We start from the raw sequence: 70,016 nt of genomic DNA, 5'->3' as shown, positions 1-70,016 counted from the left end.
AGGCTAATTTAGTAAAAATACTTATAATTTTAGACATATTTATTGATTTCTTAATTTGTGTGAAAATGGCTAAAGCGACAACTATTTCAGAATGGAGGGGGTAATAATTATTTTTTATTTAATTTATATTAATTATTAACAACTTTTTAAAATCAAAAATCGTACAAAATTTCCTTGACAGAAAACGAAATCGATTATAAAAGAACATTAAAAACGCTTAACCAGCATAAATATAAAAAAATATGTTGGCGGCCTCGAAGAAAAATCCCGCCGGCTTTGTTCTTCCAGGAAGAACAGATCTGTTATGTTCTTCCTTGAAGAATAGGCCTCGAAGGTCTGTTCTTCAGCGAAGAGCAGATCCCATATGTTCTTCACTGAAGAACAGACGCGATCTGTTCTTCCCTGAAGAACAGGCCATTTGTTTTTCCCTAAAGAACAAACCATCTGTTCTTCGAGGAAGAACATACCTGGATATGTCTCTTCTTTCTCGAAAAACAGATCGGACGGCGCTATGGAGGGCGGAGTGAGCTGTCACGACCCAAAATATTGAGCCGCAACCGGCGCTAGGGAACGGGAGTGTTAGCTCCGGAACCCGTAGCAAGCCTAAAATCACAATTATTTTTTTCACAAATAATACAAACAAACAGCGTAACACAACAGAAGCAAATATATAACATATATCAACATTTACACTAACTGCTCTGTTAACCTCGCGGGCTCTAGTTACCGTACCATGTACGAACTGGCCTCGCGGTACTATATACATCAGTTAGTATCTCAAAACATCACACCGGCATCTGGGGCCATGGATCATATACTAAACACGTAGCCTATCAAAATGCATATAAAATAATGACAGCAGTTAATATATACAATCAAAATGAACTGCTGTCTAGGCTACTATACTATCGACAAAGGACCACTACTGCAGCATTCACAGAAGTCAGAAACTAACATATACAGCTGACTTCTGGACTTCAAAATTGGCCTCTAGCTAAGTCCACAAGCTAAGCACCTGAGAGACATCAAAGGTGAGGGGTCAGTATTTGGGAAAATACTGAGTGAGTGTGTATTTACTAACGGTATTATCATAAAAACATAGCATCGCATTTCAAGAAACGATAATATAAAACATATAAACATGTATTTGATCCGTACGAAACTAATATCCTAGCATGCGACACCTTTCTAGAATAATCATTATCATTCAACCCAATCATAAATATCAATCGCGAGTCTAACTCGCTGGTGGCCCAGCCACTAGATACGGGGACTCCAGACTACACCGTAGCCGAGTACTCACTCGTATCAAAACCCGTAAATATCAATCGCGAGTCTAACTCGCTGGTGGCCCAGCCACATAAATTTTATAATCATCAACAGCTCCAAGCTGTGTCAAGTCATTTCTCAAATGCAAACATACTAGACTGACTCGATACTGGTGATCACACAGCCTATTGACACCCAATAGGTAGCTAGTTTCTTCGGATCGCATACTAGTTCTCGTATATAGAAATTAAGTAAACATATAACATTGCAATCAATTATATATAATGCGATACGTGTAAACAGTATATATATTTATATAAAATAACTTTAATATATATAATACACGAAAGTAAAATGAAACTCACAGTGACCGCAATCCAAGAAATGATATGATCGATCTGATAGTACGCTCTCGCTAATCCGCTTCTACTGACTCCACTACTCGCTGACACGTCTGATAAATTGTAAATGATTAGACGTGTATCTTATACTTTAATACATTTAATACTTTTAGGTTCTAGGGTTTAGTTCTATTTTTAGCGTTATTTATGATCTCATTATTTCTTAATCAAAACTACGATATCTTGAACTCTGTTTCTCGTATTCGAAAAACGTATAATATCCTTGACATTTTTTGTTATTATAGCTCACGTAAAACGTCGAGCTAAAACTTTACTTTTCAATTTATCGGGGTCCTTAATCGTTTTTAGGGTCTAGTATTCAAAAATGTTGAAATCCCACTCAATTAGGGCTAAAAGCCCAATTAGGTCCCTGCGGACCTACTGTGTGCGCTCGCACACTTCAGTGTGCGTCCGCACACTTCAGTGTGCGTCCGCACACTTGCTCAAGTGTGCGTCCGCACACTGCAAGTGTGCGTCCGCACACTGCAAGTGTGCGTTCGCACACTTCGGTGTGCGATCGCACACCGAGTGCAGCTCATGCATAGCCCCGGAAACGTCGTTTCCGGGCTTCCCGTCGTGCTATCACTTGCCATACACACCAAACACTTTGTTCCCGACAAAACCCGTATTTTAGTTTTTCCAAAAACGCTAAAATCGAGCCTAAATCGATAAATTCTTAATTTACCCCAAAACCTCCATTTAACTCAAATTTCCACAAAATATCAAGATATTTACCTTGAAACAAAGCCCGGAATCAGTAGAGGATTGAATCCCGAAGAGATTGCCGCAAAAATCACGTGAATCGGACGTCGGACGGCGAAACGGCGGCGAAACGACGATAATCGGCGATGATTCTCCAATTCTCTCGATCCTTCTTTCTGTTCTTCAATTCATATTTCCTTTCTTATATAATTTGGCTAAAAGCCCACTTTAATCCTTGTTCTTTTTGTTTCTTATCATTTATCCTTTAAACTTTTCTTTCCTACGATTTAGTCCATAACTAAATCAATAAACTCTTTTATTATAACTTATACGTATTATTTATATCCGATAAATAATACAAAATTCGATATTAACACTTTCCCGTCAAAATCCAATATTTCTATTTTCGATACAAAGTGGCTAAATTACCACTTTGGTCCCTATACCTTAGTTTAGACTTTTCTTGACATTTTTCCTTTTAATTGCAATCCTAATTTTAGAATTGAAATATAACCTTAGTTTCCGCCTAATTGTTTTTCTTAAAACCGACCTACTAAAATTCATTTATCTCGATTTTTATCAAAAGCTTTTCGATTTCGCCACTCCAGCGAATCTAAACTGGACACGTGGTCCAACTGGATAATTATACATTTTGGGGTATTACATTCTTCCCCCCTTATAAAAATTCGTCCTCGAATTTTCATAAATCTTGTCGGGATCTTAACTTATCTTTATTGTCTCTTTAGCGTCCATTAATACATATTAGTTGCATCTTTTCTTGTACTTTAACTTTTACTTCTCTTCTCATAACTTCCTGTCTTGTATAGCTGTTTGTGGTCACATCATTGAAAATTCTCTTACTAGTACCTTTGTCTTATCTATTATCTTTTCCAAAACAGTATGATCCTTGGACGCATTCTCAATACTGTAATTCTTGCATCATTGCTACCTAGTTGGCACTAATCATAATTTAATGTTTTCTTGTTTCCTTATTTCATTCGTAGTAGCTATAGGTTTGCTACTCGTCTCCTTGATGCGTGAATAGTCACATCGTGTTGACTCCATCTTTAATAACATACTTACTTGATGCATATTCCTATGAATATTTTCTCTTGTAATCATAACTTGTATTTATGACCTTTCCTATCATTTGTAGTTATCATCTTCCTTTCTTAACTGCTTCTTGTCATTTTTCACTCCTTGCTGTCATTATCTGACACTTCGTGCTTTATTATTCAATGTTCTTCAACTTGCTTTACGTCTAACACATTCACTATCTCTTACATAGCTAAGCCTGATACATCCTTTACTATTTTTGACTTCTCTTTCTTTTACTTTTCTGATCTATCGTGAATTTCACGTCATTTATTGATCGTGATTCTTCACTCACTTACCATTGTCTTAAACGTTTCATTTCACGTTACCTTCGATTATATGGCTTGTACAGATGCCCTTGTTTGCTAGTACTGTTCATATTCTTATCTTCTTCATCTTCCCTCTAATTACTCTTTTGAGGTTCATTTTGAGTTTCTTATTGACTTTTCAGTCAAAGCTGTCATCCCTTTACGTCACAATTCCTTATTTATTATAACTTCATAAGAATCTCATATGTTTCTTTAACGTTTAACTATTTCAAAAATCCTTATCGTTAGTTAGCCTCCGCTTAACTTCAATTTTACCTTTAATCTTTAACAGATTCAGTAAATCCTTAATAACTTATTTGCTTTTTTTTTATCGTTATTCCTCCTTACTGTATAAACAACTTTCTCTTGTATCTTACACTTCTTTTTCTTACTCTCGAATATCTTTACAACATTGTTCTCACTTTTCAAGGTATCCTTTTGGCACTGACTACGATCATTTCTTAGTTTGTCTTTATTCCTTCCTTCCTCTTCTTCTCGAAGTGTTTTCTTAGCACTTATATCATGATTCTAATTGTTCTTTTAAATAACTTGATTTCTCCGTACTAGAATCATCTCTTGTCCTTATAACATCGTAACTTCTTAGCTGTAATTCACTCCTTTCTGTTAACGCAACTTATAGTTCATGATGCTGATATTAGTTACTTCACCTAATATCAGTCATATAGCATCATTATCTTTCTTGATTTATCTATATCTCTTCTTCTTCCTACTTCTATATTCTTCGAACACTGGTATTATAAGGTTGTATATCCTTTAAATATCACTTGATGTTCATCATCCATATTACCATCTTTTCATCCTTCATACTTTTAATCTCTTTCCTCCAATTATGACTTTGGATTGCTATATTTTTCTATAAGAACAATCGTTATATTCTTTATCTTTGCGTACTTGTACGTTTCTTTTGCCTAACACATCTCTCTGTCATTCCATTCTACGTTTTATCATAAGGATAAATATTGTATCATTAAGTATTGCCAGTGCATTGCAGCTCATCTGCATATGCTCTCCGGCGATAAGTCCTTATTCACGTTCTTCTTTAGCTGCACTAGCTTCGTTGCAATAATTATTAACATGGCTTTATTCTGTTATTGGAGTTTCTTTTACAATTTTTATTCTTATTTAATAAGAATTTTTTACTATTTGTCGCAGGGCTTTACATCCGAGTTTACTTACTGAACAAACAAATTTTAAAACTTCTTTTGGCTGCGCAGCTCTTTTTAAACCACTTTTCATAAATCATTTAGAATTGTTAGTACAATTGTCGCTCAGAGTGATGACATCTCTCATCACCAAGGAGTTACTCAAAATCGCAGTTTCTTTTTCCATTACAAAGATATGATGCATGATCTAAAATTTTTGAAAAAAATCATTTTCTTATGCATTCCTATCGTGGTTATGCAGTATCATATGCGACGTCTGAGCACAATTGCATCTTGAAAAATCATAAAAGCTTTCAACATTTTCATAAAATCATAAGTCTTACTCTAGATTATACGCTCTGCGACTATTAATGGCTTTCTTTATATTTATTGGGTATATTTCAAATTTTTGTATTGCTGTCAAATTTTTGTATTGCTATCATTTACAGACTATTCTTCTGTCACATTCCTTTTCTCTTCATATCTCCAATATCTCAATCACACTCAAAATTCTCTATTGCTGTAATCACCATATCCACTTCTGCAATACTCTGTACCACGTCAGATACAAATACAGGTGTTGATGTTCCGCATCGATTTTCCTTATAACTTCTTGAACGTAATATAGGAATTACGTTCACTACTAATGTATTATGTAGTATAATTCATATTATTGTTTTTGTGAGTTATGTTTATATATATTTTCTTTCATTAGGCATGTATTTAATAACAGCGCTTCCTATAGGTTCTTACTTTCTAAGGTATTATCCTAGAAGCAAAACCTATTACTGACATTCTACTATGCAATGCAGCAATTATATAAACATAATAATGCAAACACATAAACACAATACATAAAACACGTAAACCACTAATACCTGGAGGTGCCTGGTGCGGAACGTTAGGTTCCCTAATAACTACGCCAGTGTGTCGGCCCCTAACTGTTCTACCGGAGTTTCTTCCACCTCTCTGCACGAAATAGGGGTTGGTTCTAATTCTGGAGGATGTACTGACGTAATCTGGGTGATACTCACGTCTAAAGTAATAGGGTCGTACCGGATCACCCGACCATTCATGCTCTGTTTCAATCCTACGGGCCATCGTAGTAAGCGTGCTGAAATGTTCGTCCACATGCTCATACAACTCATCAAACTGAGGTCCTAAACCCCTGACATACCTACGATTAATGGTTCTATTGCTTTCGTTCAGATCAGGGACTCCCTCTGCCATCCGCAGAAAATCAATAGAGTACGCTCCGACAGTCAACATCACTCTAGAAAAAGAACGCATCTGCCTTCTAACCTGATTTAGGGCTATCTGCGCCTGACCGTTAGCTATGTCTGCATCTTCCCTCAAATTGCGGTATCTCCGCACACTTGACCAGAAATAGTCACCTCTGTATTCTTCGACATCTAACTCATCTAACTCTTCTTCTTCTTCAAACTCTTCTTCCTGAGGATCTTCCTCTTCTGCTTCTTCTTTTAATTCTTCTTCTGGATCCTCCTCAGGATCCTCCTCAGGATCTTCCTCAGGATCTTCTTCAGGATCCTCCTCCGGTTCCTCTTCTTCGCTGTATTCTATCTCCGGTGAATGCACTCTAACTCTGCTTCTAGAAGAACTACCTATCTCCGACACAGACATAAAGCCATTTTGATATATTTCTGGCGATGCTCCATTATTTGCGTGGAATCCATTCTGATGGACCCCAGAAGATTCGCCTACTTCGTTATGAAACCCGTTTTGAAATATAGGAGGCGCTTCCTGCCGTTCTTCCTCAGCATGCGACTGAGCTCCGTTTTGCCCAGACATGCTGAAAAGAAACAATTTCAAACGTAAGCGACCATCTGAGCCCATTTCACACGCAATTCCAGTATCAACTTATAAAATGCTGTAAACATTTAGCACTTAATTCAGCCACACGTAATTCACAAGCATAAATCCACTTAATAATCTCCGCGCAAGTAATAAACACTTAACCATCTCAATCGTTCATAATTTGCAAACATATAACCACCTTCTATTTCTTAGTGCAAACAATGAATACTTAGTTACCTTAGTCATCCGTATATACAGATACTATTCACTTACTAACTTAATAGTCCTGGTTCGTGCGCGTTATAAAGCTTATTAACAATGCATATATCAATCAAATGCAGACAACTAGGGTCCGACTCATTGCTGCAGTAGTTCCTAGGTATACTTACTGACAAATTACTGCCAGTCAAACAGACAATCAGACAAATCTAGCAGTGGTAACTGGACCAAACTGCTCTGATACCAACATTGTCACGACCCAAAATATTGAGCCGCAACCGGCGCTAGGGAACGGGAGTGGTAGCTCCGGAACCCGTAGCAAGCCTAAAATCACAATTATTTTTTTCACAAATAATACAAACAAACAGCGTAACACAACAGAAGCAAATATATAACATATATCAACATTTACACTAACTGCTCTGTTAACCTCGCGGGCTCTAGTTACCGTACCCTGTACGAATTGGCCTCGCGGTACTATATACATCAGTTAGTGTCTCAAAACATCACACCGGCATCTGGGGCCATGGATCATATACTAAACACGTAGCCTATCAAAATGCATATAAAATAATGACAGCAGTTAATATATACAATCAAAATGAACTGCTGTCTAGGCTACTATACTATCGACATAGGACCACTACTGCAGCATTTACAGAAGTCAGAAACTAACATATACAGCTGACTTCTGGACTTCAAAATTGGCCTCTAGCTAAGTCCACAAGCTAAGAACCTGAGAGACATCAAAGGTGAGGGGTCAGTATTTGGGAAAATACTGAGTGAGTGTGCATTTACTAACGGTATTATCATAAAAACATAGCATCGCATTTCAAGAAACGATAATATAAAACATATAAACATGTATTTGATCCGTACGAAACTAATATCCTAGCATGCGACACCTTTCTAGAATAATCATTATCATTCAACCCAATCATAAATATCAATCGCGAGTCTAACTCGCTGGTGGCCCAACCACTAGATACGGGGACTCCAGACTACACCGTAGCCGAGTACTCACTCGTATCAAAACCCAATCGTAAATATCAATCGCGAGTCTAACTCGCTGGTGGCCCAGCCACATAAATTTTATAATCATCAACAGCTCCCAGCTGTGTCAAGTCATTTCTCAAATGCAAACATACTAGACTGACTCGATACTGGTGATCACACAGCCTATTGACACCCAATAGGTAGCTAGTTTCTTCCGATCGCATACTAGTTCTCGTATATAGAAATTAAGTAAACATATAACATTGCAATCAATTATATATAATGCGATACGTGTAAACAGTATATATATTTATATAAAATAACTTTAATATATATAATACACGAAAGTAAAATGCAACTCACAGTGACCGCAATCCAAGAAATGATATGATCGATCTGATAGTACGCTCTCGCTAATCCGCTTCTACTGACTCCACTACTCGCTGACACGTCTGATAAATTGTAAATGATTAGACGTGTATCTTATACTTTAATACATTTAATACTTTTAGGTTCTAGGGTTTAGTTCTATTTTTAGCGTTATTTATGATCTCATTATTTCTTAATCAAAACTACGATATCTTGAACTCTGTTTCTCGTATTCGAAAAACGTATAATATCCTTGACATTTTTCGTTATTATAGCTCACGTAAAACGTCGAGCTAAAACTTTACTTTTCAATTTATCGGGGTCCTTAATCGTTTTTAGGGTCTAGTATTCAAAAATGTTGAAATCCCACTCAATTAGGGCTAAAAGCCCAATTAGGTCCCTGCGGACCTACTGTGTGCGCTCGCACACTTCAGTGTGCATCCGCACACTTGGGAGTGTGCGTTCGCACACTGCAAGTGTGCGTTCGCACACTTGCTCAAGTGTGCGTCCGCACACTGCAAGTGTGCGTCCGCACACTGCAAGTGTGCGTCCGCACACTACAAGTGTGCGTTCGCACACTTCGGTGTGCGATCGCACACCGAGTGCAGCTCATGCATAGCCCCGGAAACGTCGTTTCCGGGCTTCCCGTCGTGCTATCACTTGCCATACACACCAAACACTTCGTTCCCGACAAAACCCGTATTTTAGTTTTTCCAAAAACGCTAAAATCGAGCCTAAATCGATAAATTCTTAATTTACCCCAAAACCTCCATTTAACTCAAATTTCCACAAAATATCAAGATATTTACCTTGAAACAAAGCTCGGAATCAGTAGAGGATTGAATCCCGAAGAGATTGCCGCAAAAATCACGTGAATCGGACGTCGGACGGCGAAACGGCGGCGAAACGACGATAATCGGCGATGATTCTCCAATTCTCTCGATCCTTCTTTCTGTTCTTCAATTCATATTTCCTTTCTTATATAATTTGGCTAAAAGCCCACTTTAATCCTTGTTCTTTTTGTTTCTTATCATTTATCCTTTAAACTTTTCTTTCCTACGATTTAGTCCATAACTAAATCAATAAACTCTTTTATTATAACTTATACGTATTATTTATATCCGATAAATAATACAAAATTCGATATTAACACTTTCCCGTTAAAATCCAATATTTCTATTTTCGATACAAAGTGGCTAAATTACCACTTTGGTCCCTATACCTTAGTTTAGACTTTTCTTGACATTCTTCCTTTTAATTCCAATCCTAATTTTAGAATTGAAATATAACCTTAGTTTCCGCCTAATTGTTTTTCTTAAAACCGACCTACTAAAATTCATTTATCTCGATTTTTATCAAAAGTTTTTCGATTTCGCCACTCCAGCGAATCTAAACTGGACACGTGGTCCAACTGGATAATTATACATTTTGGGGTATTACATGAGCTGCGGTAGTTTTTTCTGTGGACGTTGGCAGATTTATAATCGAAAGAGTACGATGGATGGTGATGAATCGAAAGCATTTTTTTTATTTAATTAATTTCCAATAAAATTAATTAATTATTTATATAAAATTTATTTGAATATTTTAAAAGATTAAGCACTTGTTTGTATTTTTTCAAATAGAAAATAATATGATATCACCCTTATATTTATTTGTTTTGAATTTATCATCTTTAAAGTAATTAAATTGTCAGAAATTTTTAATTTGGGGTACAATTGAAACATAAAAACCCAAACTAGGGTAAAATTGGAAAAATTCCTACGACCGAGTATAATTGCAAAAGGGGCTATAGGTGGGGGGTTTTGAGTGATTAGACCATAAATAAAAGGCTTAATTGCACCAAAAATCAACAACTTTCGCGTATTTTTGGTATTTAACATAATATTTTTTTTGACATATTTAACATTAACTTTCATTTTTTGGCATATTTGTCAATGATTGCGTTTCCTTTGAAAATTAGTGCCGATTTGGATGCAAAACGACGTCATTTTTCATCCAAAACGGTTCCGTGGACAAATATGTTAAAAAATAAAAGTTAATGTTAAATATGCCAAAAAATATTAAATACCAAAACCACTCAAAAGTTAGTGATTTTTGGTGCATTTAAACCTAAATAAAAGGCTTAATCACTCAAAAACTCTCCACCTTTAATTTTTTTTTCAATTGCACTCTGACGTTGAAAAACTCTCTCAAAACCCTCCCACTTTTAAATTACATTCCAATTGCACCCTGACGTAGGAAAATCCTCTCAAAATCCCCCCATCTTTATATTTTTTTTCAATTGTACCCTAAATTGAAATTTTTTATGGTTTTAATTTTAAAAAGTTATTGGATATAATTTTAAGAAGAATGATTTTTTACATTATTAATAATATTAGTGTTTAATTAGAATATAGATTAAAAATAAAAGATTATTTTAAAATCCTTTTCATGTGAAAAGAGGTCAATTTAATATTTTGAAGTACAATTGAAAAAGAATCTAAAGTTGGGGTGTTCTGAGAGGATTTTCCTACGTCAGGGTGTAATTGAAAAAAGTTTAAAGATGAGGGGCTTTTGATAAATAAAATAAATAGTATGAGAATCTATTGAATAACGATTTTTAAAGAGAGAATACAGAAACAAAAACAAAATTAGAGGAGCCTTTTTTATGAGTTAAGCTTGCTAATTGGACTTGCATCTTAGGATTAATGAAATGTGTTAACTACTCATTTTTAAAATGAACGAAGGATCATTTTACCCCCTGAACTTGGCATAAAGTATCAAAAACGTCCAAATTAGCAAAACGGGATCACTTTTATCCTGAACTTGTCAAATTTGGTACAAAAACCCCCCTCCCCACTCTCACCTAAGAGAGTGAGTTACACTCTCTGGTTTTAGTGGTGGTTTTGTTTCCTTAAGTGGTTTTTTGTGGTAAAAGTTTTAAAATGATCCTCATTCTTTTACTATTGTATGAATTAGTCCATAATAATTAAAAAAAAAAACAATTTAATTTTAAAACTTTACATATTAAAATTATATTAATTAAAAATATAAAGGACCTTTTTGTTTTTTTACCAAAAAAATTATTTTTTTTAAAAATCCGATGACCGGCAGCTGCTCATCTTCACAAACGAACCCAGATCTGGAAACCCAGATCTGGGTTCGTCTCTCATCTGAGAGACGAACTGACTTCGTCTCTCAGATGAGAGACGAAGTTCGTCTCTCATCTGAGACGAACCCAGTTCGTCTCTGAGTCCATTTTTTGGCGGGATGGCGTTTTGGGCGGTTATTGATGGGTTCCACCGGTGGTTGATGGATTTTTTGTGGTGGTTGATGGAGGAAGAGTGGTGGTGGAGGTAGAAGAAGAAGAAGATGAGTTTTAGATTGATTAGGGTTAAGTATTTAATTAGATTAAGTTAATTAGGGTTAATTAGAGTTAATTATTTTAAATTTAGAATCTCACTCTCCAATTAAGGTGCCACATCAGCATAGGGGTGTATTTGAACCGGTTTTGCCAAATTCAGGGTAAAAGTGATACGATTTTGCTAATTTGAACGTTTTTGATACTTTGTGCCAAGTTCAGGGGGTAAAATGATCCTTCGTTCTTTTTAAAATTTACTTGCTCATTATTTTCTTCTTGTCTAAGATATTAAGGACCGGTCAATTCTTATTTTCTTTAGTTAAACAGACACCGTTCGTATTTGTGAGAGAGTAGAGCCACAAACCTCAATTTAGCAAGCTGTTTGTAACATTTTTTTTATATCTATTGAGACATATAAGAGATCACTAGCAATTCATTCTTGGACACTCATGCTTTATCAATCACACCACATATTCAATAATTTTTAAGTTTTTTCAATTATTTGGCTTCAAAGACAAGGTGTTTAAATGTGAAATATATTGTTCATAATATTTATTTTGATTCAAGTATAACGAGTTTGATTAAAGAAAAGGTCGAATTCAAATGAATAAAAAAATCAATAATAAATGTCATTTGTCGCCTCATTTCTAAATTGACCATAAATTTAGAGGGTGTTTGGTTCAGTTTTTTAGTGTAATTTTTAGTTTTTGCTTTTCAAAAAATTCCACTAAAGCATTTGATGAGATTTTTTTAAGAGTTTTTTGAACATACAACAGTTGATAACTGTTTTAATATTTTTAATTATTTAGGCAAAATTAGTCCTATTAGAATATATCGTTTCTTTGATTATTTAAATTATTTTAAAATACTTTAATCATTTATAGATTATATAAAATTATTATTATTACATAAAAACAACTACAGTTTAATAATTCTGTAAAATAAATCATAAAAAAATTATTATTAATAATTTTATTAAATATATTATAATATAATATATTTATGATTAATAAATAAAAATTATGCCATTTACGATCGTTTTATGTATAAACAGTAACAGTTAATTAAATCTCATCAAACACGTATGTTCTATCAGCTGTCAGCTGACAGCTAACAATTATAAGAAACAACTGAACCAAACAGACCTAAGCCATTTAGACAAACAAAAACTTTATTTTTCTTTATTATTTGATAAGAAAATCTTTAAATCATTTTATTTTATCTCGTGTTAAGCAAATACATATTTAACATTCTTTTGTTATTTGATAAGAAAATTTTTAAATCATTTTATTCTATTTCGTGTTAAGCAAAGTATATATTTAACAAGTAAGAATATAAAATATTATGTTAATAGATTTAAATATAAAAATATAGCAATCCTATCATATTTATTTATTGGCTTAATTGCTAAAAAAATCACAACTTTCGCGTATTTTTGGTATTTGACACGAAATTTTAGTTTTGACATATAAATACACAAACTATCAATTTTTTGCATATATAACACGGGCACCGTTTTTGACATAAAACGGCATCGTTTTTGACCTAAAACGGCAACGTTTTATACCCAAAACGACACCGTTTTCACCTAAAACGGAAACTTGGTCATATATAAAAAAAAATTGATAGTTCGTGTATTTATATGCCAAAATTAATAGTTCGTGCAAATACCAAAAACACGTGAAAGTTGGTGATTTTTTGTGCATTTAAGCTTTATTTATTTTTGAAAATATAATATAATAGTATTATTTTTAGTGATTTTATTTGTATTTAACATTCAAATGGACAAATACTAATTAACATACAAATAATACTTGTTTTTGGAATTATTATATTAATACCAACTAATTTAAATTTGAGTGGGACGAATCACATAACCAGCAAATACACTTCATAATTTAAAAAAAATAAACATACATGCAAAGCAAAAGTGTCGTGTTTGAAATTCCCATACCATTATTGATTTATGTCCAAACATACACCAAAGAATAAACGGCCAAATTTATTTATTTTTTGATGTTGAAATTTTTGTAAAATAAATTAATGTTTTGTATCGCATTTATTTCCAAATTAATTAAGTAGTTCAAATAGATTGTCATCTCCAATTAACTGAAATGACATCTTCATTTTCATGAACATGTACATTTATATTGAACGTTCATTCTCTCTCTCTTTTTTTCAAAGTTGGAAAAATATTTCTCCATTCAGAAATTGGCAAAAGGCTCACTTTAGCCCCTAAGGTCAGAGCGAAAGAATTAATAAGACCCTGAGGTCGAAGTTGGCTCAATTATCCCCCTGACGTTGTCGAAACTGGCTCAGATCGCACCACCGTTAGTTTCTTCTGTCTAACTGATGACATGGCTGTTAGGAAAAAATTTCAAAAACATCCTTAATGTTTAAAATATTTACCAATTTTATATTTATAATTTTTTTTTAACTATTTTCACCCTCTTTTTTATTTATTGAAACAATCGAAACTCAATTAAACACTTCGAAACATAATTAAACGCTTCGAAATTCAATAAAACCAATCAAAATTCAAATAAAAATATTCCGATCAAAAATCAAATAAAAAATCTAATAAAAAAGAAACAATATTTTATATTTTATGATTTTCTAATTCACCCGCCCACCGCTACACACCCGCCGGATAACACCTCTATAACTTTCGATAAAAAAATTCCGAACAAAAATTAAAAAGAAAATTAATCAGAAAAAAAAACGGTATTATTTTTTGACCATTCTCTTTTACCGGCCGCCGGAATTTATTTCCGGCGGTCATCTCCGCTCCACTGTTCTTCCCATGGGAAGAACAGTGCTGTTCTTCCCAACCTGGGAAAAACAGATCTGTTCTTCCCAGGTTGGGAAGAACAGCCGCTGTACTTCCCAGGTTAGGAAGAACAGCGGCGTTCTTCCCAGGTTGGGAAGAACAGGTCTGTTCTTCCCATCCTGGGAAGAACATAGCGATGTTCTTCCCAGGTTGGGAAGAACAGATTTGTTCTTCCCAACCTGGGAAGAACGCCGCTGTTCTTCCCAACCTGGGAAGTACAGCGGCTGTTCTTCCCTTGGGAAGAACAGATCGGCTGTTCTTCCCAAGTTGGGAAGAACAGATCTGTTCTTCCCAACTTGGGAAGAACAGCCTTTGTTCTTCCCAACCAAGTGGGAAGAACAGATCTGTTCTCCCATGGGGGAACAGCCGGCTGTTCTCCCATGGGAGAACCGGAGAAGACCGCCGGAAAAAAATCCGGCGGTCGGTAGAAGGCGGTGATATTTTTTTTTAAAAATAGATTCGAAAAATATTCGATGGGTTTTACGAAATTTTAATTTTAGTTGATTTAATCAGTTTTAAATTGAATTTTGATTGGTTTAATTGAATTTTGATTTGTTTAATTGAATTTCGATTTGTTTAATTAGGTTTCAAAGAGTCTAATTGAGTTTCGATTGTTTTAATAAATATTTTAATTTTAAGTATTATTTAATTATTGATATTTAAATGAAGAAGAGGGTGAAAATGGTTAAAAAAAGTTATAAATAAAAAATTGGCAAGTATTTTAAACGTTAAGGATGTTTTTGAACTTTTTTCATACGTGCCACGTCATCACTTGACAGAAAACTAACGGTGTCAAATTTTTCGGTGGGATGTGAACCATTTTGGACAACTTCGGGGTCTAAATTGAGCTACCTTCGACCTTAGGGTCTTATTAATTATTTCGGTTTGACCTCAGGGGCTAAAGTGAGCCTTTTGCCTTCAGAAATTAGTCCTGTTGGTTATACCTTTTCGGGGGTCGGATTTGCGAATTGTTCAAACCAGGCCAATTGTATTATTAAAAAAAATATCAGAATAAGTTTATTTCAGATTAAATTTGAATATAATACATATTATCTATATTTTGTGTATATATTATTTTTTGATAATCACCAAAAAAGAGCAGAAATGTGATTGACCAAAAAAACAAGTTACAACAAAGCTGTTACAGAATAACTGGAATACACCAAAAGCAACATACTGCCTTTACAAGAACAACAACTACGCTCAGGCACTAACATATGCCTTTGGCTAGAAAACATAATATTCTGGACTATTTCATCAATCTGCTGGACATTCTTGTTAAACACTAGAGCATTCCTAGCTCTCCATAGAAAGTAAATTGTTGCAATAAAAAAAAATTCTTCTGCAGATATCTTTTTTTGATCTCCCATTTGCTCTCCTGATAAAAATCCACTTCTTTTCTCCAGGACAAGGGCCTTCTGGTCAGTTTCATTAGCCTCAAAACTTCTTTCCAAACTTTTTTGGAGTAAATGCAGTCAAAAAACAGGTGCTCCACACATTCCTTATGCACATTGCAAAAACAATAGGAGTCTGAGTTTGTTACCTTCCAAGCTTTCAATTTATCTCTGGTCAAGAGTCTGTTTTTTAATGCCAACCACATGATGAAAGAATGCCTTGGGATGTTGCCAGGGAACCATATCAGGTTACACCAAATTACTCTGTCCTGCTCAGGAACCAGATTCCTCCACAAACTCCCAATAGAGAAATCACCACTCCTATTGCACTTCCACTTTACTGAATCTTCAATGTCAGCCCTCAAAGTGAAATTATCCTTGACAAAGTTTCAGGCATTTTGAGTTGCATCATCCAGGGGGTCTGGTAAATTCCAAGAGTTGTTCTTCCAAACATTACAAACTTTAGTTCTCTTTGGCACATTAGAGAGCTTTATATCAACCTCAGAAACCTGTCAGCTAAGGAGATACCATTTGGTCAAGGGTCATACCAAAAGAAAAATTTCTTACCATCACCAATCTTGTACTCAAAGTAAGAAGCAATTAAAGGTCTAATCTTGAGTAGATTCCTCCAACTCCAAGAACAGTCTAAAGGCTTTGTTATGCCCCAGAAACTAGACAGCTTGAGTTTGTTGTCTATTACCCAAGTAGCCCAAAGAGAAGGCTTGAAAGACACAAGATTCCAAATGTTTTTAGCTATTGCAGCAGCATTCCATAAGAAGATGGCTTTAATACCTAGTCCTCCATTACTTTTTCTAGTACAAACATCATGCCAGTTGACTAGACTTAGGGAGCATAAAGGTTGTACACCAATAAGTATGCATACTAAGAAGTAGTGCATTTATAAGCTGCAGTCTTCCAGCATAGGAAAGACACTTTGCATACCAAGAATCAATCCTGCTAGTGATTCTATTAATAAGACCCTTATAGTGCATTTTAAACAGCTTGGAGGAAATTAAAGGAAGGCCTAAGTATTTAACAGGCAGTTCTCCTTCCTGAAACCCTAGACAGTCCAGAATACCTTCATATCACCAGTAATACCATCAAAATAAACACAGCTTTTGAGAGGATTAGGATAAAGACCAGAAACACTAGAAATATTTGACAGGGTGTCTTTAAGAATTTTGATGGATAACATTTTCCAATGACAGAATAAGAATAAATCATCAGCACACTATATTTACTGTGATATTTGAACCCAGATCCTATTCTAGTGTTGAAAGCTAGGAATCTTGAAAGATAATCCACACAGAGCACAAAAATCAAAGGGGAGATAGGATCCCCCTGCCTGAGCCCCCTACCCCTGCAAAAAAACCCTGATATTTCACCATTGATTTGGATAGAAAACATTGCAGGTTTAATATAGGCCATTACTAACTTAATGAACCTATTAGGAAATCTAAGCCCAATCAAAATTTCCTTAATAAAATCCCAAACAATAGTGTCATAAGCTTTTTAAAGGTCAATTTTTAAAGCACAAGAGTTGCCTTTGGTAGTTTCTAACTAGTTCATGGGCAAGCAGGGTATTATCAGAAATAATCACACACATGTTAAGTATTAAATGAATTCATAATTTTACGTGGTGAACTTAATTCACCTAAAAATTTCTCCAATAAATGTATGTATAAACAATATTCTCTCCGTCCTAAAATAATAGTCCATTTTCCTTATTTTTTTGTCCCAAAACAATAGTACACTTTCTTTATAAATCACAGTTTAAAGTGTTTATTGTCCATATTTATATTTAAAGTGTATTTATTATTTATTGCTATTAGCTTAAAGTTATATTAACATTTAATAAGAATATGATAGAAAAAATGAAGATAAATTTATGAAAAGTTAAGAGCATTAATTGTGTTTTTTAAACCATGTAAAAAGAAGAAAGTTGACTATTGTTTTGGGACAGAAGAAGTAAAAAATGATCATAAAAACAAATGATAAAAAATATTTTTGAAAAATATCTAATACAACACTAGAACACAAAACATGCTGCTATATAAAACTATATTTACAAATACATTTCCAATTCTACTTCCAAAATGGAAACAAACTCAGAAAAACAACCGCCCATCTCCTCCATTAAACTCGACAATGAAAACAAAGCAACTCAGTTCCGTCCACTCTCCTTCTCATCACCTCACATCATAGCCTTTCACTTGGCATGGCTCTCTCTCTTCACTTGCTTCTTCTCCACCTTCTCCATCCCACCTCTCATCCCCGTCATCCGCCGTGACCTCCACCTCTCCGACGCCGACATCAGCAACGCCGCCACCGCCTCTTTCGTCGGCTCCATCTTCTCACGCCTCGCAATGGGCCCTCTCTGCGATCTCGTCGGCCCTCGTATAGCCTCCGCTTCTCTTTCTTTAATCACTGCTCCGATCATCATGTCCACATATTTTATCACGTCAGCTTCTTCTTTTATTCTCATTCGTTTTCTAGTTGGTTTCTGCTTAGCAAACTTCGTGGCTAACCAGTTCTGGATGTGCTCCATGTTCTCCGGCTGTGTTGTTGGGCTGGCTAACGGCGTCGCCGCCGGTTGGGCCAATACCGGAGCTGGCGTAGCACAGTTAGTTATGCCACAAATATATTCTTTAATTTCAAATACTTGGTTATCATCATCATCCAGTACTGCATGGCGTTTATCATTTCTTGTTCCCGGAATATTTCAAGCTTTTATGGCCATAATGGTTCTTGTTTACGGCCAAGACTCACCGTCCGGTGGTGGCTATAAGAGTAAAGAACATGCAGAACAAGCGGAGAAGCGTAAAAAAGACAATTTTCTTGGAATTCTTTTGAATGGTTTAACAGATTATAGAGGGTGGATTCTGGCACTAACGTATGGTTATTGTTTCGGGTCGGAGTTGACGACTGATAATATGATCGCAGGGTATTTTTATGATAGATTTGGGTTGAATATTGAAGTTGCAGGGATGATTGCTGCATGTTTTGGTATGGCTAATTTCTTCTCGAGGCCAATGGGTGGTGTTTTATCGGATAAAATGGGGAAAAGATTTGGGATAAGAGGGAGATTATGGGGGCTGTGGCTAGTGCAAACAATGGCGGGGTTGCTGTGTGTGGTGCTGGGACGAGTTAACTCGCTGTGGAGATCTGTGGCAGTTATGTGTTTGTTTTCTGTGTTTGTTCAAGCTGCTTCTGGCCTCACGTTTGGTGTGGTTCCTTTCGTTTCCAAAAGGTATAATTCAAAATCTACATTTTTTTTGTTTAATATAGTTTAGTTTAACCATAGTATTAAGGAGTAAGCTTAACATGGTAATAGGATATATTAAAAGGTATTAGCTAGTGTAAGTTAGGGAAATATCTTGATTTTATTTACCATGTATAAATAAAATTTTATACATGGTTTATAGTCAAACCGGTTGAATCACCGATTCAATTGGGTCAAACACCGGTTTAGTTTGGATCAACCTGTTCAATTTGGTCCAACTCAATTGGAGTGGATTCTTGATTTTTAAGTTAAATTGTCCACACAACTAACTGGTTTCCAATTCAACCGGTCGGGTCCGGTCCAGGTTTTTAATCACTGGTTTAAACACCCCAATTGTTGAAGAGATTGGCGAAGCTAACATTAAAGTGCAGTAGAATTAAAGCATCATAGCTTAGAGTTGTCAAGCATGTAGAGAATGTAGCCAATAAATAATCCAAGTCCCTTGTCCTGTCTTCGCATGCAAATCCAAACTTGGCCTGGTAAGTTAGTTTAGCTTAAACTTGGCCACACTTGTGCATCATGCTCTACCACTTTTTCCTTATATAGTTATCAACATTGGTATAAAAGCACAAAAAACAAGTGGTTCAATGGTTCCTTTCTAGTAGAGCAAATATTCAAATCCAACTAATTTACAAATTACTCTAAACTATTTTAAAATAACATTTATCTTGAAATAATAAAGATTAAAACATTTTCTTTGAATTAAATAGGATTATCAAGACACTCGGTTTGAAGGTTTAATGACAATTACACATAAATATGTGATTGCAGGTCGCTTGGAGTAATCTCAGGAATGACTGGGAGTGGAGGAACTGTGGGGGCAGTAGTGACTCAGTTACTATTATTTTCAGGCTCAAGATTCTCAAAGCAAACAAGTATTTCTCTGATGGGAGTTATGATGATTCTATGCACTCTTCCTGTCACCTTAATCTACTTCCCTCAATCTGGCGGTATGTTCTGCGGTCCCTCTGCCTATACCATTTCAGCCGTCGAAGATGACGGAGATTACCACTTGCTGGTACAAGACTCGGAAAGAAATGAATTGCTGGAGCATGAAATTTCAACAAGACGCATCGACTAATATCACTTATTCTCTACTCCGACTTGTAAGTTTTCAAGGAATTGAGGGAGACTCGTGAAGAGTAAATGGCTGCAAGTCAGTAACATTATTTATCCCAAATTCAAGACAAAAGAACATCTACCTCAGCCCGATAAACAATGTGATAACCTACCGGACATAAAAGTTGTTCCGTCGTGTCAGATGGAAAACTGGGATCTCAGTGTATTAATTTTTTGTCCAGAAAAAATAAAATTAGAAACCTGAAGAAAGTTGACAAACTCTATTATGCACTTGCAGACAAACAAACAAGATTTCAGGATCATGGGTTTCATATATTTGCTCTAAAGGAAATTCCTATATGTCGATGTATCTCATTCATTCTTTTCTAAGATTAAACGCAAATTATCATGAAAAATAGTTAAATCTACCTCTTCCTTTCTCAATGAAGAGCACCGTCCCAAAACACAGACATATGTCTCCATGACAATGGCAAAGTCCACCAACCTCCGAGAACACCTATTAAAGTAACCTTCTGGTCTTTTACTTCAACTGTGGCAAGGCAGAAAAGTTTGAAGTCTTCAACTTCCACTTTGTTGGCATATAATGACTGCATAGCAAAAGATATCTAATCAATTAAAATATGTATAAATAATTCTAGTTAACACTGCTTTCATAACGCAAAGCAAATCTAAGATAAAAGTATAAAGAATGTGGAGTCGGTCCTTATCAAAGATAAGGTACTTGTGACATTATTTTATTCCAATTTTGGGATAACCATGCACATCTCTTGCAGACGGCAAAGGCCTAATCTATATGGAACAAGTGAAAATTGCATCCCTTCATTAAATGAAGAAGGTCTAAGAAGTTCATTTACCGTCAAGATTACCCTTGAACAACAAATAGGATACCTCCTAATTATGTTGTATAATTTATGCAGGCCAGGAAAAACTACATTGAGCTCTTCCCTTGAAAGAAGTTAAACTGCAGTGCCTTGTTGATGTCCAAGTTAGTTAGAATTGCCAATAAAACCAGCCAAAAGAAAAAGGGCTTCCAAAAAGTACAAGGACTTCGGCATGCAGCCAACAAAAAAAATTATGTGCAACAAGAGAAAAGTTTCGCCTAATCACCATCATATTTATTGGAAAAAGGTAAGAGCAGAAAGAAAGGACATAAGAGAATAATAGAATGGTGATAAAAGAAATACAATTTCTGTTATGTTGTTTAGATGCAAGACGAAAGGAAAAGGAATAGAAATTGAGATAAAATAATTTATACTAAATACAGTTTCATACATCATTTCTTCATTCTTTATTTGCAATTGGAAAAGTTCTTAGAGAGACAATGAGACATACAAATAATTTAACTAATTTTCTTTTCTTTCTGTGTATTTGGAGACATTATTTTGCAGGTTTTATGCGCCATTTTTTCTCCCATAAAAGAGAGAAAAACAAAATTCAACTTTCATTCCTTAAAAAGTCCTCTCCGCACCCTTTTCCCAACAAGTAGTACAGGCACCATAAAAATAAACCGGAAAAATAATTAGCAGCAGGAACATACCTTTATCAAGCACAAGTATGGTTTTTCACGCATGGATCGCTGGCACAACTGTAATAGTAAAACTTGAGGTCAACATCATTTCAAGTCGCCAGCTTATGTATAGATAGTTTGATCAGACAAACAGAATAACATCATGAGTGACACAATCATAAAATAAGAGAATTAGTCATAATACGAGTGGCCACTGTAGTGAAACGACTTCAATGGGGAGCACCTCTTTTCTTTCAAAGTTCGCAGCTAAATAGGAATCTGATGACATCAAAATCTAGAACAAGAGGCAATACTTGTGTATTTTAACTTTTAGTTCTCCTCATGTCAGAGAAAGGCCAAATAATTAACTCCTAAAATGTTTCTCTGTTTCGTCAATGTTTTCATGCTTATACTAGTTCATGAAAGCAACCAGAACAATTATGTAGACATAATTATAAATTTATAATTCGTAGAAATGCCAACTCACCTGTTCAACAAATACATAAACTGATAAAGGGCTAGGCTTGGTGGTAAACAGAAAAAGGAGAGCTTTAGTAAGGAGCATAATAGGATGATTCCAATTCGTGAGAACAGTGAGCAAGAAAAAAGCAGGAAGCCATAATTTTTTGACAAATATCCAAATCAAAGGACAATATTTTTCCACATTTGTTAAGCCAACCGAATAATCTCTATCATCCACCAATATATCTTGCCCTACAAACACAAAATTCGACACTTATTTAGAATGTAATCCGCCTCTTCTATAAATAACACGTAACACAGGCATCAACCGGATGCAAATTGCTCACCCTCCATTGCATATGCAACCTGATTATAAGAGCCTACGGATCCTATAACAAATGACACACCTAGTAATCGTCTGAAACTCAATGTCCTTCCTGCAAATCGAAAAAATTAATCATTCATGTACAAAAACTCAATTAACCTCATTTTTATTTTCATTTTGCAGAAATTAAAAAATTTAAACAAAAAAAAATCAAATTCAATAGACTTTTATTCAGTCAATTCCCGTCACTGGAAATATTATAGCTACTAGAACTCAATTCATACATGTAACATAAAGCAGGTAAATAAAAAACCTGATAACTTTAGTATATTACGGATACTTTCTGAGTGCAGTAATTTTGAGAATGGACAGTGCATCGCCATTGTAGGTTTAAGCTGCTTTATCAGTGTTCTTGTAAGCTCATATTTACCATTTACTGCACGGTTTAATAATTAATTAACACATAATAATGGTAATGATACGAACTTAATCATAAAAATTGGAAATGAGATTTACCTAATCGGGTTTTACAGATTGACGAAGAACAGTACAAATAATCAACTGAAGATAACGGTAACTTAACTGTCTGATTAAGTAACTTTAAAGTGTATGCCATTGTAATCGTCTTTTTATTTTAATGAAAAAAAATAGGGTTTTCAATCTGAAAATTGTGAAACAAATCTCCAACTGCTGTTTGTAATACGATGCCGTTTAGTCAGTTTGCTGAAGGGTCCGTTGATAACAAAGGTTTATTTTGCCCCTCAACTTGACACAAAAGATCGATTAAGGCTAAGCTCGTAGCTTTGGAAAACAAAGCGTTGGATTTGACGGTTTGTCTCGTTTTATCCTTTCATATTCAAATTGATCAATAAAATTACGTTACATCATCTCCGCTCCGGTTTGTATATAATATGCTAATCATTTGTTGACAACTCATTTCAGAGAGTAAAATGAGCAAAAATATCAAGTTTATGGTGTTTTTTTTTTAAAAAACCATAAATTTAGCATTAATTGATTTTTTTGTCAAATTCAGGTAAAATGAACACTACTTGGTCTGATATTTTAGGCTTAATTACTTAAAAACCACCCAGCTTAAATTTTTTTTCGTTTATACCCTGACCTAGAAAAAATTTCATTTATACCCTGACGTATGTGTTTATATTTCACCTATAACCCGCGACACTAAATTAACCTCTTTTCATTTAAAAAAAAGTTTAAAATAGTCCTTCATTTAGAGAAAAATTCATTTCTAATTAAACTCTAATTAGTTTAGGTTAAAAATGAAGAACTATTTTAAATTTTTTCCTAGGTCAGGGTATAAACGAAAAAAAAGTTCAAGGTGAGTGGTTTTTAAGTAATTAAGTCGATATTTTATAAGTTTTCGGTATCATTTTTGCTTTGAAGAAGAGGTCATCTCAATCTTAATCAAGAATTGGATTACGACATTTTAATTCATAATTTTCTGTTTAGCTGAATTACGTTTACTATATATTTTTCAGAATGTATGAATAGAAGATGTAAAAATATTTATTTAATATCTTATGCCAATATTAAAAAATTGTAGTATTCTTTTATCTAACACCACTTCTTTCTACTCAAATTTTGATTAGACTTATTTTAAAAAGTTATATACTAAATTATTAACTACTACCTCCGTCCCATAAAGATAGAAAAAGCACCCATTTCACAAGAATTAAGAAAGTAGTTATTTATAGGTAACTTGTGATAATTTGTCTAAATTATCCTTTGTAATCAATTAGTTATGTACATTTTCCAAAGCCACTTTACTAATTATAGCACTTACAATTCATTTATTTATCTTTTCAAAATATGCATTTAATGTTTTATGATAAACATGTAGGGGTATTTTGATAATTTTTGACTTAACTAATTCCACTTTTTCTATTTTTATGGGACAAAAAAAGGTGGTACTTTTTCTATCTTTACGGGACGGAGGGAGTATAATTTATACGAGTTCATATCAAAAAATTGACAGAGCAATGGAGCTTTGACTGAAGTTTGCAGAATTACAAAACTTAAAGAATTAACAATACATCCTATCTATTTATACTATTGTTCGCTAGATTTTCACCTTGCTCAAACCTTTGAATTTATTAATGGGTAACTTTAGGTACTGATGCTTTAACCGGTATGATTCTAGATGAGGTAAACAGGATTTGAATGACGTAACCCTAATTCAAGTGACGTAACTCGAATTCAAGTGACGTTGTTCAAATTGTGAATGACGTCGCCGTCGTTCGATTTAAACTAAAAGTATTAATCTGGGAATCCTGAGATCCAAGCGAGATTAATGTCAATTCTACTCCTAAACTAAGATTCAATCCGGAGATTGGGATAAAAAGCCTGAGCTTTGGTTTTTGATTAATGATGTGTTGATCCCGAAAATAATACAATACTACTGACTATTTATAGGGAACAAACCCTAATAAAGAATCCTAATTCTAATGAGATTCTATCTCTTATTTAATGAAGAAAAACTAATTAAAAGGCTAAAAATAAATATAGCTCCTGTTGGGCTAAAATCCCTTAATGAGCCCATTCAAAACACCTTTTCTGGTCATGGGCCAAAATGCCACCCAGCTTTATATTGATTCCACTGGGCCGGTGCAAACAATGCCCCCAACAAGCCTAAGGTTTAAACTTTGGGCTTGTTATTGTCGGCCTCAATACCAAAGTGGGCTGCGCTGTCACTATTTCGGCCCATGTGGTAAAACTTTTCAAGTAACCGCCCTTTTCTTCCAAGGTATAAAATATCTTTCACTTTCCTTTTTCGGATTTACCTGAATCTTTGACTCCCGAAACTCTCTCAAATCCGTGGACTCCTAGCCGATTCTTTAGACCCTAATCGCCTACTCTTCAACTCAGATCGTCCCATCATCATGGCTCAACAAGAACAAGCCGCTCTTCAAGCAACTGAGAAACTCGCCGTAGTTCGCTCTACCGCTCCATCGACTGCATTTGAGGTAATTACAGAATTAGAAGATAGCCGATACTCCGTAGGTCCGATTCTCACCACTCCTTCAGAACTCTGTGAAACCGCCGTCCCCTTTCCAGATCATGCTCCCCCTCGCTTCTCTGAACTCCACTATTCGTCTGTGTGGACCGGGGAAACCTTCAGAAACTGGCCCAGTACCAACGCCGATTACAAGAATTGGATCTTGCGACTCCATGGTTACTATGGCGATGTTTGGAAAGCAATAGGTCTGTATGACCTTATTGGAATCAGCCAAAACACCTTTCCAATCGCCAAGCACTACTGCTTCGGAGCTTCACTCTTCTGGTCCGATACCACCAACACTTTCTGCTTCCGGCGAGGACCGATGTCCATAACTTTGTTAGACCTGGCGTTTATGTTCAATGTAAATATCACTGGCATTAGAATATCGCCTCTCAATTGCCAGACATCCCCAAATCTTCAACTAGGTCCTGAAAAATCTGCCAAAAGCTTCAAACATTTCTTGGACAAAAACATCGGTCAAAACAATCAACCTCCAACCGCCAACGAACACATCGCCTTCCTGGCATATTTCCTCGCCAAATTCATCATTTGCCCAGCTTCTTTCAGAGTCACGCAAGAATGCCTCCGTATCGCCGTTGCCCTAGCCGAAGGTCATCCCCTGAACATGGGAGAGTTCATTCTTGGATCAGTCTACAGATGTCTCCATAGCATGATCAAAAACGCCAAGGTAAAGACTCATCGCTGTCCTAGCGGGCCGATGTGGATAATCCAAGCGTGGATGTTCATGTACTTTCCTGACATCGTCAGACTCCCAGAACGAACCTCAGACGAATGCTTCGGTTATACAGTATTCCAAGGAGTTGCAATCTTACCGCACCTCAAAGAAGTAATCGGCTACTTCCTAGAGACTCGTGAGCAATCGCCAAATCCATGGTGCCCTGTTCTAAACATCAAATATCCTCCCAAGTGGATATCTTATGGCTGGGAAATAACCGAAGACTCTGATATAGACGAAGAACTCCACTCTAAGTGGTGGGACAACTGGAGCAATTCACTGATCAGCCGCAACCTCATGATCGGCAATAGCTTCAAACACAGTGGGTCAGAGGCTTACTGCCCCAATTATCTATCAAGACAGTTCGGCTACACACAGGCGATTCCCTGCCCTTTTCTGATAGACCGCAACGAATATGGTTCTGATCGCCCCGCACTGCCCACATCGCGTCACATAGCATTCCTTGGGCAACTCCACGAGGGTTATTTGCCATCGCCCGACGAGCTACCTATACCAGACGGAAACCCATCCTCTACACATGAGTTCGAAGAGTGGTGGGAAATCGTGATCGGCATCAATTTCGGACTATCGGCAGAGGATATCCTTAAGTTGAATATTTTTCAGTTGCCTGAGCGAAAACGTACTCACGCCGATGTTTTTCTTTTACAGGTTCCGCAGCCGAAGAAAAGGAAAGGTAACTACGAGCATCGCCTTGAACTTATTAAATTTGAACGCTTTTACAAATTCAAATACGAACCCAACAATCGCCCCCTTCTTAGTTTAAAAATGGAAAACCATAGAAGAGAAGCTTGGCGAAAATACATACTCAAATGGAGGAAAGTATGGGAGAAAAAATATCGGCATCGTCCTTACCCCATCTTCCAACAGTATATTCGCCCTTCCTTCTCATATAAAGCACCCTTAGTCACAGACTCTGAATATATGTTAGCCGATAAAAAGCCAAAGTCTCGCCCTAACAAGGTAACATTTACTGGTTATTTTGTGCCAGGTAACTGTAAGGACATCGCCTCTCTTGTTGAGGAACTGAAGATTCCCGCAGGTAAGCACTAGAAAAACTTACAACTGCTACTTCAATATAATTTTATCTTAAAATCGCCTTTCTATATCGCAGAAGTAGAGGCGGAGATAGACGGGGCGATCTTCATGGATGAGGAGGAAGAAGAAGATGAACAACCTCTGAAGAGGAAGAGAGCTGGAAAGAAACCTGTTATAACAAAATCGGCCGCCAATCAAGAAATGAAATCGGTCAGCACCAAACTGCCGAAAAAGACAGAGGTCTCTGCTCCGAAACCAACAAAGGCCGATACTTCCAAGAAAGCCAATACCACCAAGATTTCCATCAAAATGAGTGGAAGTTCGGCTGACCGCTCTGCTCCTCTGGTATCGCCTGCTTCTACTTCGGCGACGGTAACCGTCTCAGTTTCTCGCCCTTCCAGCTCAAAGCCAGATATGACTCGTACCGAAGCTTTGAAGGTATTTTTCCCTTTTACCACATTCGTTTAAGTGTAATAACGACATGTACTAATTCTCTCTTCGGCAGACGAAACTCCTGGCTTTTGATTCTGACTCGGAGAGTGATGCTGAAGGCTCTACCGAGAGTTCTTCTAGTTCAGAGGAGTCCGAGACTGGTGGTTCTGAAGCCGATGTGGATGTGCACCTCAACAATCTGGCTGCGATGAAGGAAAAAGGAGTGCAACTGTTGGGCGATGAAGATGAGGCGAAGTCCCTGAAGGCGTCCCTGGAAGCGCTTCTCTTGGTGAAGGATGAGAGTAAGGTCACCAAGAGAGCGAAGGAAACCATCGCCAATGTCGTCAAGGATCTTCCAAACTTGACCAAGACCTATGCCGAGGCTGCTCCCGCCAGATCTTCTTATGAGCAATCGCTGGAGACCAAGCGTAAGCTTGATGATGAATTTGGTTCCCTCAGGTCAAAGGCGAAGAAGACCTCAGACCAACTCGCTCCTCACACTTCCAAGATGGATGAGCTGAAGTCTAAGATTGAGGCGCTTCAAGGGGAGCTCAAAGCTGAAGAGGACATCGCTGCCCCTTTAGAGCAACAACTTGATGACTTCATCTCTCAAGGTGCTGACCTGAAGGATCGCCGTAATCAGCTGAAGAAGAAATTGGCGAGTGCTGAAAAAAGGTATTCGGAAGCTGTCAAAAAGCTTTCTGAGATTCGCAGCACCATGGGCGATTTGTTCAGCCATTTTGGCTAATTTTGTAACTCCTGAACAATTTTCCATATTTTTGGAATCGTGTGTGTATTTCGTTGAGACATTTTTCTTTAATGGGCATTTTTAAATCGGTTTTATTTCCGAAACTTAACGTATTTTGGTCATATTTATTTTGTTCCGAATCGCACATATTATCAGCACATTTTATTCTCGTAAGTACAATAATCGGCTATCGTTCCGATTGGTCATACTATTTTTAAGTGTAACGATAATCGGCTAGCATTCCGATTGACCATACTTCAAACAGGTATCGGTTTGAGGAAAATCGGCTGTAGTTTCCGAAATTTTATTCGATGCAAGTATAAATTACACGATCCCAACACTAATGATTGGCAAATTTATATATTCTAATCGGCTATATTTCCGATTGTTACCCACAAAGGTGCCAGTACTAATTGACAAAATAAAATCGGCTGGTGTTCCGAAGTTCATATATGTCTAATGCAAGTACAAATTACAAGGTAAGCCTAAATAATGTGAATCGGCTCTGCTTCCGATTATCAATTCTGTACCGTCAACCCATCGGTCAAGAGTCCGATTTCGTGAAAATTACCTATCTCACTTCTCGAAGATGCGTCTGTCAATTCCTTCCCAGCAGCTCGGGACGTACTTCTTCAAATACTGTGCGTTAATGGATCGGTCATGGACTCGACCATCTATGTCAGCGAGTATATATGCACCGTTACCCAATATTCGGACAACTTTGTATGGTCCTTCCCAGTTCGGAGACCATTTTCCTAGTCCTTCCTTTTTTGCTCCAATGGGCAAAATGACTTTCCAAACGAGCTGGTCTATTTGGAAACTCTTACTTTTGACACGTTTGTTGTAAACTCGTTCTACTCTTCTCTTCTGAGCTTCTAAGTGGTCGAGTGCCAATAATCGCTCCTCGTCTAAGTCCAAAGCTTCAAGAACCATTTTATCATGATAGTCGGCCTTCGTCAAGACGTGCTGCATCTTTCGCCTCGTAGACGCTACCGTCAACTCCATAGGTAGCATCGCATCGTGCCCATACACAAGTTTGAAAGGTGTAGTGCCCGTTGCCGATTTTTGACTTGTGCGGTTTGCCCAAACAGCTTCAGTTAATAACTGATGCCATTGTTTTGGGTTGTCTTCTATCATCTTCTGAATGACGCCCTTAATCGCCTTGTTAGTCGCCTCGGCTTGGCCATTTGCTTGTGCGTAGTACGGGGTGGAACGTATCAACTTGAAGCCCATCTCCTTGGCATAATCGGTTATCTCACTTCCAGTGAACATAGTTCCCTGGTCCGTAGTAATAGTTTCTGGTAACCCATGCCTCAGGATAATGTATTCTCTGAAAAACTTTATGACCGATTCTTGGCTCGGTGATTTCAAAGGTATGGCTTCAACCCATTTAGAGTAGTAATCGGTCGCGACAATCACAAACGTGTGTCCTTTTGACGATGACGGGTATATTTTGCCAATTAAATCAACAGCCCATCCTCGGAATGGCCAAGGCTTAACTATCGAGTGTAGCATCTCGGCAGGAACGTGCTGAACAGGACCGCACTTTTGGCATGCCTCACATCCTTGGGAGTATCGGATACAATCTTGCTCCATTTTAGGCCAATAAAACCCGTATTTATGGATCAGCCATCGCATTCTCGGACCAGCCTGATGTGCACCGGCGATTCCCTCGTGTACTTCGGCCATGACCAACATTGCCTCTTTCGGGCCGATGCATCTAAATAGCAAACCGTCGCTCCCTTTTTTGTACAATTCATCGGCTAGAACTATATAGTTGAAAGCCAGAGTTCGTAACCTTCTGTTGGACATATCTGGCGATTCAAACCATTTAGTTATCTCTTTCCTCCAATCTGTCGAAAAATCCAACTGGTACACGGAATGGATTGCTTTGTACACCGCATCGTCTCCTGTTACCAAGTTTGGCGTATCTCGCCGGATCGCCTCATACTCGTAACAAGGTTTGTAACCATTACCGTGTTGGGCGAGATCATTTGCCTCCATATTGTCGCTTCTCTCCGTGTATTCTAACCATGTATCCGAGAAACCGCCAATAAGATGCTTAGCCTTGTTGCAGTATCGGATCAAAAGTTCCGACTCGCACTTGTATTCTCCGGAGACTTGTTTTATCACAAGCAGCGAATCACCCCAGACTTGGATCGATTTTGCCCCCAGCTCCATCAAGATTTCTAAGCCTAAAATGAGAGCTTCGTACTCGGCTTGGTTGTTGGTACACTTGAATGCCAAAGAACAAGACATTGTAAACCGTGCCCCCGAGGGCGAGATAATGACGATTCCTGCTCCGGCACCCTTTCCTGTTCTTGATCCGTCAAACCACAATTTCCAAGGATGTAGTTCCATGCAGCCGATTCCCTCTTTTATGTTGACTCCTGGGTGATCCGACAGAAAATCGGCCAGGACTTGTCCCTTAACTGCTTTCTGAGGCACATACACGAGCGTGAATTCTGACATTGCCACCGCCCACTTTCCCATCCGATTCCTAAGATACGGTCGGGATAGAATGTATTTTATGACGTCGGTTTGTGCTAGGACATAAACCACCACTGGCAACATGTAATATCTCAACTTGCAGCAAGTGAAATATAAGCAAAGGCACAGTTTCTCGATGTCCGAGTATCGTGTTTCAGTATCGGTCAAGACTCTACTGAGATAGTAGACCGATCTTTCCACGCCTTGGTCTTCCTGTGCAAGCATACATCCTAAAGATTGGGGAGCTGCCGATATATACAGTAACAAAGGCTGATTTGGCTTTGGCGGCATCATAATCGGCGGTTTTACTAAGTATGCTTTCAGCTCGTCAAACACTTGTTGTTGTTCAGGGGTCCATACAAACTTCTCATTATCATTCCCCTTCAACAATACGCTCCAACTGCGTAATCGGCCTGCTGTGTTTGAAATGAAGCGCCTTAGGAAGTTTATCTGTCCGACCAACCGCTGTAGCTGTTTCTTGGTTTTTGGTGGTTCAGCATTGATTATCGCTTTTGCTTTATTTTTTGTCTACCTCTACCCCCCGCTGGTGAACCAAGAAACCCAAGAAATTTCCTGCCGATACACCAAAAGCGCATTTTAATGGATTCATCTTCAAACCGTTGCTTCGGATCCGCTCAAAGCCCTGTTTCAGATCGGCCAGGTGAGCCGCGTCGCTCGGCGATTTTACGACAACGTCATCGATATACACCTCCAGACATGCTAAACCTTCGAACATTTTGTTCATGGTCCGTTGGTAAGTTGCTCCGGCGTTCTTCAAACCAAAGGGCATCACAATCCATTCATAAGCACCAATCGGCCCTGGGCATCGAAAAGCGGTTTTTGAGATATCAGCTTCGTGAATCGGCACTTGATTATATCCAGAATGAGCGTCTAGAAAACTAAGGATGTTGTGTCCGGCAGCACCGTCAATCAGCATATCAGCTACCGGCATCGGATATTCGTCTTTGGGTGTCGCTAGGTTCAAATTCCGGAAGTCGACGCATACTCGCAGCTTGCCGTTCTTTTTCATGACGGGCACTATGTTGGATAACCATTCTGTGTATTTAGCCTCCCGTATGAAGTGCGCCTCTTTAAGCCGATTGATCTCTTCTCTGATCAACTCCTCGACCTCTTTTGACATTCGTCTAGGAGGCTGCCTGAATGGTCGGAAGCCCTCTTTCAGAGGCAACTTATGTTCGGCGATTGATTTGTCGAGACCCGGCATGTCTGCATACGACCAAGCGAAACAATCCTTATATTCCCGAAGTAGCGCAATCAGCTCGTCTCTAAACGTGGCGCCGAGGTTTGCGCTGATGAATATCGGTTTTGGTGACGATTCCGAGCCTAAATTAACTTCCAAGAGCGTATCTTGAACCTGGGCTGGATCGTCCCCCAATTTTCCGGTGGCTATTTTGAGATCTTCTATTCTCAAGGTACCAGTTGGGTCTTGATCTTGATCCTCGTATATGCATTCCGCGGATAACACCCCGAAACTGAGTGCTAAGTCAAGAACCTTTCTTCGCAACTCTGTATGTCGTCTATCCATCAGAATGTTGCAAGATCGTAGATCGGCCGTTGCCCCCGAGGGTAACGTCTGCAGGCCGATCCGCGTTGATAAGGATCCTGGGACTTTTGATATCTCGATGACTTAGAGATTGGATGTTCCTTACTTGCTCGTCATACATCATGGCTTCTAGAACGTTGCTATCCTCGCCGAAAGGGCTCGGATCACCCTGCACTATCTCGGCCTCTCCAGCCTCTCGCCATAGTATCAGCATCTGATGCATGGTTGATGGGATGCACATATTGGAATGGATCCAGTCTCGGCCGAGTAGCACATTGTAATTACTCCTGGCATTAACAACGAAGAAACCTTCTTCGGTCTCTACTCGGCCCACCTTTATCTTAAGGGTGATGTACCCTTCGGCGGGGGTCTCGCCTCCGGCGAAGTCTGTCATATAAACGTCGGTGGTCTCCAGCTGGGTGCGTTCGATACCGAACTTCTTAAGCATCCGGGAAGGCAAGATGTTTACTCCCGCGCCGTTGTCGATTAGAACCCTTCCAATGGCGACGCCATTTACTTCGGCTTTGATGTACAACGGCCTTATGTGCCTTGTCATTCGTGCTGGTGGTTTGCTTAGAGACACAACTGCCGACGCATCCACACTATTCTCGTCTGGGATTATAACATCCCCGTCTAAAATCGACTTCTGCCCCGGCTTATTCCTAAATGAATCCGGAAGAGTAACTACTTGGACCTCTTTTCGGTTATCATTTTTAGGAATCCATGCTTTCAGCTGCCCGTCTTGGTGAACAACGACCAACTCTTTTTTCACGGGCACCCAGGCCTTCAACTGGCCGTCTGCGTGACTCAGGACTACGTCCCTGAAAGATCGCACGTCCCTGGTGGGCGATTTTTCATTTCTTGCGTGCGTATGAGAAGGTAAGCCATTATCCTGATGTCGTTTCTTTTCCACCCAAACCCTCCTTAGCTTTCGCTTCGGTGTCTCAAAGGGCTCGGTTTCGGACCGACTATGTCTGCCTTGGTCTGCGTCCAAATCTTCTTCAGGTGCCCCCAGTCTTTCTTGAATCGGTCTTTTCGTCCCGGAAGGAGGTGCAGCATCGGTCAAACGATTTTTAACTGGGACTCGGCTCCCTGGTTCCGATTCTGGTCCTGCGGCGATCAGTCGTGACTCCTGTCGCATTCTCTGCATCCGTCTCTTTTGTGTCTTGGTCATACGAGGGGTCTCCTCCGTTGGCCTGAACACCCTTTTAAAAACCGACCTCCCATTCTGTCCGGATGGCATGTGCTGTTGCCACTCCTTGGTGGGGGACTTTGGTTTAAAAGTTTTTGGATTTGCTCTGACCGATTTTCGTACGTACTTGGTCTCGGGGCGTTTCTGGCAGTGCTGGCAATGTTGGCAAATCGGCTCTGATGTAACTGGTTTGGTCACTTGACGTTGCCCTACTGCATCATTCACCGCTACCCTCTGTCGAGGTCTCTTGGCACTCCATTTCTCTAAAACTTTCCCGATACCCAATACTTGGTCTAAGTTGGGCCGAATCAAATTAATCGAGACGCATTTCGCATCGGCCTCCCTTCTTGACGGGAACAACAATTTCCCTTCCGTTATTGCTTTCTGGACTACGTTTCTGAACACCACGCAATTATTGGTGTTGTGTCTCCATGAGTTATGGAATTTGCAGTAGTCCTTGCCCAGCAGTTCCTCGCTTGTTGGCAACACATGACCCTCAGATAGGGAGATTTGCCCGTCTTTTAGCAAAGCGTTAAATATATCGTCGGCTTTCGTCAAGTCGAACGAATATTCCTTTTGGATGACCGCCATCTTATTTTTCTTCACATATCCTGGCTTCCTTAACGCTGCGCATTCCGTTGGTTTCTTTCCGAGGAATTCGGCCATACATATCTCATCATCGGATGAATCGCCCTCACTATCGGAGATGACGGCCACGTCTAACTGATCGCGGTAATAGGTGCCTTTCGAAGAACCTCGCCTCTGTTCCTTCTCCTGGAGTAATCGTTCGTAACCTGTGACCCTGTTGGTGAGCTCGAACAAGTCCCTAAATCGATGACCTTCGAAATGTTCCCTCATCGCGAAATTCATCCCTTTTACGACCATCGGTACGCAATCCCCCTCAGATATGTGCGTCATGCACCTCGTCCTTAAATTCCGGAAGCGGCCGATGTATTTTTCGACGGATTCGCTGGGCAGCTGCGAAATCCTTGCGAGATCGGCCAAGGTAACATCTGGTGGTGCTCTGTAAAATTCTTCGTGGAATTTTATTTCCAGGTCTTTCCACGTATCGATCGAGTTGGGCGATAAGTGAGAGTACCATGTGAACGCCACCTTGGTGAGAGAGCTGGCAAATAACCGTAGTTTCCAAAAGTCGTGGGCCCCTGCTTCTCCACATTGGGCAGAAAAATCGCGCAATGTGTTCCACCGTGGATTGGCTCTTCTCTTCTCCTGAATATAAACTAAATTCGGGCACTTTGTACCCCCTAGGGAATGGGTACAGTTTGTCGATCCAATCCGGGTATGGCTTCATGTACGACGGCCGAGGCATTGGCCTGACGTCGACCCCTAATTTCTCCAGCTCATCTAGCAACTGCCCCCGATTGTATAAATTGTTTTCTCCCATGGGGGCGTTGTCGCTACCGTAGGGGTTATCCTGTAGCGGTTGCAAGTTTGGGTATTGTTGCCCTGGCAACTGGTCGTTGCCTTGGTATCGAGTCGCTCCGGTACCGGTACCATCGCCCCCTTGGAATCGCCCGGCTCCTGGAGATGGCTGATCGCCCATGTGAAATCGCACAGCTCCTGACGAAGAAGGATCGGTCCTAACACCTGTGTCCCCTTCTGGGCGAGTTAACAATCGTACCGATCCATAAGCGAAACCGGTTTTACTTGGTGACTGCCCTGCATCGGCCGAACTACCGAGACCGCCATTTCTCTGCGTTGTCGAGGTATAATCGGCCCTTCGGTGATTCTGATCGGTCACTGATTGTCCCGAAAAGATCTTCCCCAGATTGTCCATTGAACTTGTCAAGTTGTTCAAATTCTTCACGATCGACTGCTGAACGACCGCCTGGTCGGCCAACATTCCTTTGAAAGCGTTGGACATCTGTTGCATCGCCCCGTCAAACATCTGCCGATTTTCCTGAGCTATTTCGTCTCTCATTATGGTAAAATCGGCCCTAGATAGCGACGGGCGAGTGGGTGGTATTTCTCGGGAAAATTCGTCGAACTCCTTCTCCACGTCATCGCCTTCCATGGATTTGTTGCTTACAGAAGTCACATCGGGTATAGTGTTCTGAACCCCTTTGCCCTGTGACTGCTTATCGCCCTTAGCCATGACGGTAATGATCTCTGGATCTGGTTGCTCTATCTCTCCGAATTTCCTTTGAAGTTTCGCTCGGCTTTGAGACCGAGTTTCCCTGTAATCGTCTGGAAAAACTCCGGTTTTTGTGCTGACCATAAACTGTCCCCAGTGGAGTCGCCAAAAGATGTTCGCTAGATTTTCACCTTGCTCAAACCTTTGAATTTATTAATGGGTAACTTTAGGTACTGATGCTTTAACCGGTATGATTCTAGATGAGGTAAACAGGATTTGAATGACGTAACCCTAATTCAAGTGACGTAACTCGAATTCAAGTGACGTTGTTCAAATTGTGAATGACGTCGACGTCGTTCGATTTAAACTAAAAGTATTAATCTGGGAATCCTGAGATCCAAGCGAGATTAATGTCAATTCTACTCCTAAACTAAGATTCAATCCGGAGATTGGGATAAAAAGCCTGAGCTTTGGTTTTTGATTAATGATGTGTTGATCCCGAAAATAATACAATACTACTGACTATTTATAGGGAACAAACCCTAATAAAGAATCCTAATTCTAATGAGATTCTATCTCTTATTTAATGAAGAAAAACTAATTAAAAGGCTAAAAATAAATATAGCTCCTGTTGGGCTAAAATCCCTTAATGAGCCCATTCAAAACACCTTTTCTGGTCATGGGCCAAAATGCCACCCAGCTTTATATTGATTCCACTGGGCCGGTGCAAACAACTATAAACTAATCCTAACTAACACTAAACATTCAGTTATAATCCAGCTGTAAGAATTATAAATATATAGTTATATCTCAATTTTTTTGGTTTATTCGATAATTTTGATAATCCGATCTCAAATTGAACTGATAATCGAAGGCCGAAATTTTCAATCTCAAAACCGAACCTACCGATTCCATATTTTTTACCGAACCGACAGGAATATCTCAATTCGATCGGTTATATCCGTAGTTTAGATATTTTGCGCACCCTAATGATCTTCGCTCTTTTTTCATGTGGCTGTATGGGGCTATGGTGGGCCTTATATTGCAACTTTCCAATTGCTGACATGAAAATTTTGAGAAAATATCTCCAGGCTGTATATATTTTGCCATGCTAACTGAGGAAAAATAGATGATTTGAGTTTGGTATAATGGTACTAATGAAGGATATGTCACTCTCTATTGCCCCAATTTACTATCCATTCCCTATGAAAAATTGTCCTCAAATTCCTAGCTACTTCTATTCAAACAACAACCGTTCAAGGTACTTCAATTTTTATTATATGTTAATCTTATCGATACATACTCGCCGTTTTTGTTAATTGATAGATTCGATCCGAGATAGGGCGGATTTTTATCGGAGTTAGTACGATATGTTTGGTGTGCAGATTGAGGCAGAAATGTGGAAGAATAAGATGTTATAGTAGAAAGATAGAAGAAAAGAATTACTATGAGTTGCTTGGAGTTGGTGTTGATTCAGATGGTAAAGAAATTAAAGATGCTTATAGGAAGTTGCAAAAGAAGTATCACCCAGATATTGCTGGCCAACAGGTCATTTCTTGCCCTTCTATTGTTTGAATTTAATGAAAAATAACTATCTTTATAGCAATTTAAATTATTTTATCTCTATTACAATAGCGGAGTAAATACTTTTAGAAAAAAAAAGGTAATCAATCTCAAACCCGACACCTAACACTAGTAGGGGTGTACAAAAATTAAACCAAACGGAACAACCGACGGTTCAGTTCAATTTGATATTATAGAAATATTTCACTTTTTCGATTCCGTTTGGTTTTAGAAGTAAAAGATTTTAAATTCACTTTTGGTACTAATCGAACTAGCAAAACTAAACAAAGTGAAAACAAATAAGTAAAAGTAGTGGCTCGATTCAGTTTGGTGTAAAATATTTTAAATTCTTGAAAATTCTATTTAGTTCGATTAAAGAAATTAAATTTTTAATTTGATTCAGTTCGAACTGAATGTACTCCTTAAACATGAGGACCAAAAAATACTATCTCCATCATACTAAAGTAATTGGTGATAGTTCTGAAATGTCTAGGAGCAAAGTGTTGTCTACTAATAACTTGTCAAATTTCTGGTATCAACCTTTATAGGGTCATGAGCACACTCTAATGCTGAATAAGGCTTATAAGGTTCTGATGAAGGAGGATCTGAGGCGGCAATATGACGCTTCCATTGGCCGATTGCGAATGCGGTATGGAAATGACAATAATGTCCTCGGTTTCAGCTCCTGGAATGGACCGTTCAGATCGCAAGCATTGTTCATTGATGAAAATGCTTGTATAGGTTTGATATATCACAATCCCGTCCATTTTTGTCTGGTTCAGATATTCTTAAGTTCTTGATAATTGTTTGCAGGCTGCAGAGAATGCGTGCATAACGCGAGCAACACGTTTGCCATGGACGAAGCTAATGGATGTGCACGAGTTAAAGTTCAATTCGGAGACGATGACTGTCAAATTCAGGTACTGCATCAAGTAAAGGTGTGCAAACACCCAACCAAATAGAATAACTGAAATTTAATTCACTTTGGTGATGCTATTACCAAAAAAAACATTAATTTTTCATTTGAAAATAAAATAATTTCACTTCATTTTAGGTGCAATCAGAACCGAGCGGTTCATTTTAGTTTGGTCTGAAATATTTTAAATCTTTGTAAATTTGAATTGGTTAGGTTCGAACGGAATACACACTCCTAATGTTATCGAGTAGCTTTATCAATAAGATATGCAAAAACTAAGATGCATGGAAACATTAAGGAAATGTTTCGGAAACATTTCCATTTCCAAACCTCTCAAAAATGCATACAAAATATTTCAGACAGTTTCCACAAATAATAAAAATTAGATATCCATTTCTTGAACATAAAGCGGGTTGGTGCATCACTTATATTCTTTTTCTGTGCGTAGTTCTTAATGGTTCGTATAAGGCTTGCAGGTTTCGGTTGATTCATGCCCTGTGAACTGCATTCACTGGGTTGATAAGGAAGAATTGGCGGTGCTAGAGTTTCTGATCCAACCAAAACTTAAGCAAGGGTATGGTGTGTTTGGACAAGGTTGGGAAAGACCTAAGAATGTTTTTGCAGCAGCTAAGTCATTTAGTTCGCAGTTGAAACAGAAGCCTGAGCATTTTCAAGGTAATGGCGAACTATTGCATACATTAACTAAAAGGAGAGATATAACATGTATAATCTTACATCTATACTGACCTGTACTTGTCGAACATTATTCTGAGTGTAGCAAGATCAACTGTTGACGACGAGACGCCTGCTCAAGCTGAGGCTCGAGCCAATGCTACCATGAAAATCAAGAGGGAGCGTTTTTCAACAATCTGGAATTTGGTGAAAAAATTTCTTTGGCTCAAACAGGTGGAGTAGGAAGTAAAATGTGCATAACCAGGAAAACTTCGCAAAGATCTGCCATACAACATAGAGATGGCAGCTAGATTGCAGATGTAATGTGAAATAGAAGACAAATGTATAGACTAGAATAGTTCATGCTTCATATGAATGCATCAGAAAATGTAAATGCTGAATTATAATGGTACTTGTACATTATATAAAATGTGTAGTTTATCATCACAAAGCCACAGCACATTGTTCCAGAAATTGAATATCAAGCCGAGTGTCTCAAACTTAACAAAATTCCTGGTTACCGACACTGAATAAATTCTCAATCTCTTGCAAATTATTGAGATGCACAGAATGCCAGAAAAGATCACATGAGTTTATAGAAATTGCAAGTTCACATACATGAGAAGCTATGTAGCACACAAACAGAAATGCGGAAATGGAAAACACTGGAACAAAAAACAATGAATCGGCATTTTTTAAAAGTATAGATTATAAATATACAGTTTGGAGTTTCAAAAGCGCTTACAAATACGGAAATAAAATGCTGAAACATGTGATTCGGAAATTTTTCGTGCAACATAGATGAGAAGTATAGTTGCATATACTGCTGATTGGAACCCATGTTTACTTGGTTTCTTCCCAAAGATCAAGTCTCTCGTTAAATTAAAATCTTCGCATTCAATTTCCATAAGTCTCACAGTTCTTGCGCTGAGAACAGCATTAGCTATCTGGCACGGTAAGCCGGGTCAATACAAGTTTGATTTGTCGCTGCATAAACTAATAAAATTTGCACTTTCCTGTTCCAATACATACTGCACATTCATCTGCATCTCCTGCTACATGGCTTAAGCAGTGTTTAATTCTATCATTCACAACATCCTGCAATGCAAACCACCAATATTTAAATTCAAAGACGAACACACTCGTTTAACTGTACATACATGTGCTGGGTGGCCCATACTTCTATAAATGATACGTTATCAACTATGTAGCACGTAAACGACGCCGGAAAGAGAAACGCCGAAATTATATTCTTTACAGAACATGTTATAGATATTGAATTTTGAAGTTTTGTAGTTTCAGAAGCATTTACATTGAGGAAACAAGACGCCGAAACATAGGACTCCTAAGTTTCCATGCAAAATAGATTATTAGTAACAGGAACAATTGTCAAAATGATAGAACATGTTATTACTTCTATTGCAGGACAGAATAAAGTGAAGAAAGCATCATCCTTCATGCTAGATACATTATTGATTTTGCCACATTTCCAATGGCATTGGTAAACACGCATTTTCATAATTTTGTATTTATGAATAATTAATTAATACCACTGAAATTATTCAAAATCAGACGACATAAAGAATTTGACAAAACTTTGAAATATGGGAAAGCTGATTCTCACAGAGTTTAATGAATCTAAGAAAAGGAAAGGTGCAAAATGTATACCACGAGTTGATCATGCAATCCAAGCGGTGCAGTTACAATATATGATACACCAGGGTGCTCCTTAGCAGCTTCAGCAGTCAGGGAAGGTATATCCTTTCATTTAAAACATGATTGAATCTTTTTTACAAACTGCATAAACCTTCTAACATAAAAGACTAAATTGGTAAAACAGTTACCTGGTGCCAATGCCGTCCAGGAAAAAGAAAGAATGGACTCACAATCACCCGCTTTGCACCTTTCTGAACACATGAACCAAATGCATCTCTTATTGATGGTTCTGCCAGCTCCTGGTTATGTTCAAATATTAAATTGAAAATATACAAGAAATGTATTTTTAACTTCAATGAGAAAACGGAAAGAAGGCTAAATAGAGGTCCACAATATTGTGTTTTCCTGGAACACCAAATGTTTTCAAGGAATGCACTGAGACTAGTAAATCATATATGTCTTATCTTTGCTTGCCTTTCAACAGGTCTAAGACCATGCCATCAGATTGTTTAAAGAAATATTTCAATAACCTGAATTACTTTGTGCATGTCTACCATGATACTGAAAGGTAATTATATAAACTAAAAACATATACCAACACCACCAAAACTATGCTCTCGGGAAATATAAGTTGAACAAGTCTGTCACCTAAAAAGTTATTTTAGTTCATGAACAGCATATCGATAAACTAGTTTGCAATTATGTTTATTAACCAGCTAATCATAATCCAAATCAACCGCCCACTAATCCAAATCCAATTACGATGACATATTCAACAGTCACAAGCCAAATCATGAAATAACCCTACAAAGGCTAGCTGAATCAAAATGGACAATTACACACAATAAGTATGTCAGATAACTAACCAACTCTAAACTTCAAAAGCTCAAACTGTTAGTTGAGGCTTTAACATGATTTTATCATCTCCAACACACCGCCGCATGAGAATGGCCATTGAACTTGAAGTATGAACAAACATTGACCCGCTCTCCCTTATGCGCAAATATTTAAATAATTAAAATGAAGATTGCTAAGAATCAAACTCCAGATCTTTCCATTATAGAGACTCCAATAACATATCAAATAAAAATCCAACTCTAAAACTTAACTTAAGCTATTAGCTGAGACCCAAACTATGGTTTCATTATCTGTAACAAACTAAAACAATCATGAAAATTCAGGTTTCTTTTTGGGAACTCATGAGTATTCCATTATGACACAATTAAGGTCCTGATGGAATCAAGCAGTTTCTTTGGCCAGCGATGTGCAATAGTTTGCTTACTAATTCAGAACGAGTTAGAAGACATTTGGCTGAAGCACTTGTCAGATGTGCAATATTAATGCTGAAGATATTTCACATGTCTAGAGGGACTGTTTCATTGTGAAACAATTCTAGAAAAAAGTTATCAGTCCTGATATGCATGCTCACTTCTTCTCTTTGCCTTTTCCCAGCTTGCTTATTGGCAACATTTCGGGCAAGCTGAATTGCAACAAGGTGACAGATTGGATCTGCTTCTTTGGAGTGGCCGTTTGGCGGTTGTGAACGAAACCAGACCAGCTCGTTTTTGGTGTTTGTAATGAAACCAATGCTTCTTACTGCAGGATGTGGTCCGTCGTGTTGGATTGGGTATATCAGAAAAGCTTTTGATGATCAACTGGTAACCAGAAGTCACAATCAGACTCAACAGGAAGTTCAAATTGGTTGGCTTTACCCTCCAAAGCATTGGATTAAATCAGTACCGATGGTGCATTTAACTCAGAGTCTGGAGTTGCGAGAGCAGGTGATATTGCTAGGAACGAACATGGACATTGGCTGGGTAGCTTTTCGACCACAATTGGTTTTGGTTCAGTTCTTTCTGCTGAACTTCATCGTGGGGCTGCAGTTAGGTTGGAGCCTAGGGTAATGAGCCTGTTTTGTTACTCGAATGTTTTGGCTGCGATAAAAGCTTTGATCTCTAGAGAATGGGAAGTTATCAACAATCATATCTATCGCGAGGCAAACTTTGCTGCGGACCATTTAGCTTCTCTAAGTAATGATTCTGTTATTTGGTTTACTAGACATAATTCTTCTACCTTGGATTATGCCCGGGGTCTCGTATAACCCTATGGTTCGGAATACGGAAAACTTAGCGCAATTAAAGACTGAAAAAAAAACAAAAGAAACAAGGTAGTTTACCATGTGAGCAGGTTCTACAATTGGATATCCAGTTTTATCTCTAAACATGGCAACAAATTCATCTGAAAATCACCAAACAAAAACCCATTATTCAAATTGACAAACTCAAATGAAATAATTAAGAAGACAAAATGAAAATTATAGCTTACTTAGCATGAGATTAGATTCCTTACGACGCGACCCATGGTCAACAATGATCACTCCATCGTTCTCTCCAATAATCCCATTCTGCTGTTGCGAATTCATTGAAACTCCAGTGCTCAAACACAGTCGTTTTGAAGAGCTTCCACGGAATTTTGAGAAATTAGTGCGCGCCTGTGGTCCAGTTTGAAGAGGTGGAGATGGAGAGAGCGAATTTAACCACATTTTTGCTATGGGCACTAAGCTAACGCCTTCTATTTAAAAAAAAAAGTACTAGTTCACTCGAATAACAAGAGAGAAACTTTTCACTGCATCTTCAAGCAAACGACGTCGTTTCACTGCAATTCGACAGCTTCTAATGTTCACTGCACGTTCAATCAGACGAGTCATCGGTATCGGACTCGACTGTGTGAGTAAAAGGTGTGTACTGTGTTTCCTTTCAATTATTTATTTTGTTCACAGCTTAGTGATAGGCATTTGTATAATTTAGGTCTTCAAATTCTGTACTAATTTTTTGTCATAGAACTAATGCATCTGTGCTTATGCTTTTTGTGTTTTACGGAATGATGTGTGTTCGTGCTGCTTTATATGCAGGGAGTTGTTTGTTTGTTGCCCGTGTCAAGAATCCAATCTCGTATCGTTGCTTAGATTTTATTATAGGAACGCGTTGCCCTTTGTGGATGCATCGAGGGTAGCGTCTCCTTGTTCTTTTGTATGGAATAAGAAGCTAAATGTGTTTCATAGTCAGAGTGCTATCAGAAATTGGGTATGCAGAAGCATAAGCAGTTCATCAATCGAACTGAAGACGGACGGTGATGTTGTCAGATTTTCCAGTAGTAAACACCCTGATAAAAATCGTTACGCAATAAGAGGAACAAAGACTGTTAAACGCGTTAAAATGTCCAGAAAGGCCAAACTAAATGAGCTCAGGTTTTATCGTCTTAAGGCCAAGAAGAAGATGAACTCTCCTAATCCAGAAGTTAGGATAAGATATAAACTTGAAAAGGTTGGACTCTTTAACTGTTCATTTTCTTGAATATTGTTCATATACTTTAGCTTTATGATTTCTTGGTTTTTATATGTGTTCATTACATTGCCTGAAAATCAAGATATGCGGTGGTGGAAAAACTTATGCTGCATGCCTGCAATATTTGTGCAAGCTGTATCAAATCAGATACCCGTTGTACTGATTTTCCTGATCTTTACTTGATAACATAAACGTAGAAGATCTAACATGTGCCCGTTAACAAGTCCTTAATAACTCATTTAGTGGTCAATATCTTTTTGTTTAAAGTTACAGCAGATGAAAAAATATCTTCAAAGTTTTTTTTTGATCTATGCTTTTCAGTAATTGTACTTATTCAATAAATATATCAGCGTCTTAGCATGTGAAGTTCTTTCTGTTGATTTTAGTTTTGTCAATTGTTTCGTCAAAAGTTCTTTATCTTATACTTGCTACTTCAATTTTTTTATCAATGCTCTGTAGGCCAAAAGAAAAGAAGCATGGTTGATTGAGAAGTTGAGGAAATTCGATGTCCCTAAAATGCAAGGTGAAACACACGATCCTGAAATGTTAACCGAGGAAGAAAAGCATTACCTAAAGCGTACTGGGGAAAAGAAGAAGAACTTTATTCTAGTTGGTAGACGTGGAGTATTTGGAGGCGTTGTTCTCAATATGCATCTTCATTGGAAAAAGCATGAAACAGTGAAGGTTATTTGCAAACCTTGCAAGCCAGGGCAAATTCATGAATATGCTGAAGAACTTGCTCGATTGAGCAAAGGCATTGTGATTGAAGTAAGACCTAACAGTAGTATTATATTCTACAGGGGAAAGAACTATGTGCAGCCAACGGTTATGTCTCCTCCAGATACCTTATCTAAATCGAAGGCAAGTTTGATTTTATCATCTCTCTCGTTTTTGATGCATCTGCCGAATTCTCTTTATATTTATGCGCTATGTAGCATGGAAATGAAAATGTTGAAACTGGAAACGACGATTGATTAAATTTGATAATAAGATAATTATCGAACATCTACTTAGAATGTTGTCCATTCATGCATTGGGAAACTTCCACTCAGACTTCATGCTCAAAACATTTGCAGTTCATGTGTCTTTTCAGATTGCGGTTATCCTTCTTCTTTTTTTCATTAATGATCTGTTTTTCTCCATAAATGTTTTTTTTTTATTAATTATGGAAGTTAGATTCTGAATGAAAATATTTCTTTAGAATCTCTGGAATACAATTGATGAGATTAGCCACTGAAGTGTTTTGCAGGCCCTTGAAAAGTACAAGTATGAACAGTCCCTTGAGCATACAAGTCAGTTCATTGAGAAACTGGAGAAAGAGGTTGAAGAATATCTTGAACATGTAGCTCGTTACAAGAAACGAAAAGAGGCTGTTGTTGAATCCTGATGGTAAAGATCTAACAAATGTTTGGAAGTTGGACTTGGAACATTAGAATATTAATTTTTTATCTTAAGTAAATTATTTGTGAACCTAGGAAATGAAAGTGAAAATTGTCCTTTTTGATTGCTTTCTTGCTTCTTTTGCAGGATAATTCTCCATAAAAGAGCTTATCTGTTGAGAAGGGACTGCTACTCTTTTATTACATTACAGAGAAATCCATTCTTGTCATGATCAAGCCACGTCCTACTCGGGTTTGGAAAGATAGTTTACTCGCTTACTTGTTAGAGTAAGACGCGGTGCCAAGCGTTGATATGAAAGCATTTCTTTCTCTCCGGCCTCTGCGCCAACTTTCTACACTTTTAACGTTCACCTTATGGCTGGGAAGGAAACCGGATTTTGTATCGGAGAGATGACCGATGGAATCTGCTAAAGAGTTGATATTGTATTCACTATACTTCAATGAAGTGGGTTGGGCATGGTAAAGCTTTTCATCAACAACTTTTCATGCTATGGATTATTTTCTTGTGTAAAAATTGAATTCATGATAGTAAAATCTAATAGTATCCAATTTCATGAATCCTTGATATTGCCTGCTCAAGCAAAAGCAATTGCAAATCCATAATCTATTATATGTGAATGATATTTTTTAAATTATGGTTGCTAGGGGTGAGGAAACGGTCGGCCAAGTCAAAGATTTTGGTTGATATGGTTAGTTTGGTTGGTGTGGTTAGTTTGGTTGGTTCGGTTAAAAAATGTTTTTGGTTGAATCGAATTAACATACTAATTTAATCAGTTTTTAAGTGACCGTTTGCTCACCTAGCTAGAACAATAAACTATATGACAAAATAATATGTAATACTTGTGGCATCACTTGTTTATCAGAATGATTTATAAGCATCAACATCCTTGGATGGTGGCCAATTTGGTTGGAATATTACTTTCAATTAAAGAACAAAAAACATAGCTGCCGCAAAATGTGACATTTATATTATGAGTCTAAATAATCCAAGTTGTTAGTTGTTCAGTTTCTTTCACACTTAGGTGACTTCTCATGTGTTTATTACATTGGTGAGTGCTTATTTGTCAAGTTCTCATGTGCTTTAAGTTCAATCATACTATGCCTATTATTTGTGTGATTCACTACTTTGGGTTTTTGATATTTGGGTGCCTCAAAGGCACCCAAAAATCCAGTATAGTGCCTCTTCTGGAATTAATTCCAGAAGAGTGCCTGGGACCACGTGGTCCGCATTCTAGGAATGCGGACCACGTGGTGTTCCGCATTCTAGGAATGCGGAACACATTAATCAGCTGATTAATGTGTAATCAGCTGATTAAAGAGTGTTCCGCATTCCTAGAATGCGGAACACTCTGATTTTACCGTTGGGAGCGCTGACAGCTCCCAACGGTAATTAATGTGTTCCGCATTTGACAAATGCGGAACACATTGAATTCCAAAGGCTATAAAAGCCTTCTCCAGCAGGTGTTTCATTCACAATTTGAACCAAAAAAATACTTACAACATAAAAGTTCGAGAGAGGGTTATTATTTTGAGCGGAAAAATCTTAAACCGAGGTGCTTTTATTTCGAATCTATATTTTGGAGCTAAGGAGTTATATTATTTAATACTAATTATTTTGAAGAACTACAAGAGGTTAGTACGTTTAATTATTTTATTTATTGCTTTAAATAATTTTAGTATTTGTAAATATTAGAAATGCATGTATAAATTTAATTATAATAGAAAAATATTAAATTTTAATTATAATTTAGAAATACATGTATAAAAAAGTTTATAATGTAGAAAAATGTTATCTTAGCCTAATAGTTATTTAGAAATGTATGTATAATATAAAAAAATTATTATAGTTTATTAAAATATTGTTAATTGTTAAAAAAATTAATTGTAAATTGTTATTGCATACAATTATATTAGGATATGTTTAATTTAATTTTATAATATATAAAAAAAATATTAGAAATAAAGTAACAGTAATTACAATTGATATGTTAACGCTATAAATTTAAGATTAGCATATTAAATATAACGGTGTTAAAATTTGCTGTTTATTAATTAGAAATGACGAGTCCAAATATATCTTTGTTGATATGGTGTGATGGTCGTATTGTGAGTTCTCCGTGTGGAATAGAATACCACGGGGGTCGTCCGGTTAATATGGCGCTTAGCGAGAGAATGAGTTTCGAGGAATTACAAAATATTTGTAGAAGAGCAGTTTCTACCGACGGGGAAGTAGAAATTTCAAAAATCTACTTCCGGCTTCCAAGAATAGTTGGGGGTGCGATACGCTCGTACTCGTTGTTTTCCGTGGAGAATAACGAGCATGTGTTTGGAATTTTGAACGAGGTCGTGCGGTATCCGCAACTCGAGATTTTGGAATTGTACGTGGAATACGAGGCCGTGGTTCGCAACAAGACTTTACTAGATCAGTTGGTCTTATGTGATTCAAGCGGGTCTGAGAGGGGTAGTGGTGAAGAGGAAGAAGAGGAAGAAGAGGATTTCTACGACAGCAACGAAGAGGATGTCGAGGAAGACTTAGGAGCAGATTCACAATATGAGTCGCAACTTCCTGAGCATGTAAGAACGGCGGATCTTTGCGACTTTGACGTCGCCCCGGAGGATGATGAAAAGATTATGTGGGATCCTGGGATGGAATTCCGAGTAGGGATGGTATTCCCAAATCGCGATGCCGTCCGAGCTTGTGCGACTACTTATTCGGTCGGGGTGGGAAGAGAGTTCAAGGGTCGCCGGACTACCAACACGACAATAGTGTTGGCTTGCAGGCAGAACCCTGTATGTAAATGGTGGCTGCGCGCTACACTTCTGCAAGCAACTCAGACGTGGACGTTGACAAAATATATTGGCCCGCACACGTGCAATCAGCTGTTACCTGATCCAAACCATCGGAATTTTGGGTCTGTTGCAATCGCAGACTATATCAAGGGTCAAGTAAAGCTGCAACGTGATATACGGATCGATACCCTCAAAGCTGGAATTTGGCAACAACTTGGAGTTACTTTAGTAATGTATTATTCTTTTGAATCTCCTTTTAGTAATTCTTGCGAATATCATTCACTAATGTATTATTCTTATGAATGTTTGTTGTAATTTTTAATAACTGTTGTATGTATTTTTTATTTCAGCTATGGCTGAACGTCGGGACTACTACACTCCTGGGCCGTTGGTGCCAGACGTTCTGACAATGCAGGACGATCACAGATCCTCGGTTATTTGGGATAACCAGGTAAAATCTTGTTTTTAATTGTCCTAATTTGGTTATAATTTTTAGTGTCCTAATTTTTATATAATTTTTATATTTTCAGGGCGACGAGTCTTCCTTAGGGTCACGTTCGAGCGCCAGACTTACTCCATTTCACGAGCTAGATTCTCGCATCAGGAATGGGATTATTCAGACTGGCATGTCTGGTTTTCTAGCGATGCGCCAGTTTCCAGTTGACTTGTGCCTTATCACAGCTCTTGTGGAGAGGTGGAGACCAGAGACACACACGTTTTGGTTTCCAGAGGGCGAGTGTACTATCACGCTGCAGGACGTGGCCATCCTGACAGGGCTCCCAGTGGATGGGACGCCCGTTACCGGACCTCGTATACGGGATTGGAACACGGTGTCTGTTCCTCTTTTAGGGAGGCAGTTAGAGGTCAGCCGTCCCCGTAAACCGGGGTCCTCGTGGGTCAGTGGTGCTTGGTTGTCAGCCCAGTTTGGAGGTTGGACGGTATTGCCTGCGGGTGCTACAGAGGATCAGGTCGACCAGGCGGTTCGAGGCTACCTTTGGGCTGCTTTACAGGGTCTGTGCTTTCCGGACTTGAACAGTGGCCACGTGGGCGTGAGGATTCTTCCGCATCTGGCGGATTTAGGCCACTTGCGCGATATTAGCTGGGGATCGGCTGTTCTGGCAGTTCTCAATTAGCTTACGGAGAGGAGCGCCGTGACGTCACACTGCCCCCACCAGAGCCAGCAGTTCCGGCTTACGTACTACCTCCTCTTCCTCCCCTGACCATCGATCTAGCTCACATCAGGGGAGCGCGTAGACGGCAGCCTAGAGCCGCCCCGCCTCGCGAGCGCCCGGCAGACCCTATCCCCCCACCGGTCTACTTCCACTTCGATCCTACAGCCACTACAGACAGACGGGGGGAGTACTATGGCCCGACTCAGTACTACGGTTCCACTTCCACTTCAGCATCACAGCCTCCGTCGCATCAGACCTATTTCCCACAGGTTTCATGTCATTTATAATTTAATTTATTGCTTTTTAACTCGTAGTTAAATATATATTTTAAATGTTGCGTTTTTAACTTTGTATTTCAGGGACCCCAGGTATCATCGTATCAGGTCCCGCCTTCGTCGATGCCGTTTTTTGAGCCGTCGTACGGACAGACAGCATATACCACTTCTCTGGGCACACCACCGGCGTCTCAGTTCCAGCAGACCACACCACCGGCGTCTCAGTTCCGGCAGGCCACACCACCGGCGTCTCCGTTTCAGCAGACCACACCACCGCCGTTTGCTGCATCAGATCAGTATTACCGTCCAGCGCCATATACAGATGCTCAACCGTTCACGTCTTTCGATCAGTGCTACCGTCCCACGATGCCTTCGGATGATCAGCCGTCGACGTCACATTCGCGGCCATCTTCTTCTCACCAGGCCCAGGATCCATCACAGCTACATTTTACACTGTCAGAGTCATGGTTATTCGGTCCGGAGATCGGTTCAGAGGCGTACGAGGAGCTTTTATCACGACCGGATCTCACACCTCCATCTTTTAGACTTCTACCGCCCACACAGGAGGAGACCGGTACTGCACCACCAGCAGCAGACGTTCAGCATTCAGCTCAGGACGAGGACGCCTCCGACAGCGGCGAGAGCCCTCCCGTACCCAGACAGTTTCACTCGATCACAGACAGCTCGCGGCACCGACGAGAGACTCACGGTTTGAGGGTACAGAGACCGAGGACTCGTAGATATGAGGATTAGATTTCATATTTTTCTTTATTTATCGATTTTTGTATTTTAGTATATGTTGTATGTTTACTATATTATGTATATTATATTCGTGTGTTATAATTGTTATAAATTTTCCGTCGTCTCTTAGAGGACAAGAATCCATTCGGAAACTCAAAATCAGTTTGTTGTTCTGTAATGAGAGTGAATGAGGTGTGTTTATTTTAGAGACTAAGTTATATATGCAAAACCAAGGCTCAGAGATACAAATTAAGTGACCTACATGCGGTAGTTGGCTCCGGTACCCAGATATTTTCAATTTGTTAAAATTAGTACTTAAATCAAACAAGCATTTAAATTAATTTTTAATATATCGTTTGATAACATTGTATTTAATTTATAGTGTTTATAAAAAAAATTAAATAAAATTTGTTTTTTTTTTTAAAAAGTTCAGCAATGATTGGGCACTAAATGCCCAATCATTGCAGTCCCAATGATTGGGGAGACAAAACTGTCTCCCCAATCATTGGGGAAGCACGTTCCGCATTCCTAGAATGCGGAACGTGCTTAAGCAGCTGATTAACAAAGTTAATCAGCTGCTGCCCTCGTTCCGCATTCTAGGAATGCGGAACCCCTCTCGTTCCGCATTCCTAGAATGCGGAACGAGTGGGACCAGGCACTCTTCTGGAATTAATTCCAGAAGAGGCACTATAATGGATTTTTGGGTGCCTTTGAGACACCCAAATATCAAAAACCCCACTACTTTTTACTTTTAGCATTTTCCTTGTGTTTTCTTTTGTTAACATAACAATTTTGTTTTCTTTTTCTATTTCAATCTATTAAATTAGATATCGATAAATTTAAAAAATTAATTCTTAGATAAGACACGTATTATAATTTTTTTCTCTGATATACTCATAAGATACGAATTATAATTTTATTTTCTCTAATATATTCCTTATGCGAATGTTTTGGGGCATGCATAAGCACATGCCCATGTTATTTTACGCTTAAATTTTTGATTAATCAATTGAGAATAAATAAATGTTGAATTTTAAATCTTTTAACTATAAAGACTCTGATATTAGTATCAAATAATCAATATAAAAAATAAAAACTGTCAAACGACAGTGTTGTGTTACTGCCTAACAAAGCAGTCAGTTGCAATTTTGTGGGTCATCAACTTTGGGTGCTACTCTTTTCTCACCACGCGCCGTCTCTAATTTCACCACCAGTATCACTCGCCGTTCAAAATTTCAAAATTTGTTGCTTGTTGATCTTGTGGAAATTATAGCGGAAAATAAAATTGTGATTTGTCACTACTGTCATAGAGCGGGTCATATGAAGCGAGATTGCAAGAAGTTACAGGCTAAAACGTCTGTAGAAACAATAGTTGTCAAATCGAGATTCGACTCATCGCAATTTGTAAATCGAAAATCGAATCGAATCGTAAGATTCGGCTATTTTAAAAAAAGAAAAATTATATATAAAATTGTGAATATAAAATAAAATAACTTAAACTACTCTAAAATAAACCAATATCATCTAATAAAAAAATTAAATCAACTATATTAGACTATTAATAAAGCTAGTTCCTATCAAGTTCGAGATCGTCGCCATCCTCATCACTATTGTTATTTCCTAAGATTGTCAAATCTTCTATTTCCCCTCGTTCTTCAATTCCTTCTTCGCCATTGAACGAATCTAAATCCAAATCTTCCATTACCTCATCTTCAACCGTCTTTTCTTTTTCGTGTCTATCATGCCTCAAGTTTCTTGGTCCTCGTTTTCTTTGACTAGTAGATCCTAGTCTTTCATCATCATCAAAGCATTCATTGACATCCATCCATGAATTGTATTCGGGTAGACAACTCTCTTCAATTTCGGTGATCCATTCATCATCGGATATCACTCAAACAAATTGGATCATATGTCTCCCCACGTTTCTCCCTCTTTGCTTGTCTTAATTCAAGTTGAATGTTAAATTTAACAAACACGAGAGCATTCAATCTTTGTTGTTCTTAACAATTTTTTTTAGAATGCACATGCTCAAATGTACTCCAATTTCGCTCACATCCTATAGCACTAACATGTTAGACTTAACACTCTAATAATAAGACTTTGAAGCTCTTTACATTCTTCTTCATAGCTTTCCCACCATAAACCTGGTTGTTTTTTTTATCTCTAGTCGAAGTAGTCATGCTTATCCCGGACATTCCTTCTCCTTTTTTGAATTTTTCTAATTGTTGATCAACTTTAATTCTTGTTTCGATATCCGGAAACATCTTCTCAATTGTTGTGTATAATCCTACTTTGACTTATGTATCGGCATTGAATGACTCGTCGTACTGAAACCTAAAAAACAAAATTATTAAAGCTAATCATAGATTCTTATTAATATCATCTAAATATAAAATATTTTATTTTGATAAATATAATTCTTACTTGAGATTAAGAAAATAACTAGCTGCATGAAGTGGCCTATGGAGTTGCAAATCCCATCTTGTATCAATAATTTTCCAAACTCGTTCATACTTTGTCAGTTGCTAATTGAAATTGTTTGCAATTTGCTCCTTTGCCCTATCCATTGCTTCATAAATATACCACATAGCCGGTTTGGCATCCCCATCAACGAGTCTTAAAACTTTGACAATTGAACTCACACACTTTAGACAATACTTAACTGATTTCCAAAATCGAACATCAGATAACATAATTGTGCCCACCCTTTTTGCTTCTGGCTTGGAAACATACTGACTCTTTGCCCAGTCCTCTAAAGCAAACATCGCTCTAAGTGGAAGTTTATTTTCCTTAAAACTCTTCAATGTGAAAAAACTTATAGCAAATCTTGTAACTCCGGCTCTTTTTAACTCCTTCTTGCCATAAAACTTTCTAAACATGCTAAGAACCCAAGCATGCCTATAAATATAAACACAAACTTCCCTAGGTTTATTTATTGTATCTTTAAACATCAACAATTCACCTATATCCTCCAATATATTGTCAATACAGTGAGCCGCACAAGGAGACCAAAATAATTTCTTTCTCTTTTCCATCAATAAGTTCCCAGCTTTTACATAAGCTGACGCACTATCAGTCACAACCTGAACAACATTTTCCTGTCCAATTTCCTCCACTAGTCCATCAAACATTTCAAATAACTTTTGTGCATCTTTGATAACAACAAATGTGTCTATAGATTTAAGAAAAACAGTCTCACTTGGACTATTTACTAAAAAATTAGTGAGAGATCTAGATTTTTTATCAGTCCACCTGTCAGACATCAAAGTACAACCTGTTTTTTTCCATTCTTTTTTATACTTCTCTAGCATTGAATTCACACTTTCCACTTCTTTTTTCAAATAAGTGACTCTAGCTTCATGATAACTAGGAGGTTTTAACCCTCTACCATATTCACCAACTGTATCCAACATAGAAGAAAATAATGGACTCTTCACCAAAACAAAAGGTAATGCATGTCCATATAGAAATCTACAAATACTTTGAATTACGGGTTCTTTTTTTTTTACCATTGCATTTAAAGTTTGTTGTTTGATTCCTTTATCTTTAGTTATGAATGCATTCATATTCTTTCTTTTTTCACCTAAATTTAGATCTCCTTGAGCTCTTTCATCTACATCAAAACACTCGTTCTCATGTTAAGATTTTTGAATTTCGAAATCACCTAAAATTTTAATACAAAGATCTTTCACTTTTTGTGGATATTGAGTGCAAGGAGCAACATTATCATGATCTCCCGCTAGATGATGTTTCATTCGATTTATACCCCCCCCCCACCTTTGTAATCCATAATAATTACACCTTAAATTCATTTTATTGTCGTTAACTCGAGAACAATGGCTCCAAATAGGATCGGTAGTTGAAGATCCTTTTTTTGATTCTAAAGCCATATTTAATAAATAAAATAAAATAATTCCTACAAAAAAGAAATTAAAGTGAAAAAATTAAAATTTTATTATGTATTAAATTTTTATTTATAATTATATATAAAAAAACTTATAACCACATAATATGTATTTCTAAAAGCAATACATCAACATAATATTATGATATATGGTAAAATAGTTGATTTTTATGTTAAAAGAAGAGGTTGACATGTAAAGCTAATAAAACATTAAAAAAGTAGAAAGAAAGTTCTTCTAGAAAATCGTACCTGATGGCTGATTGTAATTGCTGGAATAATAATATATTATATAAGTGCTCAAAATAAAAAGATGATAGAAAATCAATCCGAGTTATGTTAAAAAATTATATAACACCTCTATATATAAGAGAATAAGTTTAAAATTAAAAATAATGGAAAAGTCATATTTTTCGTATTAGAATAGGATTGTTCTATTCGAAATATGGAAAACTTTAAGAACAAAAAAGACTTTGATTTGACAAGTCAATAAGTATTCCTATTTTTTTCCCACACAAAAAGTAGTCTTAAATTCTAATTTCTCTCTCCCACGTCTTTCTGTTTACAAATTCCAATAAAACTCTACTACTAGACTCACAATATAATACTAATAAAATAAAAAAATCACATCATTGTTTTTCTCTCTCTTTAAATTTACCATCTTCATCTTCTTTCTTAAGTTTCTTCCTCCTTCATACTTCATCCTTCTGCAACTGGTTCTTGTTTTCTTCTTAAACAAAATCTATGAAGCTATGTATTAATAATTTGCTGTTTTGTGCTTTTCTCTCCTTTTTTCACGAAAATTGTATAAAAAATATGAAACTTTATCCGAATCGGCTGTATCGTCAGAGTCAACCTAGTCGACCGAGTCGCCACCGATTCTAACGATTCTAGACCGATTCTGGGTTACTTTCGATTCACCCTATAGAGTCGCATTGTTTTTTCTCTGACTCGACTCGACTCGTACGAGTCTAATAATGGTAGAAACGATTACTATTTCTTCATATGGGTATGCCCGGCTCATTCAATCCAGTTCAGTTAATGACGTTGTTGAATTAGATAAATCTAGTACATGTCTTGTTTTCTCATCTTCAAAATGGGTCATTGATTCAGGTGCTACAGATCATATGACAGGTAATCCTAGTTTGTTCTCTAAATTTCAGTCAAATCAGTCTAGCTCTTTTGTTACTTTAACCGATGGGTCGCAATCTTGTGTTGTTGGTTATGGAACTATTAAACCCACGTCATCATTGCCTTTGTCATCTGTTCTCAGTTTACCTCAATTATCTTTCAATTTGATGTCTATTAGTAAACTTACTCGTACTTTGAATTATTCTGCCATTTTCTTTCCCGATTATTGTTTGTATGAGGATCTTATGACAAAGAAGATTATTGGCAAGGGACATGAATTCGGAGGCCTCGACATCCTTGATCCAGAAATTCCAAAATCTATAGCTTGTAGTGAAATTGTAACTCCTTTTGAAGCGTATTGTCGGTTTGGTCACCCTTCTCTCCCTTTATTAAAGAAACTTTTTCCTCAATTTTCTAGCATGTCATCTCTAGATTGTGAGTCTTGTCAGTTTGCAAAACATTATCGTCTTAGTTCTAGTCCAAGAATCAATAAACGAGCTAGTGCACCTTTTGAGTTGGTACACTCTAATGTTTGGGTTCCTTGTCTAGTTACAGCTAAACTTGGATTCAGATACTTTATTACTTTTGTGGATGATTACTCTAGAACGACATGGTTATATTTGATGAAAAATCGTTCAGAAATATTTTCTCATTTTACTAATTTTTGTGCCGAAATCGAACTCAATTTAGTAAGTTTGTGTAAATTTTAAGAAGTGGTAATGCTAAAGAGTATTTGTCAAACACCTTTCATATGGTGAATCATGGTATTCTTCACCAAACTTCTGGTGTCGACACATCATCCCAAAATGGTGTTGCTGAAAGAAAAAATAGACATCTTCTTGAAACTGACAGAGCTTTGTTATTTCAAATGCAGGTTCCTAAATATTTTTGGTCTGATGTTGTTTATACTGCTTGTTTTCTAATCAATAGAATGCCTTCCACGGTACTATCTAATGAGACTCCTTATCAAGTTCCCTTTCCTAATAAAACTTTGTTTCTTATTGAACCTAGGATATTTGATTGTACTTGTTTTGATAGAGATGTCTGTCGTCAGATAATGAAACTTGATCTGAAATTTTTAAAGTGCATTTTCCTTGAATATTCTCGTGTTCAAAAAGGATATAGGTGTTATAATCATACTCTTAGCAAGTACCTTGTATCAGATGATGTCACCTTCTTAGAAAATGTTCCATTTCCTTTATCTCTAGGTCCTACTAGTTAGGTGGAGGAGGATGATTTGCTAATCTATACTGTTGCATCACGGTCTGTACCTCCTCCCCATGCTCCGGCTAAGCCTCTAATAATTCAAATATATTCTCGTCGAACACAACCGTCTAATCATGTAACTATACCTACTTCAGATCCTCCAGTTCCATGTCTTGAACCAGCATCTTCGTCATCGGATCCGCCTCTGAGCAATGATCTTCCCATTGCTCTTCGTAAAGGTAAATGTACTTGTAATTATCATGTGTCTTCTTTTGTTTCGTATGACCATTTGTTATCATCATCTTGTTCTTTTATTGCATCTCTTGATTCTGTTTATGTTCCTATGTCTGTAAAAGAGGCTTTATCCCATGTTAGATGGCATAAAGCTATGATTGAGGAGACGAATTGCTTTTGATACTAACGGTACATGGACCTTAGTTGATTTACCTGCAGGAAAACAAACTATTGGATGTAAATAGGTGTTTGTTGTATTAGTTAATCCTGATGGCTCTGTCGCTAGGTTAAAAGCTCGCCTTGTTGCTAAAGGTTATGCTCAGACATATGGAGTGGATTACTTTGAAACCTTTTCTCCTGATGCTAGGCTTACTTCTGTGAGGCTATTTATCTGAATGGCGGCTACTCATCATTGGCCTTTACATCAATTAGATATCAAGAATACGTTTCTTCATGGAGATCTTCAGGAGGAAGTCTATATGAAGCAACCACCTGGTTTTGTTGCTCTGGGGGAGCATGGGAAAGTATGTCATCTTTGCAAATCCTTATATGGCTTGAAATAGAGTCCTCGTGCTTGGTTTGGCAAGTTTAGTGACGCTATTGAGAAGTTTGGAATGAAGAAGAGTAGATTTGATCACTTTGTTTTCTATAAACAATCTAATAGTGGCATTATACTATTAGTTGTGTATGTGGATAATATTGTAATCACTGGCAGCGATTCCATTGGAATTTCATCTCTCAAGTCTTTTATGCATACATAGTTTCATACTAAAGATTTGGGAGTGTTGAAATATTTCTTGGCAGTCGAAGTGATTAGAAGCAAGAAAGACATCTTCTTATCTCAGAGGAAGTATGTGCTTGACTTATTATCTGAAACAGGAAAATCGGGAGCTAAGCCATATAGTGCTCTAATGTTCTGGTTTGCAACTTACGGAGGATGGTGAACTATTTGAAGATCTAGAGAGATATAGACGATTGGTGGGTAAACTAAATTATCTTACTGTGACTCATCCGGACATTGCGTATTCAGTCAGTATATGGCATCTCCTACTATTGATCATTGGAAGGCAGTAGAGCAGATTTTGTGCTATCTAAAAGGAGCACCTGGACGTGGAATCTTGTATGATGATCACGGTCACATTAGGATTGAATGTTTTTCTAATGCTGATTAGGCTGGATCGAAAGAAGATTGAAGATCCACCACAAGATATTGTGTTTTTGTTGAAGGTAATTTGATTTCTTGGAAAAGCAAGAAACAAAATGTAGTTTCGCGATCAAGTGCAGAATCAGAGTATATGGCTATGACAAAGTTTATATGTGAGATATTGTGGATATACCAACTCCTTGATGAATTGGGTTTGCAAGCTTCTAAGCCAGCTAAGTTGTGGTGTGACAACCAAGCTGCACTTCATATTGCACCCAATCTAGTATTCCATGAGTGAACCAAGAATATTGAGATTGATTGTCACTTTATTCGTGAAAGAGATTCAGCAAGGTTTAGTTTCTACAGGTTCTGTGAAGACTAGAGAACACTTGGGAGATATTTTCACAAAAGCTCTTAACGGAGTTTGGGTTGATTATCTTTGTAACAAGCTGGGCATGATTAACATCTATGCTCCAATTTGAGGAGAGTGTTAAAACATATTAGTAGTGCGGATATGTTAGAATCAATTAGTAGCTAAATTATAGGCTAATTGATTATAATTGATTGTGTTTGATTATTTCCTAGAGTAGAATTTTCTTCTTAAGATAGAGATTCTACACTTGTATAAATAGCTTTGTAATTGTTGAACATGATGCACAATTAATTTTCTACCTCTGTTTAAAACAGATATAAATACAAATCGTCGACGATAAGTTCTAACACACGGTTTTAAATCCACACACACACACACACACATATATATATGTGTGTGTGTGTGTGTGTGTGAGCGCGCGCGCGTGTATTATGAGATTATTTGCTTATAAAATCTTGATATTTCACATTTGCAGCAATTTAAACAGAACTTTTAAATTTTAAGCTAACCTTTCATATTTTGACATTTTCTAGTGCCAAGGCAATTTGTCTTCACCAAACGATTTTTTTGGCGGTTTAGTGACTAAAAACGACGCCGGATAATAACTTTGAGTTCAAATATTAAAAATGAAAGGTTGAACTTCTTTTTATGCCAGATTTTAAAACGATGTGCTTAAATCATCACAAATATAAAATTTTGAAATTATATACAAATAACTTAAATTATGAGCGCGTTTTATTTTAAAAAATAGAAATAAGGGATAATTATTATAATTACCCAATATATGATATAATATTATTTATTGCTTGTAATTAGTATTACATTTGTAAAGTATTACTTTTGTCGTAAAGAATACATTTATTTTTCAATTAATAATAATTTTTTATTCAGTTTTATATGAAATATTTTTTTTTTATACAACCAGAGAGAATAATAACATTATTTCGATAAAGGATCAAGTTAATTATCAAATAGTTAAATACCCAACAAAAGTAAAAGAGAAACAACAAGAAAAAATCATGACATAATTCTCATAATTGACAAGAGAACACAAATGCCAACTCTTTTGTAAAAAGAAGTTAAATTTGCTAAAACATTACTTTATAGCCAATTTTATATAGAGCAAATTACTTCCAGGTTTCTGAAATATATCATAATTAGCAGTTTAGTACCCCTTTAAAAGTTTACTTAATGGTTTCTTAATTTTAATTCCATTAACTAAGAAATCCTTCTGTTAATTTGAGTTTAACGGATTGAAATCGGGTACTAAATTGTTTAAAAGTGAGGGACCAAATTGTTTGATAAAATTAAAAGCGAGGGATCAAATCGTTCACAAAACTAAAGGTGGAATATCAAATCATTTGAAAATAAGTGTCGAAATTAACGGAGGAATCTAATAGTTAACGGAATAAAATCTGAAGAACTATTAAATAGAATTTTAAAACAAGAAGTAACAAACTGTCAGTTCTGATATATTTCATGAATTTTAACGTAACTTGCTCTTTTATATATGAGAATGAATTCTGAATTTAGCAAAAAAGAACATCACATATTTGATATATAATCTTTGTCTCTTAGCCAGAATAAAATCTTACTAATTAAAATTAGTATAATCCTAATTAGTATAAAAATTATTAAAGATGGAAAATCAACAGAAAGAGAATTATGCTATCCTACATTTCACGCTTCCTTTTTAGAAAGAACAAATGAGAACAAAATCGTAACAACTTTACTACACCTTCAACTTATAACAAAAGAAATTACATTAAGGTTCTTGAAATTTGCCACAGTGAATACTTTGATCCTTGAAATTTTAGGTGTAGCATACGTATCAAAATCACCCAAAATTTTAAAATTCACAAGAAAAAAATATCAAGACTTGCATATTGATTTTCATTTACCATGCACTCATACTATGAATGGAAAAAAAGTATGACTATGTATTTTGAAATTTACATTTCCATTTTATAATGGATCAAAATTTTCTTACAATTTTTAAAGTAATTACAAGAATATATAAATGTATTTTTTTAAAATAAATAAATTATTCTAACACCTATGATATATAGCACAATTCATACTTCCATCCATTTAATTTTGGAATTGTAAACTTCATTGACGTTAACAAATTTATTTTTTTTCATTCATTTTTAGTTGTCAATTAATTAAGCAAAAAAGCTTAATTAATAATATAAAATTTCAATTTAATCTTTAAAAATATTTTTTACATAAATAATATATTAAAAGTATATTTCTGTAAGATCGAATAATTTAATAAATTCAATTTAAATTCTTTAAATATTTTTATTATTTATCTCACCTTTCAAACTAAAATTAAAAATTCAAACTATTAATAAATATATAAAAATGAATGAAATTCATTAATTATTAAATCTCTTAAAAATGTAATGTTCATTTAGACATATGTTAATTGAAATTTAGTTTTATCAATTAATTATTTAACTAACATTAAAATTAGTCGGAATGGTTAAAAAATGAACGGAAACAAAAAAAATCATTTAATTTTAAAATAAAATGAATGCAAATGTGACTATACTATAAGTAAAATGTATCCATTTACATTAATTTAAACTTTAGGGGCTTAATAATACGTTTACCAAACTTAAAATTCACTCCCCAATAAAAATCACTCACTTCACTCTCTACTCTCTTCTTCATATCATCATCATCATCATCATCATCACCTCTGTTCTTCAAAAAGAATCAACAAATTCCTCGTGACTCTCCAAACTCCATTTCATGCCAATCACACTCTCTAATTCAATCGCACGCAAGCTTCAAATTCCACCGATCTACCAATCACACCATTTTTATTTCATTTCTATGTCCATTTTTTTACTAATTTTCAAATGAGATTTTGTTTTTATCTTTAGATTGGATTTCGTTGGTTACGATGATGAAGCAGCAGCGGAAGGCGATTCTGGTGCATCAGAAATCGCAGTTGAATTACAATTCTAGTAAATGGAAGAGAAAAGTGTTTGTTGTGTTGTTTTTAGGGTTTTGTTTTGGGAGCTTCGGTTTGATGCAGTCTCATTACTCCAGAATTTTATCGCTCTCGTCTTTGCACTCGCGCTTGCTTCATAATCCTAGGAGTGATGATAATGAGAATACTAATAATCAAGCTAAGATTGCTTTTCTTTTTATTGCGAGGAATCGGCTTCCTCTTGATATGGTTTGGGACGCTTTTTTTAAGGTAATTGTGATTTTTTCCATGCATATTAGTGACTAGTGAATTGTATTAATGGTGATGAATGATGAATGCAGGGTGAAGAAGAATCTAGATTTTCTGTTTTTGTTCATTCTAGGCCTGGATTTCTGTTTAATAAAGCAACGACGAGATCTAAGTATTTTTTAAATCGACAAGTTAATGATAGCGTGCAGGTTCGTGTTTTTCACCTATAATCTATTTGTATTTAATTTCACTTTTTATAATGCAAGCATAGGACAATCGATATGCATTTGACTTACATTGTTTGTTTTAGTTGTGCTATTAAGTTCTTAGTCCATTTATTGTACTATGTGATATTCGTGCAATCAATTCCAGGTGGATTGGGGAGAAGCAAGCATGATTGAGGCAGAGCGTGTGTTGCTGAAGCATGCACTAGAGGATTCGAAAAATGAAAGATTTGTTTTTCTATCTGACAGGTGAGAATTGGCGCTTGATTCTGTACCGTATCATTTGTCTGTACGTTTTAGATTTTGCATCTGTATTATTAGATATAATGTCGTTATGAATTGAACCTTAAAAATGTATAGAGATGCAGCTCGTAGTGGCGTTTCGTTAAAAGCTTCTTATATGTGGTCTTTTCGCCTAACAACATCTCAGTTACATGGTCTCTTCTCAGCTGCATACCGCTTTACGACTTTGGCTACACTTATGAATATATCATGTCAACACCAACTAGTTTTGTGGACAGGTTAGTCGGCCTGGATTTTGTCCGTCTTGTTATATATATTTTTTGCAGCTCTTGGTATTAATATTCTCTGCAACTGAGCTTTTACACTATTGCAAGATTTATGTTGAGTTGAACACGATATTCATGTTATGCTAAGGAAATAAAGAATTAAAAGTGATTTCAATTTGTTTAATGTTTACATTTGAGCATTAGAGGTTGATTGTAATCTATATCCAGAATAATTTCAATTAATGTTTCTTGGGAGGAAAAGTTAAAGATACTTTTAATTTACACGTGATGGCGCATTATGCGGGCATAATATTAAGGTCTAATGACCAAGCAAATCCAAACGCTTGGTGAGAATCTTAATTCTATCCAAACATTCTAATTTTATAAATTGTAGCCTATTTTGATTTATTTGTTTCAATTGTAGCCAATTTTATTCAAACATTTCGATATATATTGTTTCAAAATTGGCTACAATTGAAACAAAATTAATCAAAAATCGTCTATAATTGATCCTATTGAAAGATTTGGATTTCATTGAAATTCGTGCTAAATATTTGGAATTGTTTGGTCATTAAGCTTAGTATTAATAATGGAACATGCAAAGGATACCAAGAACATTAGTTATGGCATAAGCAACTTCTCATAGCCCACACTAAACAGCCTACTCAGCCTACTCTTGAAGCTTTGCTAAATCACTCATGTTTTGCCAAATTCTCATTGGATTCCTCAAGATTTATATGTCTTCTAGGGTGTTTATTGGGAACCCAAACTGTCAGTTAGTTTGGTTTTGAATGCATCCTAGAATACAAAAGTAGAACTTCCCTCCTTGATTCTAATACGAAGCTCTTAACTCTATAAATTTGACTTTTGATCATAGAGAACAGTTAAACTAAACATTGAAATTGATAAGACCACATTCATAGTTCTTGAACATCCTAATGGTCTATTGTTGTTTGGATATCTTAATTAATCAATGACTTGTGCACAAGGTAATGCAGTTAACTGTTGTATTGTACATTTTTGTTACTTGACTGGATGAATTATTCCTCGGAGGACTAGATCGTGTAGATTAATAGTTACCTACCTTCTACATTCTTACAACAACAACAAAAGTTCTTATTGATTTTGTCCTAAACGAGTTTAGTTTTGTTAAGCACAAAGTGCGTCACATTGGGTTGCTGGATGAGATTTCTTCTGAATTTAATTCATTTTGTGCTAGTAGAATGTTTAGTCTCTATAGCATCATAAGTACTTTCATTTAGGCCCTGTAAAAACAAAAACATGTAGAGTACCGAGTTAAGTCGATGTCAACTTTTTCCCTATTTATCAGCTAGAGAGATCTGTATTTGGTAAAGAAGGGCCCAATGCAGCCATCATTCCAGTAAAGGGTCAGATGTGTTATATGTCAACTCCACTTTGACCATCTAGATTATTTATTCTTATCATCTTAATTGGTCTTGTTTGAAGTAGAATCTTTATCAATGAACAAAATAACTTTGGAAATTTGTTGAACATCTTACTTTTCACTATTCCTTTTGATTTTGCCTATATCTTATCACCGTTGTCTAACCTGAGTCTATAAAGTATGAAAAAATGAAGGAAAAAAAGGAAGGAAAGTAAATTAAATAAGTGGTTATTATGCTTCAGAATAAGTTGCTTTAAATTTGTTATATCAACACTCTTTAATCAGGAATTTTATTGTCAGGATTGTTTGTAATCTGAACCACTCTTACAGCTAGTGTGATAATTATTTTATTTAATATTTGAAGCATAGTTGTTAAATTGAGATTCAAACTTTGTAAGTACTAAGATTAATTAATCTCATGCTTATATTTGCCTTCCACTTTAAGAAACTATATTGTCTTTAATATAGAATGTATGCCTCCTTCAAAAAGAAATATATAAAATGTATGGCATCTTCAATTTTCAATCTTAAACTTCCAAAGCTCTTTAGTTATGTGCAACTTATATGCTGGATGCAGCTTTGCTGATACAAAAGAGGGACGCTACAATCCTAAAATGGATCCAATAATTCCTGTTCATAACTGGAGGAAAGGATCTCAGGTAAAATTTAAATTTCATGCATGATTGCGTCTCAAATTTATTTTAAATGATATAAACTCTGCTGATAATATCTGTTTTCCTGTGCTGTTCAATTATCAAATTCCAACAATTTCTTGTTGGGTCTGTTGCAGTGGGTTGTTCTGACCAGAAAGCATGCAAAAGTTGTAGTGAACGACACTACGGTCTTTCCTATATTTCAACAGCATTGCAAGGCAAGTTTATGTCATTACCGTCTTTGTTTTGAGGAGTTTCTCCTCGCACCTAATAAGCTAGCATTAAGTTCTCGTATGACTTGTGCTTATTGTCAGAGATTTAATGCTGTGTATAATAGCACATCAGATTGGTGGCAGGCACCATTTTATACATTTATTTATTCTATGATAAATAGCATTGTTATCAAACCCAAATCAGACCGGTCGGTTTGACCGGAAAGACTGGGAACCGGCCAGATAACCAGTTTCGGTTGCACTAATAGCCGTTTATTGAGAAAACCGTTGTTTTTCCATCAAACCTGCCGGGTAACTGTTGACTTAGGACAATTAAACAGGTAAACCCGGCTTCGGTTCGATCGGATAATCAAAAAACTGCACCTGTCCTTATTAAATTAATAATAATAACAATTGATGCTGCTAGGGTTCGAAACCCACAGCTCAATGAGAACACTAATACGACATACAGTACCATCAAACTAACTCATATTATGTGTTTATGTTATATTTACATTCTATATATTTGAAAACTGGCTGGTGTTGTTACTTGTCATAAAATACATTATACTTTGATATATTTTTATACTACAGGTTTAGCCCCGGTTGCAGGGGCGGAACTAGGAATTTTAGAATGGGGTGGTTGGTTGGTACAAAATAAATTTGTGGGGGCGAATTGTACAGAATTAAAGTATAATAAGCATATTTTTTAAAAATATTTTAAAGTTGAAGGATTAATTCTTCCCTTTTAAACAATTTGAGGGGGCGGACGCCACCTCAGCCTATAAGGCTGAGCCCGCCCCTGCCAAGTTGGACCTCGGTTGAACCTTAAACCCTTAACCCTCTACTCTTAACGGTTTGATCACTGGATCAGGTCTGACAACATTATAAATAGCTAAAATACGATTTACTTGATTTGACTCAAAAGCCAAAAATGGATATGGTATTAATCCATGCTGCTTACGTGGAAGCTCTGAATATGGAGAATACATAGTCACTTATCTCTGCAATTATATATTATTAGCGAACAGTCCCTCAACTTCCCTTCATTTTTGATATCTTAATGTAGCTGGATATTTATTTCCTAAATTTTCTTTACTATTGAGGAAAATAATTCTCTTAATTTACTTTATTTGGGCATGATGATGATGCAGAGGAGATCGCTACCTGAATTTTGGCGGGATCAGCCCTTTGTAAGTACCTTTCTTGTTTGCTGTATTGCTAGTTAAATATCCTTGTGTCCAGGGGAGCAAGTTGGCAATTGAGATCTAGATTAAAATATTATGATATATCTGATTTGAACTGGTTGCATATCTTGAGTATCCACTTTTGACGTGGATGTAATTTTTTTTTATATTTTGAACTGAGATTTAATGTGCAATGAAGTAAATTATTCTGCATTTGCATGTACAGCCTGCTGATGGAAAGAAGGAGCACAATTGTATTCCTGATGAACATTACGTTCAGACGTTATTTGCTGTAAGAATGCAATTTTTGTCCACCTATCCCAATCCTTGTTTATCAATAATAAAATAAATTTGGTTGAACACAAAGACTTCCAACTGTGAATTATTTATTTAACCTGACAGAAATCTCCTAGGAACAAAACTCTCTCTCTCTCGCTCTCTGGTGTTTGTGCATCTGTGTTCATTTGGCAAGTAGTAGATAGCTTTAAGGATTTTTGGCTCTAGTGTTGATGTATTAGTCAAGGCTATCTACTTTTGTTGTTCTATCGAAAGATGGTTCTATGAAGTCTGACTAGAGTTTGATGGTGTTCCTGCGATGTTTATAATTGATTATCATACCAACTTTTGGATGGAAATTATTGGTCTCTTTCTGATAGTTTGCAAATTTTATGATTGCAATCTAAATGGTTGCTAACTCAACCTCTACATGGAGTCCTAGCTGTCAAATGGATAGTACTTGCACTAGGGTGTCCAGCTTTTTTGGTTAAAAGGTTAAGTAGTTAACATAATTTGTGTTTGATATTTAGCTTCCAAGACCTTATCATAGCTGAGTAACAATTGGGAAGGTAGTTATCATGGAGTTCATGTTATATCCTACACAACTATCTGAAGCTGACTGTTTAATCAGAGTTTAAATGTTAGTATGTTACTAGGTTTTACAATTGTAAGATCATGCACCTGGAAAGAAAAACTTTAGTTCATAAATTGAAGCGAACATTCTTAGAAAATTCATAGATTAACATTATCTTTGATTTTGAAAGTTCCTCATACAGAAATTAACATTATTTTTTCCATTTCTTTCTCCCTCTCCCCCTCGCTTTCTTTGAAGTTTTCCTTTTTGTAAATTTTAGCAGGAAGGCCTTGAAGGAGAAATCACACGGAGGTCATTGGCTCATAGTTCATGGGATCATTCGTCCTCAAAGGACCCAAAACGCCGAGGATGGCACCCTGTTACCTATAAATCCTCTGATGCTACTCCCGAGCTTATAAAATCTATAAAGGTAATAGTAAGTGTATGGTATGAATTGATTAATGCTCTCCTACATTATTTTCCATGACTTGAGAGTTCAGATACTATATGCCCTTTACATTTCCTATTATATTTCTCTTTTAGATCTGCTAAAGTATTTTTTACTAGGCCGGCTCATATTATTAGTTCAAATCAAAAGGCTTTTATCCATCTCTAAAATCTTCTTTAAGATTGAAGTTAAATGGAATCTCCTAGATAGAAAATTGTCTTGTGAACCACATAAAGAATGTATTTTGTGAATTTAGATCCCTAAAATTGAGAATTTAAACTCTGTCAATACATAGTATGCTGTCAAAAAAACTGCGTGCTGCACGTATTTATCACATGATTCATGTTTCATGTTGCCAGTCTGCCATAAGCACCATATCCCCCATCTCAACCATTTCCAAAAGGATACGGTCATGAAGCTGTCACCTAGAACTCCGTATCATTTGTAATTGAATTTGATATAGATGATAAGAACAGTATCCTTCCATATGGGCAGATCCTTTTTTTTACAAAGAAACTTCATGAAACCTCATGCTTCGTTTTTTAAAACCATGTTTTTCATTGTTAGTTGCTTGGAGAATGTCCAGCGGATGTTTTGTAGAGAACATCAATAAGTAAGCATAGAAACATGTTTTGTCTTTGTGTAGGTTCTTTGTGAGTTGTGACTGGAATAATATAAACCTGTGGTCAATGGATGCCCACTTGTTTCTTGAGATAAATTAAACTGGAATGTACTTCACCAAGTGTTTTAAATTGGAATCTAGTTTACCAAGTTTTCCATTTTGCAATTTGAATGATTTAGTGAAAAGTTATTATGGGAGTGTTTAAGGGCACTTATCTTTGTGATTGCATTAGTAGAGTTATCAACTTCGTAAGGTAGTAACGTTTGCAAAATTTGATTACTTCTTTGCAGGACATTGACAATATTCATTATGAGACTGAAAATCGAAGAGAATGGTGCAGCAGCAAAGGAAAACCATCCAAATGCTTTCTTTTTGCAAGAAAATTCACCCGTCCTGCTGCAATTCGTCTTCTTAATATGGTAACTTCTAAATGTACAGAATTGCATTTCAATCGAAGTAAACTATAAGTTGCAAACGAATAAATTCCACCCATAGACCTCATTTGCGTTCTTACTTACATTTCTATTTGTCTTATTAACAGTCCGTGCTGGGTGCTAATCAAAAGGCAGCAAAGAGTTCATGATTCCTAACAATGGTGAAGTGACATTCTTCTGTAGGTATGGTGTTAGATACAAATGTTTAGTCTTAACCTATACGGATAAATAAAGTGAAAAGTTTAGTAAAGAAAGCTGTAAAATAGAGAGGAAAAGAAAAATTGTTGAAAAATATTGAATTAACGATGTCTAAATGTAAATCGTTCTCATTTGTGTAGACGCAAAATAATTTTCAAAAAATAAAAGATGACCAACCATCTTTTTTCAAAATAATTTAGCTATAATATGCATCAACAATGACACACTGGGAGATATATAAAAATTGAGATGATAGTACAGTTACGAGAGGGTGCTTTTCAGTCCATAAATTTATGCTGCGTAATCATATACATCTTATTTGATTAAGTAAGATCAAGTAGCTACAAAATTAAGATTAGGTTAAATAGATTAAAATGCAGATGGAAAAATATGAAAATTTGAATTTATTTGATCTGAAATCATTAATTTTTAAATCTATTTGATACTAATTTTCAAAAAAAAAAAAAAAAATCTAAAATGATTTTATTAAATAAATTCATGGACCGAAATAACTTTCTTCCTGGTATTATTTAACACTTAAACATTTAATGGTCCTTCCTCCTAACTAAAAAGTGGGGATCCGGATTTGCCTCTAGACAATTTGGGGATGTGGATTGACAGCAATAGCACTCCAAATATCCAGCATCCTTGCAAGTCTTGCTGCTACGCAATATTGCAATTCTGTTCATGTGAGAGCAATTTAAGTGTAAGACATAAATAGAACTCAGAATTACATTACAAAATGTGTAATCAGAACTAAAAGGTTCTGATGATTTAAAACAAAGCTAGGATGTAGTTCATTACATTTACATAGTTCTAGCTCAGGGAGTCTTTAAGTTCAAACATAATTACAACATGAATGGCACTTATGGTGAGATTTTTTTTACTCAAAATGGTGAGAATTTGATTATCTCATTCTATTAATCAATTATCATAAGCATGTTTGGTTCAAAGCCATATGGGATGGGAGGAAGTGAAAATGATTGATTTTAGATACATGAAATTATACTATACATTTTTCTTTATTAAAATATCCGTAACAATATTGTGCTAATTTAATAGTTTACGCTGGTTGAGAATAGTTTTAAAAAAACCCAAGGCAGGAGTAGGACGGTTTGCACCAGCATCACCGGCATCAACGACGACAACAACATCATAAACTCCAAACTTTCTTTTTAGTTTTTAAAAGGTTTAAATGCACCAAAAATTACAAACTTTCAAGTGTTATTGGTATTTAACATAATCTTTTAATTTTGGCATATTTAACATGAACTTTTCAATTTTTTTGCAATGTGTGTTTTCCTTTGAAAAATAGTGTAATTTTACATCTAAAACGGTGTTGTTTTTATCTAAAACACTATCGTTTTACATCCAAAATATTGTCGGTGTCTTTAATTGCAAAATTTTGAAAGTTCATGTACTTTTTTTTTGTCAAAATTAAAATATTATGTTGAATACTAAAAATGCGCCAAAGTTTGTAATTTTTTGTGCATTTAAGCCTTTTTAAAATTATACATTCAATTTTGCTGAAAGTAAACTGATAATAAACTTGTGGCAAATTAAATTAAAAAGATTAAAAGTTATTAAACGAAAAGCAATTGTTAGTAAATTTAAGTAAATCTATTTTAATAATAAAAACTAAAATTAAAGGTAAGAATAGTGAGCGACTT

The 70,016-nt window shown here is 36.6% G+C and overlaps 8 protein-coding genes across 13 annotated transcripts; 5 read left to right on the top strand and 3 right to left on the bottom strand.

The window, feature by feature from the left end:
* The first annotated feature begins 17,944 nt into the window (after positions 1–17,944).
* On the top strand, positions 17,945–20,606 carry LOC126673759 (high affinity nitrate transporter 2.7). Of its 2 annotated transcripts, XR_008790339.1 has the most exons (3): positions 17,945–19,154; positions 19,492–19,666; positions 19,959–20,050. XR_008790339.1 is itself a non-coding variant. In XM_050368013.2 (2 exons), exons 1-2 carry the CDS (start codon positions 18,001–18,003, stop codon positions 20,266–20,268), a joined length of 1,464 nt encoding a protein of 487 aa, XP_050223970.1. In that variant the 5' UTR covers positions 17,946–18,000; the 3' UTR covers positions 20,269–20,606. The 2 variants fall into 2 exon arrangements, 1 of the variants encoding a protein (XP_050223970.1); XM_050368013.2 differs by lacking the exon at positions 19,492–19,666 and having other exon boundaries at positions 17,946–19,154; positions 19,959–20,606.
* LOC126673760 (uncharacterized) lies at positions 19,865–23,395 on the bottom strand. 4 transcript variants are annotated; one of them, XR_008790340.1, is made up of 8 exons: positions 23,078–23,395; positions 22,875–22,997; positions 22,584–22,673; positions 22,262–22,488; positions 21,805–21,852; positions 20,676–20,854; positions 20,420–20,507; positions 19,865–20,337 (listed from the first exon to the last, which is right to left on the bottom strand). XR_008790340.1 is itself a non-coding variant. In XM_050368016.2 (7 exons), exons 1-6 carry the CDS (start codon positions 23,175–23,177, stop codon positions 20,687–20,689), a joined length of 756 nt encoding a protein of 251 aa, XP_050223973.1. In that variant the 5' UTR covers positions 23,178–23,395; the 3' UTR covers positions 19,865–20,507; positions 20,676–20,686. The 4 variants fall into 4 exon arrangements, 2 of the variants coding, with proteins under 2 accessions (XP_050223973.1, XP_050223972.1); XR_007639362.2 differs by having other exon boundaries at positions 20,420–20,854; XM_050368016.2 differs by having other exon boundaries at positions 19,865–20,507.
* Positions 23,396–36,994: 13,599 nt separating this feature from the next.
* LOC126671839 (chaperone protein dnaJ C76, chloroplastic-like) lies at positions 36,995–39,495 on the top strand. Its single transcript, XM_050365642.2, has 6 exons — positions 36,995–37,154; positions 37,279–37,441; positions 38,005–38,197; positions 38,270–38,376; positions 38,849–39,047; positions 39,151–39,495. The coding sequence occupies exons 1-6, from the start codon at positions 37,042–37,044 to the stop codon at positions 39,285–39,287; spliced, it is 912 nt and encodes a 303-aa protein (XP_050221599.1). The 5' UTR covers positions 36,995–37,041; the 3' UTR covers positions 39,288–39,495.
* Positions 39,496–39,710: 215 nt separating this feature from the next.
* LOC126671840 (sirohydrochlorin ferrochelatase, chloroplastic) lies at positions 39,711–43,242 on the bottom strand. Of its 2 annotated transcripts, none has more exons than XM_050365643.1 (5): positions 43,026–43,242; positions 42,877–42,938; positions 40,889–40,999; positions 40,713–40,805; positions 39,711–40,142 (listed from the first exon to the last, which is right to left on the bottom strand). In XM_050365643.1, the coding sequence occupies exons 1-5, from the start codon at positions 43,240–43,242 to the stop codon at positions 40,041–40,043; spliced, it is 585 nt and encodes a 194-aa protein (XP_050221600.1). In that variant the 3' UTR covers positions 39,711–40,040. The 2 variants fall into 2 exon arrangements, with proteins under 2 accessions (XP_050221600.1, XP_050221601.1); XM_050365644.1 differs by having other exon boundaries at positions 43,050–43,242.
* Positions 43,243–43,352: 110 nt separating this feature from the next.
* On the top strand, positions 43,353–46,002 carry LOC126671838 (uncharacterized CRM domain-containing protein At3g25440, chloroplastic). The gene is made up of 5 exons (XM_050365641.2): positions 43,353–43,437; positions 43,612–44,023; positions 44,504–44,905; positions 45,294–45,433; positions 45,572–46,002. Exons 1-4 carry the CDS (start codon positions 43,376–43,378, stop codon positions 45,429–45,431), a joined length of 1,014 nt encoding a protein of 337 aa, XP_050221598.1. The 5' UTR covers positions 43,353–43,375; the 3' UTR covers positions 45,432–45,433; positions 45,572–46,002.
* Positions 46,003–47,305: 1,303 nt separating this feature from the next.
* LOC126675254 (uncharacterized) lies at positions 47,306–49,854 on the top strand. The gene is made up of 3 exons (XM_050369863.2): positions 47,306–48,685; positions 48,765–49,675; positions 49,766–49,854. The coding sequence occupies exon 1, from the start codon at positions 47,503–47,505 to the stop codon at positions 48,547–48,549; it is 1,047 nt and encodes a 348-aa protein (XP_050225820.1). The 5' UTR covers positions 47,306–47,502; the 3' UTR covers positions 48,550–48,685; positions 48,765–49,675; positions 49,766–49,854.
* Positions 49,855–52,947: 3,093 nt separating this feature from the next.
* On the bottom strand, positions 52,948–54,312 carry LOC126672323 (uncharacterized). The gene is made up of 2 exons (XM_050366269.2): positions 54,222–54,312; positions 52,948–54,035 (listed from the first exon to the last, which is right to left on the bottom strand). Exons 1-2 carry the CDS (start codon positions 54,310–54,312, stop codon positions 52,948–52,950), a joined length of 1,179 nt encoding a protein of 392 aa, XP_050222226.2.
* Positions 54,313–61,137: 6,825 nt separating this feature from the next.
* LOC126674131 (glycosyltransferase BC10) lies at positions 61,138–68,468 on the top strand. The gene is made up of 11 exons (XM_050368516.2): positions 61,138–61,625; positions 61,697–61,813; positions 61,977–62,077; positions 62,278–62,349; positions 64,320–64,401; positions 64,533–64,613; positions 65,762–65,800; positions 66,021–66,086; positions 66,925–67,074; positions 68,005–68,133; positions 68,256–68,468. Exons 1-11 carry the CDS (start codon positions 61,326–61,328, stop codon positions 68,295–68,297), a joined length of 1,179 nt encoding a protein of 392 aa, XP_050224473.1. The 5' UTR covers positions 61,138–61,325; the 3' UTR covers positions 68,298–68,468.
* Positions 68,469–70,016: the final 1,548 nt, after the last annotated feature.

The sequence above is a fragment of the Mercurialis annua genome, linkage group LG3 (assembly GCF_937616625.2).
Source record: "Mercurialis annua linkage group LG3, ddMerAnnu1.2, whole genome shotgun sequence".
Taxonomy (NCBI): Eukaryota; Viridiplantae; Streptophyta; class Magnoliopsida; order Malpighiales; family Euphorbiaceae; genus Mercurialis; species Mercurialis annua.
The sequence above is the reverse complement of the archived record's forward strand: the minus strand, read 5'-3'. Positions and strand labels throughout refer to the sequence as shown.

Coding starts and splice junctions, on each gene's coding strand:
- LOC126673759 (XM_050368013.2), top strand. CDS start 18,001: ATGGAAACAAACTCAGAAAAACAACCGCCCATCTCCTCCATTAAACTC. Junction 19,155..19,958: donor GTTCCTTTCGTTTCCAAAAG/GTATAATTCAAA, acceptor ATGTGATTGCAG/GTCGCTTGGAGTAATCTCAG.
- LOC126673760 (XM_050368015.2), bottom strand. CDS start 23,177: ATGGCATACACTTTAAAGTTACTTAATCAGACAGTTAAGTTACCGTTA. Junction 22,674..22,874: donor TAATATACTAAAGTTATCAG/GTTTTTTATTTA, acceptor TTCGATTTGCAG/GAAGGACATTGAGTTTCAGA. Junction 21,853..22,261: donor TTTATGTATTTGTTGAACAG/GTGAGTTGGCAT, acceptor TTACTATTACAG/TTGTGCCAGCGATCCATGCG.
- LOC126671839 (XM_050365642.2), top strand. CDS start 37,042: ATGGTACTAATGAAGGATATGTCACTCTCTATTGCCCCAATTTACTAT. Junction 37,155..37,278: donor TCAAACAACAACCGTTCAAG/GTACTTCAATTT, acceptor TTTGGTGTGCAG/ATTGAGGCAGAAATGTGGAA. Junction 38,198..38,269: donor TGATGAAAATGCTTGTATAG/GTTTGATATATC, acceptor AATTGTTTGCAG/GCTGCAGAGAATGCGTGCAT.
- LOC126671840 (XM_050365643.1), bottom strand. CDS start 43,242: ATGTGGTTAAATTCGCTCTCTCCATCTCCACCTCTTCAAACTGGACCA. Junction 42,939..43,025: donor GGAATCTAATCTCATGCTAA/GTAAGCTATAAT, acceptor GGTGATTTTCAG/ATGAATTTGTTGCCATGTTT. Junction 40,806..40,888: donor CTGGACGGCATTGGCACCAG/GTAACTGTTTTA, acceptor TTTAAATGAAAG/GATATACCTTCCCTGACTGC.
- LOC126671838 (XM_050365641.2), top strand. CDS start 43,376: ATGTTCACTGCACGTTCAATCAGACGAGTCATCGGTATCGGACTCGAC. Junction 44,024..44,503: donor TAAGATATAAACTTGAAAAG/GTTGGACTCTTT, acceptor AATGCTCTGTAG/GCCAAAAGAAAAGAAGCATG. Junction 44,906..45,293: donor ATACCTTATCTAAATCGAAG/GCAAGTTTGATT, acceptor AGTGTTTTGCAG/GCCCTTGAAAAGTACAAGTA.
- LOC126675254 (XM_050369863.2), top strand. CDS start 47,503: ATGACGAGTCCAAATATATCTTTGTTGATATGGTGTGATGGTCGTATT.
- LOC126672323 (XM_050366269.2), bottom strand. CDS start 54,312: ATGGCTTTAGAATCAAAAAAAGGATCTTCAACTACCGATCCTATTTGG. Junction 54,036..54,221: donor CAATAAAATGAATTTAAGGT/GTAATTATTATG, acceptor GTTTTGATGTAG/ATGAAAGAGCTCAAGGAGAT.
- LOC126674131 (XM_050368516.2), top strand. CDS start 61,326: ATGATGAAGCAGCAGCGGAAGGCGATTCTGGTGCATCAGAAATCGCAG. Junction 62,350..64,319: donor CCAACTAGTTTTGTGGACAG/GTTAGTCGGCCT, acceptor TGCTGGATGCAG/CTTTGCTGATACAAAAGAGG. Junction 66,087..66,924: donor ACGTTCAGACGTTATTTGCT/GTAAGAATGCAA, acceptor TGTAAATTTTAG/CAGGAAGGCCTTGAAGGAGA.